Here is a 72089-nt window from a genome sequence, read left to right as displayed (position 1 = left end):
CATGGGAGATGGGTTATTTATGGAAACATGGGCAAAATACCAGTGACTGACTCACTAAAGAAATATCTCTCCTGACCCAGTAATGAGTAACTGTCGATAGAACCTGATAAAGTAAATAATTGAGAGAGTGGGGAGGGAGAGGGAGACAGGGTAAAAGGAGAGGGAGGGGGCAAGGGGAGAGGGAGAGGGAGGGGGAGGGGAGAGGGAGAGGGAGTTTGAACAGGAAGTACCCTGCTGTTGGCAGATTAAATGACTAAAGGTATTGAATGAGAATTTAATATTTAGCAAACTCCCCTCCCCAAGGATTTTTGAGACTCTCTAAAGAATACTTACCTCACTCTAGAATACTTACCTGGCACTTAGATCCATCCACGTTTTATAATACAGTATGTACTCAGAAAGTGATTAGTATGCGTATGAATGCATGTCATAATCCCTTATATTTGGATTTACAAAGAACTTTCAGGATACTTACATCTTAACCACTTAACTATCTATTTGACAAAACATAACACTAGTGAGAAAAATAACTGGAGAAAAAAAAAAACCTCTCTATGACCTTGTGTGGGTTCAATCTCATTTGTAGAAACATAAAATTTGATGCTTAACCAAGATAGGTGAGCTATCCTCGAAGAACTCAATGAGCCTTAATAGCTTGGTAAAGGCTCAAATTTGGGAATGGGAGATCCCAGCAAAGGAAAAAACTGACAATCTGGCTTGTGATCAGTGCTTAGAGCTCAGTGGTGACACCCACCTAGTTGGAGCAGGAGCCTTGACGGAAAATACTTGAATTTCTGAAATGGGGCATGATTAGGTGTTAGGTCTTTAGAGCCAGGTTCAAGAATTTCATGTTGATTGACAGATGGGAAAGAACCTTTTGTGAATGGTATTTAGGCAGAGAAGCATGATAGTATTGGCAGGATTCTTCTAGTGGTATTGAAGGCCAGGATAGAGCCAAATAGTTCAATGTTATTATTGAAGAAAATATAAATATAATGATGATATTTAGAAGTTTTTTTGGCTTCTCCCTAAAGAGATGAAACTGTTAAATATATTAAAACACTTATTTTGATAAGAATTAGGACAAGAAATATCAAATATTCCTTTTCAAAACTAAAGTATTTCAGAAGAGAGAAAGTAAGGTGATTGGAAGTCTCAAGCCTGGGGTTATACTAGAATTCCAAATCAACTGTGTCTAATATGTCTTTCAACGAATTTGATTCAATTCAACAAGCACTAAGTGAGCATTTAGTATATGCTTAAACCTCTGTTAAAACTGTGGGTATAGAAAAAAACAAGGAAAATAATAGGGGTTAATTATGGTCCAAGTAGAACATATGCATGTATGATAATGTCAAACTGAAACTCGTTAATTTGTCTAATTAATAAACACTAATAATAAGTAAGCCATGGAACACCAAGAGGTGATAATCTGATGAGTGATTCTATTGATGTTAAATATGTGTTCTAGTTCAGACTACATTAATGTTGAATATGTGTTCTAGTCTAGATTCCTTATGTGTTACTTACTTTTTATTATCAACTTGACAACTTAAAATCATCTGGGAAGACTGAGTGTCAATTGAGATACCCAGGTCAGATTTGCCTCTGGCCAGTGTCTGGAAGAAATTGTCTTTAGGGCTGGAGAGATGGCTCAGTAGTTAAGAGCACTATCTGTTCTTCCGAAGGACACATGTTCAATTCCCAGCATCCACTTGGCAGCTCACAACTGTCTGTAAGTCTAGGTCCAAGGTATTTGACACCCTCACACCAATGCACATAAAATAAAATAAAATAAAATAAAATAAAATAAAATAAAATAAAATAAAAAAGTGTCTTTATCAATGAGTGGTATGGAAAGGCCTAACCCATTATGGGTGGCTTCATCACTAGGCAGGGGGGTCTCACTGTTTAAGAAAAGCTAGCTAACTATAAGCCTGTAAGCAAATTAATAAATATCCCCTGTAGTTCCTTCTTTGAGTTCTTGCCCTGATTTTCCTCAATAATAGACTATGATCTGCATGTGTAAGACGAAACAAACCCATTTCTCCCTAAATTGATATTGGTCATGTAGTTATCACAGCAACAAGAAACAAACTTGAACTCCTTGCCAAATGTTTTTCCATGACTTTCATCTTCTCAATCACCCTGAAGGTAAAACTATCTTCCTTTTGTGGCAAAGGCCCCCACTCCCCACTATACACACACACACACACACACACACACACACACACACACTCACATTTAAGATTCAAAAAGATTAAATTAACTCAAAAGAATTGGTAGACCTCTTACCCTGAGTTACAGAGTTAGGGCTCAACCAATAGAATGAAGATTAACATTAAGTCTATCTATTGTTCCTCCTGCTTTTAATTTACACCTCATTTTCTATAGCTTCCATGCTGGGGCTGGTGAGGAGGAACAATGCAAGCTAATACTATTCATTCAGCATTTCTGATTCCTCGCTATCATTTCGCAAGCTTTGTGTGACTAGAAGCAGGTCCACATGGGGAATGACATGTGTCATAGGACATTACCTGTGACAACCTGTGAGGCCTGAAGTTGGAGTCAGACTGAGGACATGAGTGCCTTAAAAGTTAGATCTCTCCATTCTTTGACTCATGTCTTGCTCTTGTGCTACTGACCTGCACACACCCGTTAGAATTTCCCCTGAGCTTCTCTTTCCCCTTGACCCAATTTTAGGAAACTCAGATAGACTTTTATTGATCTACATTGAGCCAAGATGAGAACTCATAATACCTATAGAGGATGAGGGAAGGGGAGAGAACAACACTCCCCTCATCAAAATACCAGTTCCCTTACCCAGGCTGCTTGTATCAGCCATAGCAAACAATCCAAAGTTACCTCCACTAAGAGCTGAGAACAACTAGTCTATTTCAGTGGCCTATAATTTATGATGAAGGGCAGATATCCCCCCCCCCAACTAACTTATTATATGTGACATGAGGAGGCAGAACAGAGAAAAATAAATCTTCCCTATTTTAAAACAAGACTGTTTTATAAAAGGTAAAAACATACTCTTTTTTTTCTTTCTAAAATTATTATTCACCAAAAATTTTAAGGAGACTATGACTAAATAACACAACAGCCCATCATTTTTATAATAGTTCAGTAAATATTTAAGCTCTAAAGTTATACTAACCCTAGGTTTTAATGAGTATCTTGGTTGATGCAAACAAAAAAATAAATGCATCCCTGACACCCAAAGACCTAGCTTCAGACCTGTGACCCATAAATTAGTTTTGTTCAGGAGCCTTTTCTGCCTGCAAAGTGTGTCCGTCCCTCTCTAATCTCTCCCTCTACCCACTATCATCTCTGCATCCACAGTCGAGCTACAGATCCATGGTTTGGGAGCCATCTTTGTATGGTCCAATTAGACAGCTTGTGTACTAGTTTCACAAACTCATGGCTTAGCTCCTGCACTGGCCCAATCTAAGACAGGCCAGATTCTCATATCAGACACACAACAAGCTAAGAAAGAAGTCTGTGTACACAGGTCACATCACAAACACCAAAACAATATGAATGGCTAAGACAGGATGCCTCTTATCAAACCCACTAATCCTATAGAAATATTATCTAATGAAAATTACATAGATGAACTACAGGACACAGAAGTTGAGGAATGGTCATAAATTTAATCAAAGACTTCAAGAATTGAAAGAAGGCATAAAAACAAACACTTAATTGAACTTCAAGATGATAACAATAAACATCTGAGAGATGTCCAAAAGAGAAAAAAAGAAACATGTGGGTGAATGAAATAACAAAGACAATTCAAGATTGGAAATCACAGTTCAATAGAGTTAGAACTAATAAGGAAAGCAGCAGCTGAAACAAAAATGTAATTGAAAACCTCACCAACTCCGGTAAAAAACTCAAGGAAAAGCTTTACAAGCAGAACGGATCAAGGAGAAGATAAGACCATCAGGAACTGAAAATACAGTAGGGGAATTAGACAACACAAGCAATGAGTCTGACATTTTTTAAGCCAAGAAAGGAACTTACAGGAAACATGGAAATCCATGAAAAGACCAGACCTTCAAATTATAAGCATGGATGAGGGACAAACATTCCAAATCAATGGCACAGCAAAATTATAGAAGAAAACTTCCTCAAAGTTAGAAAAAATATACATACAGATACAGAGAGCACACAGAACACTAAATTGACAAGACCAGAAAAGAAACTTCCTAGTACATACCATATTTAAGACACTAGGTATATAGAACCAAGAAAGAATATTCAAAGCTCCGAGAGAAAAAACACAAGTCACGTATGAAAGAAACTACCAGAATAAAAACTGGTTGGTTAGTGGAAATTTCAGAAGCCAGAAGAATCTGGAGCATTCTAAGCGTTAAAAGACCACAATTGCAAACCGAAATGACTGTAACCAGCAAATACCTTGCATAGTGAAGGGAGGAAGAAAAGTTGTCCATGATACAAAAAGCCTAAAAAACATCAGTTCCACCAAAAAACCTTAAATGAGAATACTGAGAGCATTACTTTAAACTGAAAAAAAAAGAATAAGCACAAGCAAAAGACACTACAAAGAAAATAAAGTAATAATTAATTAAATACTAAGCAGAACTAAGAACACAAACAACCAAACCAAAAAAATGACTGTAATCAACATACATATTCAATAATAATTTTAAATATTAATGGCCTCAGGTTAACACTCAAAAGACATATAGATGAATGAACTAAGAAATAAAATCCATCTTTCTGTAGTCTACAAGAAATTCAGCTTTAAGAATAGGCATGACCTTAAAGGGAAAGGACTAAAAAATTTATTCTAGCAGTGAGATCAGGTAGCAAGCAGGTGTTTCCATCCTAATACCTAATACAAAATAGACTCCAAAATAAAAATAATCAAAAATGCAGTGTCCTTCTCTTGAATGTCATAGGCAACACAAATTGGACTTGAGGGGGGGTGTCTTTTTGACAAACTCTAAGACAAAAACCACATGATCATTTCCTTAGTTGCGAAGAAAGCATTTGACAAAATCCAACACCCAGTCATGATAAAAGTCTTGGAAAGATCAGGAATTCAAGGCCCATACCTAAACATGATAAAAGCAATCTATAGCAAACTAGTAGCCAACATCAAAGTAAATGGTGAGAAGCTGGAAGCAATCCCACTAAAATCAGGGACTAGACAAGGCTGCCCACTTTCTCCCTACCTATTCAACATTGTACTTGAAGTCCTAGCCAGAGCAATTCAACAACAAAAGGAGATCAAGGGGATACAAATTGGAAAAGAAGAGGTCAAATTGTCACTTTTTGCAGATGATATGATAGTATATATAAGTGACCCTAAAAATTTAACCAGAGAATTCCTAAACCTGATAAACAGCTTCAATGAAGTAGCTGGATATAAAATTAACTCAAACAAGTCAATGGCCTTTCTCTACACAAAGAATAAACAGGCTGAGAAAGAAATTAGGGAAACAACACCCTTCTCAATAGTCACAAATAACATAAAATATCTTGGCGTGACTCTAACTAAGGAAGTGAAAGATCTGTATGATAAAAACTTCAAGTCTCTGAAGAAAAAAATTAAAGAAGATCTCAGAAAATGAAAAGATCTCCCATGCTCATGGATTGGCAGGATCAACATTGTAAAAATGGCTATCTTGCCAAAAGCAATCTACAGATTCAATGCAATCCCCATCAAAATTCCAACTCAATTCTTCAACGAATTAGAAAGAGCAATCTGCAAATTCATCTGGAATAACAAAAATCCTAGAATAGCAAAAACTCTTCTCAAGAATAAAAGAACCTCTGGTGGAATCACCATACCTGACCTAAAGCTTTACTACAGAGCAATTGTGATAAAAACTGCATGGTACTGGTATAGTGACAGACAAGTAGACCAATGGAACAGGATTGAAGACCCAGAAATGAACCCACACACCTATGGTCACTTGATCTTCGACAAGGGAGCTAAAACCATCCAGTGGAAGAAAGACAGCATTTTCAAGAAATGGTGCTGGCACAACTGGTTGTTATCATGTAGAAGAATGCGAACTCATCCATTCCTATCTCCTTATACTAAGGTCAAATCTAAGTGGATCAAGGAACTTCACATAAAACCAGAGACACTGAAACTTATAGAGGAGAAAGTGGAGAAAAGCCTTGAAGATATGGGCACAGGGGAAAAATTCCTGAATAGAACAGCAATGGCTTGTGCTATAAGATCGAGAATTGACAAATGGGACCTCATGAAACTGCAAAGCTTCTGCAAGGCAAAAGACACCGTCAATAAGACAAAAAGGCCACCAACAGATTGGGAAAGGATCTTTACCTATCTTAAATCAGATAGGGGACTAATATCCAATATATATAAAGAACTCAAGAGGGTGGACTCCAGAAAATCAAATAACCCCCTTAAATGATGGGGCTCAGAGCTAAACAAAGATTTCTCACCGGAGGAATACCGAATGGCTGAGAAGCACCTGAAAAAATGTTCAACATCCCTAATCATCAGAGAAATGCAAATCAAAACAACCCTGAGATTTCATCTCACACCAGTCAGAATGGCTAAGATCAAAAATTCAGGTGACAGCAGATGCTGGCGAGGATGTGGAGAAAGAGGGAACACTCCTCCGTTGTTGGTGGGATTGCAAGCTTGTACAACCACTCTGGAAATCAGTCTGGCAGTTCCTCAGAAAATTGGAAATAGTACTACCGGAGGATCCCACAATACCTCTCCTGGGCATATATCCAGAAGATGTCCCAACCTGTAAGAAGGACACATGCTCTACTATGTTCATAGCAGCCTTATTTATAATAGCCAGAAGCTGGAAAGAACCCAGATGCCCCTCAACATAGGAATGGATACAGAAAATGTGGTACATTTATGCAATGGAGTACTACTCAGCTATTAAAAAGAATGAATTTATGAAATTCCTAGGCAAATGGTTGGACCTGGAGGGCATCATCCTGAGTGAGGTAACCCAATCACAAAAGAACTCAAATGGCATGTACTCACTGATAAGTGGATATTAGCCCAGAAACTTAGTATAGTGAGATAACAGATACAATTTGCAAAACACATGAAACTGAAGAAGAATGAAGATCAAAGTGTGGACACTTTGCCCCTTCTTAGAATTGGAAACAATCACCCATGGAAGGAGTTACAGAGACAAAGTTTGGAGCTGAGACAAAAGGATGGACCATCTAGAGACTGCCGTATCCAGGGATCCATCCCATAATCAGCCTCCAAACGATGACACCATTGCATACACTAGCAAGATTTTGCTGAAAGGACCCTGATATAGCTGTTTCTTGTGAGACTATGCCGGGGCCTATCAAACACATAAGTGTATCACAGGGCCCCCAATATAGGAGCTAAATAAAGTACCCAAGGAGCTAAAGGGATCTACACAGGTGAGAGTGTGGACTGCAGAAGCTCACAGCTTCTGGGACAGGCCGAAACAACATAGCTTCTGGGACAGGCCCTGTTTTGGGCCTTCATCTTCTGCCAGAGGCAGGTCAGAACACCAGATATCTGTGCACCTTCCCTGTAAGAGGAGAGCTTGCCTGCAGAGGGGGCTTTTGGAATAGCATTGGAATTGTAAATGAGGAAAATACCTAATTAAAAAAAAAACGAAGGTGCACTCCAGAAAATTGAATAACGCCATTAAAAAATGGGGCTCAGAGCTAAACAAAGAATTCTTACCTGAGCAATACCGAATGGCTGAGAAGCACCTGAAAAAATCTTCAACATTCTTAATCATCAGGGAAATGCAAATCAAAACAACCCTGAGATTCCATTTTGCATTTTCTTTGATTGTTGTGCCGATGTTCTCTATGGAATCTTCTGCACCTGAGATTCTCTCTTCCATCTCTTGTATTCTGTTGCTGATGCTCACATCTATGGTTCCAGATTTCTTTCCTAGGGTTTCTATCTCCAGCATTGCCTCACTTTGGATTTTCTTTATTGTGTCTACTTCCCTTTTTAGGTCTTAGCTGCTTTTGTTCATTTCCATCACCTGTTTGGATGTGTTTTCCTGTTTTTCTTTAAGGACTTCTGCCTGTTTGGTTGTGTTTTCGTGTTTTTCTTTAAGGACTTGTAACTCTTTAGCAGTGTTCTCCTATATTTCTTTAAGTGAGTTATTAAAGTCCTTCTTGATGTCCTCTACCATCATCATGAGATATGCTTTTAAATCCGGGTCTAGCTTTTCAGGTGTGTTGGCGTGCCCAGGACTGGGCGAGGTGGGAGTGCTGCGTTCTGATGATGGTGAGTAGACTTGGTTTCTGTTAGTAAGATTCTTGCGTTTGCCTTTTGCCATCTGGTAATCTCTGGAGTTAGTTGTTATAGTTGTCTCTGGTCAGAGCTTGTTCCTCTCATGATTCTGTTAGCCTCTGTCAGCAGACCTGGGAGACTAGCTCTCTCTTCTGAGTTTCAGTGTTCAGAGCACTCTCTGCAGGCAAGCTCTCCTCTTATAGGGAAGGTGCACAGATATCTGGTGTTCTGACCTGCCTCTGGCAGAAGATGAAGGCCCAAAACAGGGCCTGTCCCAGAAGCTATGTTGTTTCGGCCTGTCCCAGAAGCTGTGAGCTTCTGCAGTCCACACTCTCACCTGTGCAAACTAGTCTCAGAGGGATCCGGGAACCAAGATGGCACCCCCAGGTGCTCAGGCAAAGCCCTTCTGGGAGGGGCGGACACCTCTCCTCTGTCAGGGAAGGTGACCGGATGTCTGGAGCCCGAAATGGGGTCTTCCTCAGAAGCTGTCCTCTAGGGACCTTGGGGGTGTCTGCTGTCTCCATGCCCAGGTGACCTGGTGCTGGCGCCGACCGGAAAGGATTTGGACCCTGATCAGGCTGGGTTTTCTGCTTCCCTAGTGCTGTCTCAGGTCCTGCGTGATTGGATTGGAACAGAAGTTGTGTTCTACTCATCGGCGGTCCTAAGATCTCGTGGAGAGTCCTCTAGGGGACCTTGGGCGTGTCCGCCGATTCCTCACCCAAGGTGACCCGATGCTGGCGCTGACCGGAAGGGATTTGTGTCAATAGTAAGCAATTTTAACACCCTATTTTCTCCTATTGACAGGTCATTTAGGCAATAAAATAGAGAAATTTCAAAATTAAATGTCATCCTATCTCAAGTGGACCTAAGAGATAACTATAGAATATCACATACAAACACCAAAGATATACATTCAGCTCAGTAACCTACAGAAGCTTCTGTAAAATAGACTGCATCCTGGACATCCACACACTCACACACACATGATTTAACAAATTCAGATAACTTGAAGTAATTCTATGTAGCCTATCCTAGCATTGTGCAGTAAACTCTAAAATGAACAACAAATAAATCTATTTTAAGTGCATAAACACAGAAAGATTAAATAACTCACGACTGAGTGATCAATTATCAAAGGAAAAATAAATATTTTTCTGTAATTAAACAGAAATAAAAACACAACACACAAAAAAAATCTCTGGGGCAAATTTAAAGCAGTTCTAATAGGGAAAGTTATACCCTAAGTTTCTACCTTTAAAAAAAAATCAGTAATGGCACAAATACCACTACTTAATGACCCAACTCGAGGATTTATACATTAAAAAAAAAATAACAGTAACAAACAAAACAAAAATTTGGACTGGAGAGATGGCTCAGTGGTTAAAAGCACTGACTGCTCTTCCAAAGGTCCTGAGTTCAAATCCTAGCAACCACATGGTGGCTCACAACCACCTGTGGTGAGATCTGACACCCTCTTCCCATGGGTCTGGGGACAGTTACAGTGTACTTACATATAACAATAAATAAATCTTTAAAAAAAGAAGTTACAAAACAAAAATTTAGTACAAGGCAAAAAGTAATAAAAATCAAAGAGAAAATTAATGAAATAGAAACAAAAAAATACAAAGAATTATTGAATCTGAAGAGCTGGTTCTTTCCGATGATAAACTGTTACGCGCGCTCAACAGGCCAGGAAGAATGACGCTGCTACAGGATCCTTCTGCACACATTTATTCAGTCCTGTTTCTTCTTTCTCCATATATCTCCCTTGTTTATATCTCCCCTGTTTATATCTCCCCTGTTTATATATCTCCCTTGTTTTTATATCTCCCTTGTTTTTATCTCCCCCACTAATAGTAATCCTCTCTCGAATAATAATCCTCCCTCTAACCTGGGCCTCTCACTCTTATATACTCTCTCTCATCCACGCACCGCAGGCCACGCCCCCTCACCAGGCACACAGCTTCAGCTAATCAGGGCAGCAGGGGCAAATCTCCACCAAATTGGATTCACCTGTATCCTGGTACACATGCGCAGCACTCAAGATGTTTGTGTCTTATATGAGGAAGTCAGGTGCAAGTCATATGACTTAGCTGCAGTCCCTGGCGCCTTTGGGACTGCCGCCACACCCGCTCCCCACAATTCCCCCTTTTTTCTTTTTTGGCAGAGAGAATGTCTGTAGATAGCCCCCCGCAGCCATGCCCCTTACCCGTCCTTGGGTGACAAACAGCATTGGTTTGATCCCTGTCTTAGGTTGGTGACATGTCCAGGGAGTCTTATCACTGACTACCTCTCAATCATGCCAAGCCACACCTGGGGAGATTGTGTTTTGCTTGCGGCAGGTGCATCAAAAGGCCAGGATATTAATTAACTTATGGCCAGATCTTAATTGCTGCAAGCAAGCCTCATGGGTGAAGGTAGAGGTCTGATCCCCAGTGTGCAAGCATAGGGGCCCTACACAAAACCATCCCTTAGGCTCATCACCCAGAGAGGTCTTGGCCAGCTCCCGTGTCGTTTTTCCTGGGGGAAGGGAACTAGGACACTGAACCTTCATGCAATCAGACATGCCTTCCACAGGATGCCAACAGCAGCTATCCTCTGTGCAGTGCTTAGCCTCGCACCCCACGGCATAACGCAGCATAATTTCTTTTAGAGTGGCAAACCAAATCTAAGGAGATTGTCCCGCCTCCACTGCAGCAAAAGCCTACGCTACCATGGCGAAAGTGCAGGCCGCACACTCTGCACCTAACACATGTGCCAAACACAAAACACACACACACTATAACAAGCATACATCCCAGGGCTCTCATCCCCACTCATCTTCCCTGAAGCAAGGGATAGATAGCCAGAGGGGCTATCTCTTTAAGGGGAATTCAGGGATCAAAAAGGCATGGGAAAATTTAAACGTCATGTCGAGCTGGTATCGGCTTCTGGAATACCGAAAGGATCTCTCATCTCGGCTCCATCCTTTGTGCTTGTGGGATCATCCACCACATCCACAGGGGCAACTGGATCAGGAGCCTCATTCTTGCAGCGTCTCGCCAATCTCTCCGGCACCCAAAGAGGTTCTGTCTGGTCCTGTGGAAACACAAACAGACCCTCTCGCCCAGGTCAACACCTGATCTGGTCGATCCCCAGGGGAGATGGACACAATACCTCGTGGTAATGAGACCATAACCTCAATCACCTGTGTCCATCTGGGGAGTCAATACGAGAGTCAAGTTTTCACTGCTGAGGAGGCATAGGGAGGAGGCACAGAAGCTAATTCGCCTTCCTCCTCCGCCTCGGCTCTTTTGTTTTGTCCTTTCTGTCCACCTGATAACACTGTGTCTCCTTTCTTTTTCCTTTTTCTTTTTAAGCCCTTCTCTTCCGACATACTTTCTTGTTGCTCTGTAAGGATTTTCTGACCTGTCTTGACTACCTTTACACACAATTTCAAACAGTAACAGAGTCCATATATCAGAACAAACAAGACCAAAACTATCAGACCTACCCACAAAGGGTCAACGGGAGAAAAAAGCATAACTACACAGCGAGGATCTATTGATCACTACACTGAGGTTATCATAGTTCCTTAACTTGTCCCCAAACTGGGAACCTTAACTTATCCCAAAGCCGGGAACCTTTCGTTACCTTGTGCCTGCTTGCTGGCAACTTTATGCTCACCTCTATTTTATCAGAGGTCCTTCCCAAACTCCTGGGTTACTTTGTGCCTACTTCCTGGCAACTTTATGCTCACCTCTATTTTATCCGAGGTCCTTCCCAAAGTCCTGGGGTCGCAAGTTTCACTCACTGTGAACTTACCCTGCCGGCAACCACTGACTGCTGAAAGTTCTGAACTCGGTGGGGGAGTCGGTTCCCCGTACGGGCCATCAATTGTCGCGCCCACTCTCCACCAGCAAGAACGACGCGACCACCAGTCCTTCTAACAGCAGTTTATTCAGTCTTCATCTTTCTTCTTTCTCTTCATCAGTACCGTTCCCCAGCTGAAGAGTTCTGAATCCACGCCAGATCCTTCTCAACAGTCTGTTTTACGGGAACTTTTATTAACCCCTTCTTCCCCGTTATGCAGTTCTGAATCCTCCCTGTAGCAGGGGGTCTTCGCTCTTGCCTGAAGATGTTTCTTTTCCCGGGTTTCGGCACCACTTCTTACGCGCGCTCAACAGGCCAGGAAGAACGACGCTGCTACAGGATCCTTCTGCACACATTTATTCAGTCCTGTTTCTTCTTTCTCCATATATCTCCCTTGTTTATATCTCCCCTGTTTATATCTCCCCTGTTTATATATCTCCCTTGTTTTTATATCTCCCTTGTTTTTATCTCCCCCACTAATAGTAATCCTCTCTCGAATAATAATCCTCCCTCTAACCTGGGCCTCTCACTCTTATATACTCTCTCTCATCCACGCACCGCAGGCCACGCCCCCTCACCAGGCACACAGCTTCAGCTAATCAGGGCAGCAGGGGCAAATCTCCACCAAATTGGATTCACCTGTATCCTGGTACACATGCGCAGCACTCAAGATGTTTGTGTCTTATATGAGGAAGTCAGGTGCAAGTCATATGACTTAGCTGCAGTCCCTGGCGCCTTTGGGACTGCCGCCACACCCGCTCCCCACAATAAACAAGATGAATAGACACTTGGCCCAACTAAACAAAAGAAAGAGAGGACACAAATTAACACAATCAGGAATGAACAGGGAAACACACAGAAAACACAAAAGAACCTCAGAATATTGTGAGGGAACACTTTAAAGCATGATCTCTATTAAACTGGAAAAACCTTCTTGATTTATCCAAACTACCAAAATCAAATCAAGAAAAGACCAACAACATATAACAAATGAAAAGATTAATAGAGGCTTCTGACTAAAAATAAGCCCAGGCCCAGATGGAGTCAAAGCAGACTTCTACCAGACTATTGAAGCTCCCCAGTCAACACCTCTTAACCACTACTAGTTCTCTAATACTAAAACAAAATACAGAGGACCAGAAGTCTGATGTGAGGATGTGTCTCCAAGAAATGGCTGGCTAAACAAGACCTGAGCAATGACGCTATTGATAAACATGATAAGATAACTAATGCCTGCTGACTGAGAGAGGGAAAATTATCCTCTCCCAAAGATGAACCTCCTAATTGGTTTTCCAATCCAACGTGGTCATCTCTGAAAGCTTAGCCACATAAACAACAAAAACACACACACTGTATATTGTATTTATATATTTGTGCATCTATCATCTCTCTATCTGTGTGGATGTAAAAATAATAAAAAGAGGTAGTGAATTTGATAGTAAGTGGGGTAACATGGGAGAAGACAGAGGGAGAGAAAGGAAAGCAGAAGTGACATAATTATATTTTACATTTTTAAAGATAATACATACTTATCCATACTTAATACAGTATAATAACACATTCTTCAGTTTCACCTCCAATTACTCAAAAGTACTGAGTGTGCCTTGTCACCAAGAAGAAAAATTCACCAACAAGCTATGCTTATAAACTAAACCAAATAGCCTCTTATTTTTAACAAATGAGCTCCAAATTTACCACAATCCTTCACATAGAAAACCAGTTAATGAATTTGGAACTATTTCTGTCAAATTTTAACATTATGCAAACTCCAGATGTTGTAGGTGACAAAGCAATAAGCCACATAACAGATTAAAAGGCATATACTACAAAGCATTTTACATTTTTATGCATTTATGTACTGATATAGGGCCTATTTCTGTAGCCCAAACAAGCCCTGAACCCACAATCCTCCTGCCTCAGCCTCCTAAGTAATTGACCTAGTTATTTGTCACTGATTACTAAAACCATCTTGAAGGAATAGGTCAGGTTTTCCTTTCAAATGTCTTCTGGGTATCATACTGTGATAGTTTGTATATACTTGGGCCAGGAAGTGCCACTATCAGAAGGTGTTGCTTTGTTGGAGTAGGTGTGTCACTGTGGGTGTGGGGTTTAATACTCTCATCCTAGCTGCCTGAAAATGAGTGTTCTTGTTAGCAGCCTTCAGATGAAGATGCAGAACTCTCAGCTCCTCCTGCACCATGCCTGCCTGGATACTGCCATGCTCCCACCTTGATAATGGACTGAACCTCTGAACCTGTAAGTCAACCCAATTAAACGTTATCCTTATAAGAGTTGCCTTGGTTGTGGTGTCTCTTCACAGCAGTAAAACCCTAACTAAGATACATACTATTGTGAACTAATTAGCAAGAGAAGGTCAGCAATTTTGAAATATTTGTCTTTATTTAAAAGACTAGAGTATGCCTCATTTCTAAGTGCACCAAGTTTTTAAATGCTTCCCTCGTGATAATTAGTGAGCCCTCTAGGGTGTCACAGATGAGTGACGCAGTTGAATGAATTCTGCAGGTCATTTCCTTGCAAACTTAGATTTGATAACTAAGATTATACAAGCTACCTAAGCCAAAAATCTCTCTGTACGATAAATCATTGCATGTTCCAACAAGTGAGGCCTTCGACAAACAGCACTTCCCATTATGAAACACCCACTCTTTCATCAAGGTCCAGGCAGACAAATGTGCTGTGTCCAACACGGAGAGATGTGTGGGCAGTGTCAGCCACAAAGTGGGTAAAAAGCGAGTGTAAATTTTAACATTTTCTTCACAGCCAAATAGTTAATCTTGCATCTTTCTGGGATCCCATCTACCCTGCACTTCAGAGACCACTGAACTAAGTTAAATGACTGCAGATTAACAGTAAGGCATGAGTTGTGGAATCAAGTGACTGGGTTAATCATAGGCAACATACAAGTGCAAGAGCTTTTGAAAAGCTCCCTCTCTGCCTTCAACCTGGGGAAGTCCCATTTCTGGGCTGCTTAGAAGTGAAATGCAAGAAACTGGAATCAGTGGGTAATCTTCATACTGGCATGTGTCTAAAAACAGTATTTCTAATTCCATGCTTTAAGGCATACTTGAGAAAGTGATAGGCTTATTTCTGAGAAAAATAAATGATAAACAAGAAATTTCATATAGAAAATGGCACCCCTAAGGTACAATTAGTAATAATTACTGATATTTCTAATGTTCTCTCTGGACAGAAAGCAGTTTCCTGATTATTAACCTGTTTAATGATCACAAGAAGTCTATGAAGCAGATATAATATTATCATTATTATACATTGAGGAAACCAAGGTCAAGACGAAAAACTTAACTTGTTGAAGATTATACATGTACAAAGTGGTAGTTAAGATTCATATCCAAGTGTTACTGCCTTTGCCTTCAAATCTTAAATGGAATAATATACTCAGGTACCTTGACCTTTGGGACAACATTAAACTGTGCTGTCTGCATCCTTCCATCCTCCAAGGACCAGATACACACGTGTTTATTATGGAAGTGTCAAGTGCAGCATTTTGATGGTTAACAGTGTCGCTTTGACAGGATCTATAATCACATAGAAGACAAGCTTCTGAGCATGTCTGTGAAAGGGGTTTCTCCAAGAAGTTGATTGAGGTTGGAATACCTATCCTATATGTGGGCTAGGACCACAGTCTAAAATAGAAATAAACAAATGAGCTATGCACCAGCATTCATCTGTGCTTCCTGACTGGAGACACTGTTATCAACTGCCTTGCAATCCTGCGACATGCCTTCCCTATCATGATAAGCTGGATCCTTTCCTACACTGTAAGACAACAGATCAAATATTGGGTCAAGCAATGTTAAAAATAACAAATGTAAGCCCGAGGTGGACGCTGCACACACATATACACCTTTATTCACAGCACTGAGGAGGCGGAAGCTGGCCATTCTCCAAGTTTGAGGGCAGCCTGGTCTACAGAGTAAGTTCCAAGACAGCCAGGGCTATGCAGAAACTTTGTTTTGAAACAACAAAAACTAACACAAAGATGAGTTCTTTTCATCTGTTAGCTATGCTTATTTTTACATATAGTCAAATACAGGGAAACAATGTGGCCAAAAGCTGATTAAGAAGGGTCACAACAATAATTCTCTTTCGCTGCGGCTTGATGGGTAGCTAGCATGGCTAAGGGGCAATATTCAGAGTAGTAACTGACAGAAAATTGCATCATTACCGATGAAATACATGGAAAGAATAAAGGAGGAAATATTAAATTCCTTTGGTTTTAGTACTTTGAAACTTAATGTAGCATCCTTCATAGGGCTAATTTGCTCTTCAAAGCAGCTTATTAATAGAAAAGAGAAATGAAATATTCCTGAGGGAATAGTTTTAGTATAGATGAAGGTCAGCTAATCTTTCCTTTAAAAACTGTTAATACCACAGAACTGAACACATTCAGCAAGTTTGCCCACACTTATTTTTCAATGTTAGCATATATATATATACATACATATATATATATATACATATATATATATGCATATACACAAGATAAGCATATAAAATCTCATAATAATAATAATATGATCAGGGAAGCCATAAAGCTTTAATTAATACTGTGAACCTGGGAACATTAATTCTGTTTCAACATTCTAATCATTAAAATGGAAAAATAATCATTTCCCTCTCTATTGGATTATCAAGAGAATATAATGAATGAATACATACAAAATCCTTAGCATATTGCCTGGGAATTAGTAAACTGAATAAATGTAAAATAATGATCATTAAAAATTAATATCCTCATCATTACTGTATAAGCAAGGGGTATAAAGACTTAATTCTCCTGGAATGCACTACAGAAAGTTCTTTAGGAGGAAAAGGAGAAAATTATATATTTTAAGGTTTTAGATTTAGTTTTTAATTATATGTATATTTGTGTGTGTGTGTGTGTGTGTGTGTGTGTGTGTGTTGGTGTGGGCACAAGAATACAGATGCCCATGAAGGCCACAGGCATCAGATCTCCCCAGAGCTGGAGTCTTGGATTATTATTATTGTAAGCTTCATTATGTGGCTATCAAGAATCCAACTCAGGTCCTCCATAAGAACAGCCCATGCTTTTAACTGATATCATCTCTCTAGCCGATGTAATTATATTTTAATTAAAAAACAAAGACTTTAAAGTTCTAAACCAGGAGAAGGTTTAAGGACAGTGCTCGAGTAATCAATCCATAAAAGAGTTTGACAAGAACAATGTTGAGAATTTATTCTCAATGTAAGTGAAATGTGCACCAAGAAGAAATGTCTTTTTTTTTTTTTTGGTTAATTTATCTATTTTTTCACTGTACATCCTGATAACAGCCGGTCTTAATTCTCTCCTCCCAGTCCTACCCATGTAAGTCCCTCCCCCCATTACTCCTCCCCCTTTGCATCAAAGAAGTGGACCCCGCCCCCTAGGGTACCACCCTGCCTTGAGACATCTAGTCCCAGCAGGACTAAGCACATCTTCTCCCACTGAGGCCCAACCAGGTAGTCAAGGTAGGAGAAGAGGATCCAGTGACAGGGAACACAATCAGGGACAGCCCCCATTCCAATTGATAGAGGACCCACATGAGGACAAGTTGCACCTCTACTCTAAATGTGTAGGGGTCTTAGATCCAGCCTCTGTCTGCTCTTTGGTTAGTAGTTCAGTCTCTGTGATCTCCCGTGGGCCCATGTTAGTTGATTCTGTAGGTTTTCTTTGGGTGTTCTTGATCTCTCTGGCTTGATCATTTCTATCCCCCACTCTTCCACAAGGCACCTGGAGCTTCTCCTGATGTCTGGCTGTGTATCTCTGCATCTGCCTCCATCTGCTGCTGGATAAAGCCTCTCGAGAGACAAATATGCTAGGTTCTTGTCTGTAAGAAAAGCACAGTATCATTAATAATGTCAACCTTGACCCTTGGGGCTCTCAGAGACTGAACCACCAAGCAAAGAGCATACACGGGCTGGACCTACTTTCCTGCATATATGCAGCAGATGTGCAGCTCAGTCTTTATGAGTGTCCCCCAACAACTTGAGCGGGGGCTGTCCCTAAAGCTGTTGCCTGTTTGTGGAATCCATTCCCCTAACTGGCCTACCTTGTCTGGCCTCAGTGGGAGAGGATGCAACTAGCCTTGCAGAGACTTGATGTGCCAGGGTTGGAGGATAGATACCCAGGGGGACCTCCACCTTCTCAAAGGAGAAGGGGGTAAGGTGGGAGGGACTTGTGAGGGGGGACCAGCTGGCGAACAGGATTTAAGTGGGTGAATAAATAATAAATAAATAAATAAATAAGCGGGAAAAAATGTGTCATGGATTGGCTCTCCCCCATGGAATGACTCTCAAGTTGGGGCAGTCATTGGTTGGCTGTTTCCTCCGTCTCTGCTCCATCTTTATCCCTGCACAACTTATAGAAATGACAATTTGGGGTTGAAGGATTTGTGAGTGGATTGATGTGCTCCTCCCTCCACTGGAAGTCCTGCCTGGCTATAGGAGGTGGGCACTTCAGTCTCCACATCCCCATCTGCTAGGAATCTCAGCTAGGATCACCCCCTTAGATTCTCCAGAGCCTGTCCCAGGTCTCCAGCTAGTCCCAGAGATGCACCTCAACAATTTCCATTCTCACTTCAAGCCCTCTCCTGCTGTTCTCCCCACACTCTATTCCATCCCCCTTCCTATCCTCACTTCCTCTCCATCCACCTCTGATGATTATTTTGTTTCCCTTTCTGAGTGAGATTTAAGCACCCTCCCTTGGGACCTCCTTATTACTTTGTTTCTTTGGGTCTATGGATTGTAGCATGTTTATCTTGAACTTTAAGGCTACTTACTGTCTACTTCTAAGTGAGTACATACCATATGTGCCTTTTTGGAACTGGGTTACCTCACTCAGGATGATATTCTCAAGTTTCATGCATTTGCCTGCAAAATTCATAATGCTTTTGTTTTTAATAGCTGAATAGTATTCCATTGTGTAAATGAATCACATTTTCTGTATCCATTCTTCAGTTGAGGGACATCTGGGTTGCTTCCAGTTTCTGGCTATTATGAATAAGGCAATTCCCATCAAACTTCCAACACAATTCTTTATAAACCTTGAAAGAACAAATCTCAATTTCATATGAAAAAAAAACAGGATAGTTAAAACAATTCTGTACACTAAAATCTTTGCTTTAGAGAAGCTTTTCAGTTTCATGAAGTTCCATTTATTGATTGTTGATTTTAGTGCCTGAGCTATTACTGTTCTGTTCAGAAATTTGTCTCCTGGAGAAATGGCAACTTTTAAGTAGTAGAGACATAGTTAGACATTGTTTCTCAAATTCCGTGGAAAGGATATAAACTACTCAGAAAGATGTGGACCCAATCCTTAAGTACAGTTTACACACACTCATTTGTTCAGCAGAAAATAAGTTTCATTCCCCCCCCCACACACACAATCTATGAATCTCTAATACAAATTTTGCTCACAAGATACAATGGGAAATTTCTGATGCCAATGTACAGTAAAATCATAACAGAATCTTGTTGTATGAGTTTTGACCAACGCCAATTCAAAGAACCACAAAGGCAACAGACCCTGCTCCTCGTCATTATCATTTTCACCTTTAAATGTCACCACCTGAAGAAATTAATAGGTATATTATGCTTTCCATTTGCAAATGAACAAATCCAGGTGTTTTTTTTTTTCAAGTGACTCAGGCTGAGAACTAGTCTGAATTTTCCATCCAACATTCTTCTCAGAAAAGCCAATACCACACCCACATAAGATTTTATTGGTTCTCTTTACCCCTAACCAATCTGAAAGTACTTTTCTTTCTGAATACAAAAGGATCAATTATGGCATTACCAAAATGAGATGGGCCTGTGAACTACACTGGCAATTTTATATCAAAGAAGTATGACCTTAGACTTGAAGATCTGTCAAGACTCTTCTTTGCTGGGCCAATCCTCTTTCATATTCTGGAGGTATAGTAAGTCTCTAAACTGATTTCAGTTACACATTTCACATAGTTAAGGTAAACATTTATTAAAATTCTGGCCATCTTCATAGCCTCTTGGAGGACATTGGTCTTCATGTTTAAAAGTAAAGTGGTTTTCATATATTTTACCAGCTGTTACATGACTTTTTCTGGAAGACATGAACAAACACATAAGTACCTCATACCGGGCCCAGTTGACAGAGCAAGGAAGTGACTCCACCCAATTAGCTTAGCAAACCAGTGAGCTCCTGGACTTACCGTAGCATGGGTAACTGCAAGGAAGAAAGAAAGAAAGAAAGAAAGAAAGAAAGAAAGAAAGAAAGAAAGAAAGAGAGAGAGAGAGAGAGAGAGAGAGAGAGAGGAAGGAAGGAAGGAAGGAAGGAAGGAAGGAAGGAAGGAAGGAAGAAAGGAAGGAAGAAAGAGAGAGGGGAGGGGAGGGAGAGAGGGAGGGAGAGAGGGAGGGAGAGAGGGAGGGAGGGGGAGGGAGGGAGGGGAGAGAGGGAGAGAGAGAGAGAAGGAAGGAAGGAAGGAAGGAAAGAAAGAAAGAAAGAAAGAAAGAAAGAAAGAAAGAAAGAAAAAAGAAAGCTGCATTATGAGCCAGAGCGAGCAGGACCAGAGAGAAAAGAAAAGGTGTCGGAAGACAGCTACAGTGTACTTACATATAATAAATAAATAAATAAATCTTTTTTTAAAAAAAAAAAAAAGAAAGAAAGAAAGCTGCATTGTATTTGTACTTCCTGAGATCATACGGAGCTAGGGCAGACACAGCTACAGGGTGTGCTGCAGGGAAGAGGAAATGACTGGCCACTCCAGTGAGCAGCTGATCAACATCACGACCACCTCCCACCACCCCCACCCCCACCCCCCACTCCACCCCCACAAGCTCTCCTTTCATGAGAGAATGGCAACAGCCCTGAAGTTGTGGAGGTCAGCATACAATTAGTCATACTTGCTCCAAATAACACGTTAATGGTTGTGCTATGCTCAGAGGACAGTGTGTGAGCAGCTTACCAAGCCTGGATTGATTGCTAAAAGTAATTTTCAAAGAAGACTAAAAGGGCATTTTTTTTTTTACAAGTAAGGTCAATTTTGAGGATGTGAGGCAAGACCGTATCTAGGGTGCAGAACTTAGATGACACAATCAGGAAGCCTTGCTCTTCCTGATGTTTTATATGCTAATAACGAACACAACTTTTGTGTTTTATTTCATACACCAGACAGACCTGCTCCAGTTATTTCCATGGAAATGAAAAACCCTAACACCTAATCTCTCTGTCTGGATCTTAGCCTTCACACCTCCAGCTTTGCTTCCATTTTCTATGGCAGTCAACTGGAAAGTGTTTAAGAAAGCCCTTTGGAATACGGGCGTGGCAACACATGCCTATAAATGCCTGTGTGCAGCAAGTTGAAGCAGGAGAATCCAGGAGTTGGAGGCTGTGGGAATTAGGGGCAATGATTGACAAACGGGATTTCCTAACAATAAAAAGGCTCTGCACCACAAAGGAAGTAATCGGTTGGTGAAGAGGAAGCCCACAATGTGGGAGAGAATCTTTTCAAGCTATACATCTGACAGAGGATTAACATTCAGAATACATAAAGAACTCAAAAAAACAGTCAAGGAAACCAACAACCCAATTCAAAAATGAGCTATGGGTATGTACAAAGAGTTCCCAAACAAAGAAATAAAAAATTACTTATAAACAACTCAAAAAGCCTTCAACAGCCTTAGCTGTGTTGAGTGCAGCAACTGACGCTGAAACACATACTTTTTTTGTTCACACTTAAGTGAGGCTCCTAGCCCCAATTCTTCAGATTTGAGTACATTATCCTGAGTAATCTCAGAAACTAGAAAGAGTAACAAGGGACCATTGGAAATAAGAGGAACTCTAGAGATGAGACTAGCAAGATGCAGGAGTTAAGGGGGTCAGAGGGAGGAACTGGAATAGGAGGAACTTAACTGGAAGAGAGAGCTGTATAGGAGACATAAATAACCCTAAGGAGGATTGAAAAATTATACTGAATCATACTATTTTATGTTACTCTAAAATTATATATAATACATTCAAGTGTAGGTATATACATATGTGTGTGGTTTAAATAAAGTTACACCACTTAGTGATTACTGACACCCAAGAGCCATAGTATATCTTAAAATGAATAAATAAATAAATAAATAAATAAATAAATCCAAGCATAAGGAACCTCCTTTAGAGTGTTGGCCATGGGAGTCTAAGAAACTCCAAAAATAGTATAGGCTATTGCTGTTGCCCTTGGATGCCTCCCAGAATTAAAGATAGGTTCCTATTGCTGAAGATACCACACACTTCAGACACAGGATTTGTAGGACTAGAGCTGGATCTAACACAAAAGCCTCTTCCCTCAGGACTGGCTTTCAAGGTGCTATGAAAGCTGCCAAAAGAGAAATGCAATGACAGTCCAACCCAACTCTGACACCTATGAAGCACAATAACCAGCCAGGCAAGATATCCTTAAAGGTACACTACTGGCGCTCAAATGTTGGTGAATGCCACTTTCCCAAACCAGTATAATCTCTAACTGCACTCTAAAACCCCTTGTGGCCACAGGTAAGAAAACAACTTTAATTGTGAAGTGTCCAGGCCCAAAATATATATCTATAACACAACCCCTACACCTAAGGCTCAGGGAACATTGTGGAAGAGTGGGTAGAAAGATTGTAAGCCAGAGGACCAGGAAGTCTTCTGTAAGATTGTGTCTTCTAGATAAGACTGGGAAGTTACAACCATGAAATCTCAACAATAGAGGTTACCTAAATCAAACCAGAGCAAAGAAAACAGCTGATATGCTAACATGGATGATGGGAAATCTCACAAGGCCATACTTCTAGAGAAATGGGCAGTTAGTGACTATTGAGAGGGAGAATCAGTTTTCCACAAGGATGAGCCTCCCCCTTCTCTAATTTGTTATCCAATACCAAGTGGCCAGCCCTGGAAACACATACAGACAAGCAGTGCTAAATGGTATCAGCAGATTGCATATATATATTTATGCATATATAATATATAATTTAAAAGCCTTGATTTTTAGAAGGAGCAAGGAGGCACAAGAGGGATAAGAGGGAAGAGGGGGTGAAAACAATGTAAATATAGAACACATATATGGAATTTAAATAATAAATTTTTGAAATGTAAGAAGAATTTTGAGTCTAGCCTAGGCTACATAGCAAGATCCTGTGTCAAAAAACAGTGAAAAGAAAACAAAGCAAGAAAGGGAGAGGGAAGAAGGGTAGTAGAAGAGAGATGGGGAGAAAAGAAGGAAGAAAAGAAAGGAAGGAAGGAAGGAAGGAAAGGAAAGGAAAGGAAAGGAAAGGAAAGGAAAGGAAAGGAAAGGAAAGGAAAGGAAAGGAAAGGAAAGGAAAGGAAAAGAGGGAGGGAGGGAGGGAGGGAGGGAGGGAGAGAGGGAGAGAGGGAGAGAGGGAGAGAGGGAGAGAGGGAGAGAGGGAGAGAGGGAGAGAGGGATGAAGGAAAAGAAGATGAGCTTGTCTTTGGGATATTCAGGCCAAGACTACCACAAGAGGGCTGTCTTCTTATTGTAGTCTTAACAGGTCTCTAAGATCAACCTGTACTCTACTTAATACTATAGAAGCCTGCCCCCTTGGGGAGCAAACTATCACAGGCACCCAATATACAGCCAATAAGCTAGAAGATGTTTATGTGCAGTCAGTACAACCATTCTTATCTATATGGGGCTGGGTTTCTGCAAACATACTGACTCTCAGTATTATGCACAATGCACAGACCTGTGTTGGCCTGTGGAAACAGATCTATCCTGTAAACCCCATTCTGCCAGTTCTGCTAATGAGACAAATTCTATATCAAGGGTCTAGTAGCTGTTTCCAGCTTTATGGGTTGGTATCCCATCATTTCACCAAGCTCCTCATATTCTGAAGAAGAGATGCAGAGGAAAAACTAGCGTTTTGACTTTTTTTCCTAATGGGAAATTCAGAATTTGGGGCCTGACTGTAGGGGAAATTTTGGCAAATGAAACTTGTTTCACCACACCCTACAAATCACAAGGCTTGGGTGACTGCCTACTCCCTCGACATAAAGCTGGCTCTAAGTCTAAAGAGACTCATATGGTGTCCAGCTGCCTCTCTCACTTAAGAGTCCAAGGCTTGGCCTTCCTCTTGTCTTTTGTAACCTAGATCCCATCACCTCCACACAGATCACTGGTGGGAGCCATATGTTCAGCATTTACATGCAATGAATTTATAATGGAAAATTCTAGTCAGACTTCTGCAATAGATATCTGGATGTTAGTCTTGTTATATGTCTCTGGACATGGAACAAAGCCATTTGGCAGTCATCTCCTTCCCCATATCCTATAAAAAGTAAAGTTAATATTTTTGTACTAAGGAAACTTTCTTGGCTGCAGATTATAAAGACTTTTGTAAATATTCTTGCAAGCATGTGATTTCCTTTTTTCTGTTTAGATTAATATATCACTTTCAGAGATGAAATTTAACTCTACATTTCTAAATATATTCTGTTTTTTTCCATAATCCAAAGGACAAATAGGCCAAATGCATGTAGTATATCATTCAATTGCAAAAGCCATCTTTCTAGCCGAGGTAGATGCTTCCTCATTTCATGATCTGTCCCAATTTATAACTTGCTTAGATACGGTCTTAATGATTCTCTGTGGATTAACCAACAATACCAACTATTTTGTATCAACTTTGATACTCTAATCATGAATTTCTGAAGTATACTCTTTATAAAGGCCACAAAACTTACTGCAGCAGTGAGCATACAGTAGTAACTCTTTAAAAGAGACTAGCAGAATCAAATTAAACTTCTTAATCTATTTCCATAAAATATTGTGGAGGACACTTTAACATAAAACCAAGTTATGTTTACTGGGGAGTGTAGAGGAATTTTAATTCAGCAACATGACTCCTGTGGCAAGGGATAATATCCAATGACCCAGGACCCTGTGATCTGGCTGGAATACAGAAATGCCACACACCTTTAATCCTCTGGCTAGAATACAGATATGTCTTTAGTACACACCTTTAATCCCAAACAACCACACCTAGTTGAGGGGAAGATAAATTGATGAGCCAGAGAAAGAATTGACAGAATGAGTCAGAAGTAGAATACAACCAGTGGAGTTGAACTTGGTGAAGTTTAGTTTAATACAGTTGAGTTCAGTTCAGTCAGTGAATTTCCTACAGTGCAGTTGAGTTCAGTTGCGTTTGTTGGTGAGTTCCATTCAGTTTGCGCAGTTCATGCTGTGAAGGTCAAGAGTTAGTTGAAGCCAGAGAAGAAGGAACCAGAAAATTAGAACAAATTGCCAGTTAGTTTGAGGCCAAGCAGAACAATTCAGTGATGAGCCAAAAGAAGCCAGTTCGAATCAGTTTATCTTAGAGTGGCGTTTGAGCCAGAACTGCTGAGCTGAAAGCAACCAGCCAGAGTTCAGAAAGAACTAGAATAGGTAAGCTTATTCAGTAGTAAGATTCCAAGATAACAATTATTTGGAGCAAATAAATATTAAATTTACAGAGTAAAACTCATCAGTATTGAAGGATGACAAGGAAATTTTTCTGGGAGCATGTTTCCTCATTATTGTGGTGGTTATAAAACTTTATATTAAAGTACTCACCAAAAGGCCAGTGAGATAGCTCAGTCAGTAAGTATACTTGTCTCCAACCCTGATGATATGAGTTCAGTCCCTGCAATGCACATGGTGGAAGGAGAGACCTGATTCTCATAGTCTTTTGACACTAAATATGCACACAAAGTCTGCTCACACACAAGTAAAATAAATTTTAAAACAAGCCTTTCACCGAAAGCAATTTTACTATGTTAGAATTTTTAGGATAAAACAGTTTTTATGATAAAAATAAAAGCAAACAAGTGAATAAATTGTAGTTAGAATTAGTTATCTTACTAATCTTAGGATTTAAGCTAACCTTGCTTTCTTGTCCAGTACTGACTACAATGCTTTCTCCAATCACCCTACATCTCTCAACTTAGAGTTGTGTGACTAAAATCAGCTCATATATCATGGATAGTCTTCACATAAAATTTCATTAAATGCTATACTCCTTAGTAAACTTTCTGTCTTCTGAATTATACCTAAATTTTTCATATCCAAGCTGATCAAAAGAAATAGAACTTCACAAAAGCCTATTGGAAGGTCAGTGCCTGGTGATGGGGATGTCACACGGTGAATCTTAACATTTGTAGGACCATGATTTCAACCCCCAACACCACAGGAGAAAATAACAGAACCTATTCAACGCAGAGTGACTTTTCACTGTATTTCAAAGACCAAATAATATACAAGTTTTCTGTTTATCTCTTTAAAGATTTCTTCATACAACAGAGGATTCCAAGTTACAGAAACACATGTTTTATATTGCAAAATTACATAAACCAAAAATGAACATGAGGACAAAAACATAAAACAGGATCATGGAGAGGATTAGGAATTTGAAACCGTGGATCACTACATAGTTAATAAAGTAAGAACTGAAAATTTGGCTCTGAACATCCTGGCAGCCAAACAACATGATCGTGTTTCCACGTTGTCAGTTGTTACATTTATACTGTCCATGAGGAATAAGCAAACCACTCACTCAGAATGAGCAAAGATTTTCCTGGCGCTTAAATATGAAATATGTCATGTGAAAATGTCACATAGAGGACACAGTATAATGAAGTGAATGGAGTCTTCAACAATATCTTTACAATGCACTGAACTTGCTCTTCAGGATTCTACAAAATGTATGTTAAAAAATATCCTTGAATCGGTTAGATTATGATTTAGGCAATTTATGACCTTATTTGTATCCATTCCACCATCTACCTACCAGCACCAATATTCTTTGACTCTGTGACTTCATAAATTAAATTTCATTTTGTACTAGCTTTACTGATTCCTTCAAAAGTTTTAAATGTACTTATATAAGTACACATGCATGCATGCATGCTAGCTATATTCTCAATGACAGAGAACATTGACTTTCTCTTCCACATCTTCAGATATTGCCAACTTCAAACATAAATTTAATAACAGGCAGCTTGAAACCTGGTATAATTATTTAATGAATTTTTTTAAAGATGTCCTCAGAGACCTCCCATCACCCTCTTCTCAAAAACAAAGTACCACAATCAATAATGACTTCTTGACAGATACAAATACCTGAAGTTGTTCTACTTCTAGGCAAAAGGGTAAAAAGTAGAAATACAAAAAATGTTAGTTGACTACCTACTATGTACCAGATACTTTTATATGGATTATCCCATTTACTCTTCAGATCATTTCTAAGTATAATAGCTCCTGATAAGAAACAGGCTTATGGTTTGTACAGTAAACCTAGCTAAGTTGCAGCTGTAATCACAATTCCTCTCACTTTTCTGGATGCTTCAAGATAAACACAGGTGATAAGAAATACTTTGAACTTAGAATAAATGATAGATATGAAACAACATATTATTTAAATATAGAAAATGGGTGGGGAGCACCAGCTGTTGTTGAATCTCATAGATGTCGTCCCTTCTTTTCTGGTTCAGTTGTGGTATACGGCCCAGCCCTACTAAGCCTCCTCCTTCAGCTTCTCTGTATTCTGAGAGAACATGCACAGGTTAAAAGTTCTTCAGCGCCCCTGAGATGTCTTTTTTCAGCTTCTGTAGCTCAGGGACCAGGAATGTGTTTAGCTCCATAATGAAATGCAACAGACTGCTCTACAGGACACTCCTACCTTTGAAGTTGGAAGCTTGGAGACTCTAAGGTATTTTGGTAGGGATTTCAGTCCTCAAGGGTTCTTAGGCAGGTACTCATAAGGTCTGGTGTGACCTTGCTGTCCTCTAGCTTGCATCCTTCTTTCCTATTTACTATTCTGATTGCAAGCCTAGTCCCAGATATAGAACACCAGTTTTTATGTTAACTGTTTAACCAACCCCCACCACTGGGTAAGGTTGGGTCCCTAAAGCAAGTCCATTGCATCATAGCACTCCTAAGGGTTTTTCTTCTGAGACTGAACATTGAATGATACAAGACTTGATGGAATAGGATCGTTGTGGAAGGTCACAAGACTACAAGACATTTGTACCCAGTGCTACCAAGCCTGTACCTTGCTTTATTTTCTGTCATAGAATTTATCACCATTTAACACACAAATCCAATATACTGAGCTATTATATTTTGTTCAGTGGCTGAATACCTGACTAAAATGTAAGTCCCACGAGGCACAAGCCTGTTCTGTACACTGATCCCCCGTGCCTAGAAAAACATTTCACTCCTAACAGATGTTCAGTATTTGTTACCGAATTAACAGAAATAAATCACAGAGTTAATAAGGACAGCACTTGGAAGTAAAAACACTAAAAGAATCAAAACTTAATCACGAACAATTACAAGGAATGTTTTCATGTCGATCTTAAAATATAAAGCTAGCAGAAAGCTTGGGATAGTTCAAAATTGTCAATAACTTTGTTCATTGAAATGAAAAGCCCAGAAAAGGGCGATGCTAGAGGGATGAGGCAGGAGTGGGTAGATGGGTGGGGAAGCACCCTTTTAGAGGCAAAGGGGAGGGGAATCAGGAGGGGAGGTTCATGCAAGGAAGACCAAGAAGGGGAATAACATTTAAAATGTAAACAAAATGATTAATAAAAAATAAAACAGAAATAAAAACCCAATAACAATAATACAAGAATGTGTCTGTCTCTAACCTGTTACCTCTGACAACTCAATTGTAGAATACTGCTATTTTGTGAACTATCTTAACTTACAGGTTAGACACTGATAACTTCTGGCCTTTATCTCCTTAGGACACAACACCAAGGAAACAGGGAGCAGCTCAGATGAATAGATCCCAGACTGTCAGAGCCAGAAGTGTGTTAAAGATAACCTGTCATACTATAGGTGATGACATTGAAGCTTAGAGAAAAGTGAGTTGCCTAAGGTCACACGGCTAGATATGGGTTTCCTGCTACCTAGAAACCAATCTCCACTCTACTATGACCCTGAGCAAATTACTTAACCTCTCTAAGCAGTAAGAGGAGCAAAGCAGTATCTGCTGCAGAGCTGATGTGAAAGTTAAAGGAAAACAATGCATAAGAAACACTCAGACCCATGCCTGGTACAAGAGAGCATCAAGAAACAATGGTTATCTGTCACTGCCAGACATGTTCACGGGTACACACCATAAACCATCAATACAACATCTTCTTCTTCTTCCTTCACAGGCATCTAACTCACACCATCTAAATCAGCACTTATACTTACTTTAAATACAGTTTACGGTGACAGTCTCTGAAACCTCTCCAAGAATCAAAGAAACCTCAATAAAAATGCAAAAGTCAAAAACAGGGATGCTTACATGCTGAATAAACAGATTCCTTGCTGGATTTCTTTAGCTAGCATATTCCTCTGGCACATTTAAAATTGGATTTGTTTACCAGGAGTGCATTTTCCTCTCTACCATTTCAGGAAGAGACGCAGTGGCAGCGGTCCAAGCACACCTGCATTCATTGCAAGCCATCTGGAAAGTTTCTGACATCCTCATTTCCCCCAGTGTATGTCTGTTTTCTGGTTCCCATGCTGTTATCTGCCCTCTGAAAGCTGAGAAAAAGGAAAGGAAGTTGCCATAAAGGAGAGTCTTCTCTGAAATGACTTGAGTAGAACTCCTACCAAACATGGCATTTTGCTAGAACTTTCTGAAGCGGGCAAAGGAATTGAGAAATGACTGTCCATAAGCTTTGCAGTTGTGCCCTGTCAGCTGCTTCTTCAATCTCATTCTTCGGATGACTGACTGCATCTTCCAGCACCTCTTCAATCTAAGCCTGTCACAGTTAACTAGAACATGTTTACTACCATGCTGAACAGTTTCCACTATCGGTGAATGATCCATCCAGAAAGGCACGATAGGAGTGTGTACAATCATATGCTGCACCAAGAAAACTGAACTCAAGTTTCCAACTACAGTCATGCATTGCTCAATGACTCTGAGTGGCTGGGAAATAGCTCAATGGATGAGAGGGCTGGTTCTGCAAGCATGAGGACCTGAGTTAGACTATCTAGCATTCATTGTGTGTACCTGTAACCTCAGTATTCAGGAGCAGAGACAAATGTGAAATCACTGGCCAGACAGACAGACAGCCTAGTCAAAACAGTAAGTTTCAAGTTCAATGAGAGACCCTGTCTCAAAGGTATGGAATGTGATAAAGATACTTGCCATATAGCTCTGACCTCTGCATGTACATGTATGTGTAAATGTACCCCATACTACACACACACTCACACATTCACACACCAGTAAGAAATATGCTCACAATAAAAAAAAAAAAGAAAAAGATACAGTCTGAGAAATACATCATTGGACCTCCTTGCTATACAATCATGTACCACCAAAGGAAGTCAGGACTGGAACTCAAGCATGTCAGGAAGCAGAAGCTGATGCAGAGGCCATGGAGGGGTGTTCCTTACTGGCTTGCTTGAGTTCCAGTCCCGATTTCCTTTGGTGATAAACAGCAACGTGGAAGTGTAAGCTGAATAAACTCTTTCCTCCCCAATTTGCTTCTTGGTCATGAAGTTTGTACAGGAATAGAAACCCTGACTAAAACAAATTGGTACCAGCATAGTGGGGTATTCCTGTGACAACCTGACCATGTTTTGGGGAGGACCATGGAAGGACTTTGGAACTTTGGGCCAGAAGATCCATTCGGTGTTAAGAGCTCTGTGGAAGTTGTGTAGGAGCTTGGAAGATAATGTTGAGAACAGTGCAGAAGATGGAGGCCTGGCTTGTGAAATTTCAGAGCAAAGATTAAAGACTCTTATCAGGGCCATTGCTATTTTGATTGTGAAGATTCTGTGGTTTTGGTTAGCTGGGGCTGAAGAATCAGCTGTGATTAACAAGATACCAGAACTACTAAAGCAAAACCTTTGCATTACTGGGACTATTGATGCTGGTTAGCTGGAGCTAAGAAATTAGCAGTGACTAAGAAGAGACCAGCATCATTGAGATCTTCTGGGAAGTGTTTTCTGAGAGCACAGAGGCTGTGTTCCAGAGATAGCCAAGGTTGTACCTTGTGCTGTGGCTGGACTTGGTAATGTGTAAAGAGTCACCCAGGTGGTATTAGTTTTGAAGGCACGAAGGGGTCATGAAGAGCAGCTGAGGCTCCGCACTATGAGAGGCCATGGAAGGACATTGGTGAAGGTGCAGCCTCAGTTGCAATTGATGGCCCAGGACTGAAGAGGTCATGAAAAAGAATTGAGGCTTGGCACCATGAAGAGAGCCTATGAGAGGCTATTGGTGAAGCCTAGTTACAGCAGAAGACATCAGTGTTTTGGAGATGCCAGTACCATGATATGGCTGCCAAGAACAGCAGCAGCAGTGGAATACAGGCAGCTGGAGCCTAGAAGAAAAGGTGTGTACTACAAAGGGCAGAGCTGGCGAAGTGACCCAAGCCCTTGGAGGAATCCAGAAGATCGTGAGTGGATCCCAGACATCGGATAGTTGGAATTTGATTTTGCTTTTGATTGTGACTGTGCCCTGATATTTTCCCCTCTTGAAGGAAGAAAAAGTATTTTAATGGAGCCCACAGTTAAGAGACTTTGAATTTTTAAAAGACCTTGAATTTTAAAAGATATTGGATTTTATTTTTTATTTTTATTTTTTATTTTATTTATTTATTTATTTATTTATTTATTTATTTTGGTTTTTCAAGACAGGGTTTCTCTGTGTAGCCCTGGCTGTCCTGGAACTCACTCTGTAGACCAGGCTGGCCTTGAACTCAGAAATCCACCTGCCTCTGCCTCCTGAGTGCTGGGATTAAAGGCATGCGCCATCATGCCCAGCTGATATTGGATATTTTAAAGGGATTGAACTTTTAATATGCAAGACTGTGGGACTTCTAAAGTTATTTAGATCTTGGGGATGAATAAGAAAGTAAGGGTTGAGGCTTAACAGTGATGTGCTTGTGTGTCAAGTACTGGCTGGTTTTGTGTCAACTTGACACAGCTGGAGTTATCACAGAGAAAGGAGTTTCAGTTGAGGAAAGGCCTCCATGAGATCCAGCTGTAAGGCATTTTCTCAATTAGTGATCAAGGATGGGAAGGCCCATTGTGGGTGGTGCCATCCCTGGGCTGGTGGTCCTAGGTTCTATAAGAAAGCAAGCTGAGCAAGCCAGGGAAAGCAAGCCAGTAAGGAACATCCCTCCATGGCCTCTGCATCAAGTCCTGCTTCCTTACCTGCTTGATTTCCAGTCCTGGCTTCCTTTGGTGATGAAGAGCAATGTGGAAGTGTAAGCTAAATAAACCCTTTCCTCTCCAACTTGTTTCTTGGTCATGATGTTTGTGCAGGAATAGAAACCGTGACTAATACATATATGTATATGTGAATATAAGTATGTATTCATTCCTGGGGCCTTTGTTAAGCAAAACCTAAAATTCTGAGCAGCACTGCTATAGACTAGAGGTAAGAAAGAAGGGAAAAGAAGAGACTCGATTCCAATTTCTGGCCCATTCTCAGATCTCACAGGTACTAACATGATCTTCTACATACTTTCAATAGGGAAGACCATGGGAATCACTGTGTTTCCAATGATATCTCTTGAAACGTGATATTTATTGCATGGAAAACTTCTAAGAGGTCCGAGGGCAGGTAATACAATCATCCTACAATGTTCTACCTATGGCCAACCTCATAAGCAGAGTTTAAATAGTTCTTCTCTGTGTGTAATAAACTTGTTGAATATGCATTTGTGTGTTCTAGTGTGTGCACGGAAATATGGACATGCTTGTATGTGCCTGTACATGTGGAGGCCAGAGACTGAGATAGAGTGTCCAATTGCGCCCAGAACGCACTAATTCAGCTACACTGCCTGGCTAGTGGGCTCTGAAGATGCACCTTACTCAGCCACTTCCATCTCCTAACGCCTAACCTTGTATCCCCACGGCAGTGTTAGAGTTACAGATGAGTACCACCACACATCTATCTTTTACATGGCACTAGGAATCTAAACTCAAGTCCTCATGCTTGCACTATACATATTTTGTTGTCTGAATCATCTATCCAGCCCCCAGATATTTCTATTCACATAGCCAAAACCCCCAAAACCTATGAAGTATATGCTTTTGATCATAAAGTAAGATGTAACAATTTGGAGTCTTGAAGGATTGGGTTTACCACGGACAGCCTAGGTAACTATCACTAAAAATATAAATCTCCTTGAATTTTCATGTTATCATCTGTAGCAAGATCACCATGGTACAATTTCATTGGATTATTGTATTAAATGACACAAAAAAATGGACTCTAATGTCTGGTACTTACTTCATGATACTTCAACATAGCTAGTGATAGTATGTCTGTCCCAATGTATTTTTATTCTCTTTCTAGAGTCATTCAGAGGTTCTCATTAGGATGCACAGGTAGTAACATGGAACCAGAAAAAGACTATTCCAGACATGATGAACCAGCTGAATCATATGACATGTGTCAGCTACTCATATCTCAAGCACAGGATACTACTTCCTTTTTTTCTAAATTATATCATGAATGTCAAAAGGTGCTTTCATTTCCTGACCTGTTAACTTGCATGATAAATATTTTAAAATAGGCTTCTACTTGTTTAAAATAGGCTTCTACTTGTTTAAAATAAAATGTCTTAACTCTTTTTTTTGTTGTTTGTTTTTTTTTCCTTTTCCATTTTTTATTAGGTATTTAGCTCATTTACATTTCCAATGCTATCCCAAAAGTCCCCCATACCCACCCACCCCCACTCCCCTACCCACCCACTCCCCCTTTTTGGCCCTGGCGTTCCCCTGTACTGGGGCATATAAAGGTTGCGTGTCCAATGGGCCTCTCTTTCCAGTGATGGCCGACTAGGCCATCTTTTGATACATATGCAGAGAGTCAAGAGCTCCGGGGTACTGGTTAGTTCATAATGTTGTTCCACCTATAGGGTTGCAGATCCCTTTAGCTCCTTGGGTACTTTCTCTAGCTCCTCCATTGGGAGCCCTGTGATCCATCCATTAGCTGACTGTGAGCATCCACTTCTGTGTTTGCTAGGCCCCAGCATAGTCTCACAAGAGACAGCTACATCTGGGTCCTTTCGATAAAATCTTGCTAGTGTGCTCACCCTTGTACAAACAGGGTATACAAATCTAGGGTAACTTGTAGTCTGCCTATACTTTTTTTTTCTTTTTTGAAACAGGACTTCTTTGTGTACCCTTGGCTGTCCTGGAACTTGCTCTGTACACCATGCTGACCTCAGAGATCCTCCTGCCTCTGCAATACTGGGATTAAAGTTGTGCACCACCACTGCCTGGCCTGCCTATACTCTTAAGGAAAGATTATGGGGCTAAATATCTAAAGAGCTGTATTCTATTCACTGTTTATTTCCAACATGCCTTTTATTATTAAATATCTACTATAAAACTAACAACGCTGCTACTAGAAATGCCATCCTTGAGAACTGGGCAGTAGAAAATAACGGAGCCACCTGTTCTTTCTTAAAAGGCAACTGTTGAGTCTGTGTTTGAAAATCTTCCAGAATCAACTCTTAAAACACTTTTCAGGACCAGTGTTGTTAAGAAGGGCTTGTGGGTTTTGTTTGTTGTTGTTTTGTTTTATTAGAGACAGGGTAACATAGTCCAGGCTGCTATCCAACTTAAGGCAATCCTCCTACCTGGGCCTCCTGAATGTTAAGATTATAAGTATGGTCCACATTGCCCAGCTTGAAAAACTCTGAAATTTAAAACATAAAATACCCAACAAGAACAGGGGAAGATAAATAAATTGACTCATGGTAGGAGATCACAGTGATGGTTTCCGTTACTCGTGTGCTACACGCTGCCTATTAGAGAGCTTTTCTATTAAAGCCCTCTTTCACATGTGTGGCTTCTTTCCCAACTTCTTTCTTCCAAGGCTTTTCAGTTTGCCTACAATTCCATTTATTTCCCCTTGTCTCAGATTATTATAGGTAGTACCTGTGCCCTTCTACCCTTTTATATCATAAAGTTGGGTGGATAGAGAGGTGGGAAGGATCTGGGAGTAGTTGTGGGGAGGGGAAAGAATATTATCAAAATGCAACTTTACGATCTATCCCCACTCTATCTCTCAAAACAAAACAAGAGTCAAAATAGAAACAAACAAAAACAGTAATAGAGAAAATATCAAAACAAAATAATAAGCAAACAAAAAATATAAAGGCCATTTTGTTCTGGCTAACTACTCCTTGGCATGGGCCTGCCCTGGAGTATGGTTTATACACTCAGTAGCAGTCCATTGAAGAAAAACTAGTTTTTCCTCTTCTAGTAGGTATCAATTGCAAATAGCTTTTTGGTTAGGCATGATACTTTGTATCTACTTTCCCTTATCTATGCTGAGAATTTATCTTTTTTGAACTTAAGCAGTACGTTCTGGAATGGTCTTTCTGAGTTCATATGTGAACTGGCCCTTTTATTTATGGAAGATGCTACCTCTGTCTCTTATAATCTTTCTACCTCTTTGTCCACATAGATCCCTGGGCTTCGATGGGATAGTTTTGGTAAAAATATTTGGAACACCAGAGCTGAGTGCTCCAAAGTCTCTTGGTCTCTGCACATTGTCTAGTTGTGAATCTCTCTGTTAATCACCATCTCCTGCAAGTAGAAGCTTCTTTCATGACGGTTGAGTGATACACTGATCTATGGGTATATCACTATGTCATAAGCCATTTTATTGCTATGTTTGTAGTTGTAGTAGTAAGAGAGGAGGAGGAAGAAAAGGGGGTAGAAGTAGAGGAGGTAAAGGAAGTGGAAGAAGGGAAGAAGATTTTCCCCTAGGACCCTGACCTATCTAGTCTTAGGGTCTTTATAAGGTATGGACTCCATCTCATGTAGTAGGCCTTAAATCCATTCAAAAAGTGGTCGTTACCCCCATATCTGCACCCCTGTTGTACCAGTGTATCTTGTAGACAGTTGTCTGGTGGAGGTCACAAGTTTTGTAACTGGGTGAAAATGATGATTCTTCTCTGGTAGCATGCAAAGTACCCTCAAGTACTACGAATATTGCTCAGTTGGGAGTGAAGCTTCTGGTCACTCAGCAGCTCAATTTCCATGTTTGCTAATATAAGTAAGTGGTGTCATCAATAATAGAGCCTTAGCTTGAGGTTGTGGAAGGTAACCAATAGTTTTGGTAATAGCTTGTGATGTTTAGGGGTTTTATGGCTCCCTTTTATCCAATGACTCAACAAGATGTAATGGATTCTTGGTACTGGAGGTTTTGTTTGGTGGCATAAAATGGTTGTTGATTTGTTTCTTGAGAGAAAATAACAAGGCAGATCAAGATCCATCCTCCACCCACAGACTGTCAATAGTCATGTGAACTACAGATTGTGCTTTGGCACAGATTGTGTGAGGCAATAAGAACCTTATCCTTAAGGAGTTGGATCACAACCTGTCCAATTACTTTCTTCATGGAACAGAGCATGTAGTCCCAGTTACATCAGAGGCTAATACAGGGAGATTTTCTTGGGCCTACGAGTTCAAGGCCAACATAAGCAGTATAGGCAAGTTTGATCTAAGAACAAAAAGCTTCTGAGGATATCAGGGAATGAGGAAGGCACACGCATTCACTATGAGGGATATGCACATAAGAGAAGCTCAAGAAAGGCTACAAGTGTAGCTCAGGGCTGTAGAGCACTTGCCCAGCATGTATGCAACTATGAATTCCATAACCAACACTGCAAATAAGGAAATAGGAAAAGAAAAAGGCCTGCATGTACAAGAATAGACCTTTCCACAGTTAGGCATAGGTGGAAAAAGGACACCTAGGCCATGTCCCTGACTGTTGAAATATTTACTATTGCTAGATATGGGGAGAGGGAAAGTTATTGTCTTCACTTATATGCCCACTGGTGACAACACCAGACTCCATTGGGTAGTGTCAATCCAGTGGTAACAGAGATATCCTTAGTTAAATGAAATATATCATAAAAAAAGTTCTGAGCCTGAGAGAAAAGACTGATGGGGAGATAGAAAGGCTGATTGGTATGGGTAGGAGATATGGCAAACAATAAATCAGTGATTCTCAACCTGTGTGTCATGAACCCTTTAGGATTGAACAAGCCTTTAACAGAGGTCACCTAAGACCATCAGAAAATACTGATATTTACATTATAATTCATTGCCATAGCAAAATTACACTTATGAAGTAGCAGTAAAAATAATTTTATGATCCATGGTCACCACAATATGAGGTATATTAAAGGGTGGCAGCATTAGGAAAAGTGAGGACCAATGCAATAGATGAAAAGAGAGAGAGAGAAGAAAAGGGGGCTCTAAAAGACTTTAAGTCTAACATCTGTCCCTTTGCAAATAGAAAGCAAAAGCTAAGCCTAAGTTGTAAACAATGCAGGTAAGTACTGAAGAAGCACGCCGGCACAAAAGCACCCCACAAATCCTAAAAACATCTGGCTTATTCCCTTCCCTTTTTATTTAGTTCTTTTTTTCTTCTTCCATGTATCTTTGGTTGGTTCTGGGCATTTAAGGTTATTTTAAAAATACCAGCTGACTATAAATATGCTAAAATACAAACTTTAGGGACCCATGTGACTAAGAATAGAAACTTAACCAAAGTTTGTACTTTAAAAATAGTATAAAAATGCCACCAAACTAATAGCAGCAGCCACAATAATGGAGAAAATAAGACCAAATTCTGGTTAAGGTGCATATTCCAGTTTCCAAAACTACCATGCTAATATTCAAAACAACCAGCTTTTTTAATGCAAGAATGTGAAGATTCAACCATGGGTGTCTCATCTACAGAAAAAAAAATTCAGTTCCTTGAGATGCCCTGCCATCTGAATTACCACATAAAGACTTTATCTGAGCTATTAAATATTCAAAACCAGGCCTGGGGATTGCTTGGTGGTTGAATACTTACTACTTTCTAGAGAACACAATTTCAATTCCTTGAGCCCATGTTAGTCAGCGTGCAACTGCCTGTAACATCAGCTTTGGGGCACATGATTCACTCCTCGGCCCTACACACATGGCATCCATACATACACATAAACATGGGAGAAGCAAAGTTTCAAGGACATCCACATAAAACCAGATACACCGAAACTCGTAGAAGAGAAAGTGGGGAAGAGCCTCAAACACATGGGCACAGGGGAAATCTTCCTGAACAGAACACGAATAGCCTATGCTCTAAGATCAAGAATTGACAACGGGACCTAATAAAGTTGCAAAGCTTCTGTAATGCAAAGGGCACTGTCAATAGGACAAAAAGGCAATCAACAGATTGGGGAAAGATCTTTACCAACCCTACATCTAATAGAGGGTTAATATCCAATATATACAAAGAACTCAAAAAGTTAGAAGCCAGAAAACCAAATAACCCTATTTTAAAAATGGGGTACAGAGTTAAACAAAGAATTCTCACCCGAGGAATACCGAATGGCTGAGAAGCACCTGAAACAATGTTCAACATCCTTAATCATCAGGGAAATGCAAATCAAAACAACCTTGAGATTCCACCTCACACCAGTCAGAATGGCTAAGATCAAAAATTCAGGAAACAGCAGATGCTGGCAAGGATGTGGAGAAAGAGGAACACTCCTCCATTGCTGGTGGGATTGCAGGATTGTACAACTGGAAGTCAGTCTGGAGGTTCCTCAGAAAAATGGACATAATAGTACTGGAATATCCAGCAATACCTCTCCTGGGCATATACCCAGAAGAAGTTCCAACCGGTAAGAAGGACACATGCTCTACTATGTTCATCGCAGCCTTATTTATAATAGCCAGAAGCTGGAAAGAACCCAGATGTCCCTCAACAGAAGAATGGATACAGAAAATGGGGTACATTTACACAATGGAGTACTACTCACCTATTAAAAACAATGAATTTATGAAATTCTTAGGCAAATGGATGAAACTAGAAAATATCATCCTGAGTGAGGTAACCCAATCACAAACGAACACACATGATAGGCACTCACTGATAAGTGGATATTAGCCTAGAAGCTCGGAATACCCAAGATACAATTCTCAAACCACATGAAACTCAAGAAGAAAGAAGACCAAAGTATGGATACTTTTCTCCTTCATAGAAGGGGGAACAAAATCCCCTTGGAAGGAGACAAAGTGTGGAGCAGAGATGAAGGAATGGCCATCTGGAGACTGCCCCACCTGGGGATCCATCCCATAAACAGCCACCAAACTCATACACTATTGCAGATGCCAACAAGAGCTTGCGGACAGGAGCCTGATATAGCTGTCTCTTCTGAGTCTATGCCAGTGCCTGGCAAATACAGAAGTGGATGCTCACAGCCTACCATTGAACTAAGCACAGAATCTCCAATGAAGGAGACCCAAGGATCTGAAGGGGTTTGCAGCCCATAGGAGGAACAACAATATGAACTAACCAGTACCCCCAGAGCTCCCTGGGACTAAACCACCAACCAAAGAGTACACATGGTGGGACTCATGGCTCCGGCCGCATATGTAGCAGAGGATGGCCTAGTCGCTCATCACTGGGAGGAGAGGCCCTTGGTCCTGTGAAGACTCTATGCCCCAGTGTAGGGGAATGCCAGGGCCAGGAAGTGGGAGTGTGTGGGTTGGAGAGCAGGGGAAGGCGGGAGGAAATAGGAGATTTTCAGAGGGGAAACTAGGAAAAGGGATAACATTTGCAATGTAAATAAATAGCTAATAAATAAATAAATAATAAAAATATATTCAAATATCTAAAGGAAACATGGGCAAAACCTAAAAGAAATCAAAAAGCAATGTCTTAACAACTACCGAGTATCAGTAAAAGATAAGAATAATTTAAAATATATCAAAATGAAAAATCAAATGTACTAAATGAGTTCAGCAGTTGACTGAGCAAGCAAACTAAAGAGTCAGCAAGTTTACAGCTAGGTCACTTGAGATTGTTCAGAGGAGTCAAAAGAAATAAGAATCAAGAAAAATGGAGAAGCTGAGGCCTATTAAACACTCAAGATGTTAACTATATACATGTGTGTGCATAAGAAATTCCCAGGAGGAGAATTGTAGAGAAAGTACCTTAGGAGCTGAAGGGATCTGCAATCCTATAGGTGGAACAACAATACGAACTAACCAATACCCCCCCCCCACCCTGAGCTCTAGCTGCATATGAATCAGAAGATGGCCTAGTCGGCCATCAGTGGAAAGAGAGGCCCATTGGTCATGCAAACTTTATATGCCTCAGTACAGGGGAACGCCAGGGCCAAGAAGTGGGAGTGGGAGGGTGGGGGAGTGGGTGGGGGAGCGTGTGGGGGACTTTTGGGATAGCATTGGAAATGTAAATGAAATAAATACCCAATAAAAAATAAAATAAAATAAAATCTTTAAAAAAAAAAAGAAATTCCCAGGAGGAGAGGTGAGACAGGGAAAAATGAAATGTTAGAGGGAAAAGTGACAAAAACTTTACGAAATGGTTGCAAAACATAGAACAACATAGCCAAGATGTATCACAAAATCCAGGCCTAATAAACCCAGGGAAGACACAAAATTAGGCAAATTGTCAAGACTAGAACAAAAAGAAAATCTCAAGTGAAACAAGAAATCACAACAGGAGAAATCTTTAATGTATTAACCTGCAATTTATTCACAGTATCCTGGGGCAATATTTAAGTTTTTTTTAATATGACATTAAATGCCATGTTTACATATTTGAAAAGGAAACTACATAAGACAAAAATTCTACATCCAGAAAACTCTATATTGTAAAAGATGATGGAACAGTTAAGACCCAGATAGAAGCAACTAGCAGCCATCTAAATGGACTTAAGACCTGCTCAATAGGAGGAAATTCATGCCACATACTGCAAACCTAGGGGCCTGCCTTTGGCTGGTGAGTGAGCCCTGAACCCTCAAGGAGAACCTAGTACTGCCACTTGCCTGAACTAGTAAATTTTTAGCTCCCTATAAGATAAGTATATCTTATAAGTATATCTAATATACTCACATAAGTATATGCCTATCTTATGCATACAGATAAGTATAGGTCTCACTCATCCTCCACATCAAAGATGCTTTCTTTTGCAGCCTATGGAAAACAGAAATTTTCAAGCAGTCAAAATGCAGAGAATAACTGACCATGAAGTGCCCAACCTCCAATGGGTACATCTTCAGCAAAACCCCTATACCTAAGACTCAGGAAACATCACAGAATAAGGGGTGGAAGAATAATCATAAGAGCCAGATGATCAGGACATCTGCTGTGATATAGTAGTTTCTATATATGACAAGGAAGCTACACCCATACAGCTTCAATAATATTGTCATCTCAACAGCAACTGGACAATGACAGCATCAGTTAGCATGCCAGTGTGGATGGGGGAAAATCTCACAAAGCCCCACCCTTATGAAGAGCTATAGGCAATGGATGGATACTGAGAAGAAAAGCCAGTTTTTTCCATAGACAAGCCCCTTGATTATTTAATTTCAAATGCTCAGCTTTAAACAAATACATATATAAGCAAAACTAAATGGACTCAGCATGTTGTATACCTCACAATAATTAAAGAAGAGGTCGTGAAATTTTGAGGGCGTGGAAATAGACATGGAAGGAATTAGGGGAGAGAGAGGGAGGATAGAAATTATGTAAAGACAGTATTCATGTATGAAATTCTAAAACAAAATTTAAAAGTAGGGCTGGAGAGACAGCTCAGTAATTAGGAGTACTTCTAGGTTGTTTTCAGCATCCACATGATGACCATCTGAAACTCCAGAGCCAAAGGATCTGATACCCTCTTCTGGTCTCCACAGGCACTGCATTCACACTGTGCACAGACATGAATGCAGGCACAACACTCATATACATGAAATTTAAAAATAACTGTTTTTCATTTTTAAATTAAAAATATACTCCTTGATAAACATGAAATGAAACATTATCAATAGAAGATATGCCATATAGTATGCTAGAAAGAATCATGTGGTATACAATGATAGCGCACTAGACATCAACCCAAATACCAAATAAAAACAATTAAAAATGGTAGCAAATGTATTTAGAAAGATCAATATAAAAACTGTTAAAAATAAATTCTTTCTTTTTTCATCTTTTTTCTTTCAAATGATTTAAAAGACAATTTTTTTTTTAAAAATAATGACATGGACTTGAGAGGCTCAGCAGTTATAAGCACTTACTGTTCTTGGAAGGGACGGCATTCAGTTCCCAGCACTCACATGGTAGTTCACAACCATACCTAATTCCAGCTCCAGGGGATCTGTCTTCTGGCCTCCATGGGCTCCTGTATGTATATGAAACACAGAAAATAACTTCATGCAGGCACACACACATATATGTATGTAAAAATAAAATTTAAAATATAGCGAAGAAATAATAATGAACACATAAAATTATAGTTGATGAAAGTAAGTCAAAAAGTGAACTGGAGCTTTTTGGAAGAGGGACAGCAGAGGGGTAAGATGTATCTGCTAGAGTTTCCTGGTGTCATGGTGGATCCACAAGGATTAGCCACCGGAGGAATCAGATTTTAATAAGGCTTACAAGATTAGGTTTGAAGTTTTGCGTCCAGAGATTGAGTAACCATTGTTTCTGGGGCGGGGGGGGGGGGGGGGGTGGTGGTGAACTGGAACTGAAACCACACAGTTTTGAAACTAAATATTAATTCAAATTTGAATGGAACAACCCTAGAGTAACCATCAAAGAAAGAAAATAAAAATAGAATAAAGGAGAGGAAAATCAAAATTATACACTAAAAAAAAAGTCAAAAAAGAGAGCTAGGTTATTGTGATTACTGCATGGGGGTGGTGACTACCTCTAACTCCAGCCCCAGAAAATGAAAGCTAAGCCTTCAGAGAGATCTGGATGATGAGACTATTCTTCTTGGCACCCCACCCTCCGTGTTCAGTTGAAAGATATTACCTCAAAGACTTGTGCAAGAACAATTGGGGAATTTTGAGCTTCCACACTCATGTGTATGTGTGTGCATGAACACCTACACACAAACACAATCAATCGGGTGCCAATATCATACACACGGTTTTAAGATGTCACAGAAGGCAATAATGGAGGGCAAACAAAGTGCAAGTAAATAACACAAGACAAACAAATCAATTAAAAAGGGTCAGGAGCATCTCAGAGGATGCTCCAAATAATACAAACTATTGCCATTGCTCTTGGTTGGCCTCCAGAACTTACTGGCAAGAACTTAGAGCTAAAGACACCACATATTTGTCCATGGGACAATCAAGCTGGTAATAATCTAGAAGCTTCTTCCCTTCTAACTAGCTTTTATCAAAAGATGCTATACAGGCTGTCAGTGGTAAAAAGTATCAACTGTCCTATCCCACTGTGAACTCTCTAAGCTATAATGATGACCAGCCAAGAAAGATATACCCATTGGTGTAATAATGGCAATGAATGTTATACAGGTTACCAACGGCTTTCAAATTGGATTTAAGGCCTATTCTACAGGAGTAAAGTCACGAGTGATATTGTAAACCTGACCTAGATGCCATAAATAGCTTGGTCCTAGGGAAGAACCTACTACTGTTTTGTTGTTAAAAATGAATATAGGTTCAAGCTAAGTTCTAAATATTTATCCTTACGCCCATAGATAAGAGTACCTCTCATCCTTCACCAGAGAAGCTTCTTTTTGCTATTAACACAGTGACTTAAACCTAATCAAAGCCAACAAATAAGTCAAGCAGATCACACACATTCCCAAAAGCTAATGGAACATCTCAGGAGGGGCAACAGAATAACAGTAAGAGCCAGAAGGTGTAGAGTACTGCCGTCAAATGATGTCTTCTGGGTGAGACTGACTATTGCACTCATGAACTCACAGCAGCTGTGATTGTCTCAACAGGATCCGCACAAGATCAAGCCAATCAGTATTCCAACACTGGTAACAAAGGTACTTATGAGATCCCATCCATAACTGGAGAGCTAATGTTATTTGACGGTTTCTGGAAAAGGGAGAGTCCCTTTCTTCGGAGGTGTAGCTCAATGGTAGGTTACTCAAACTTCAGTGGATTTCCCTAGCTTATGCAAAAGATGAGCATGACTAATTGGCCTCAGTGGATTAAAAGGACATGAACTTAGGACAGGGTGGAGAGGGACCAGGGAGGAGGAAATGGCAGGAGTGATGAGTATGTATGATTTAAATACATTGCATCCATGTATGAAACTACCAAAGAATTTTTAAACTACTAAATCTCAAAATTAAATCTCTATCTGATTTTTGTAAATGACAAAAAGAAAACTAAATAGACGTTTCTGAAAGAAAATACACAAATATTTACTAATCATATAAGAAAATGATTAAGACCACATCATGAGAGAAATGCAAATTAAAATCATAGAATTCAAATCAGGAACAATAAATAGGGGCTGGAAAGTTGGCTTAGCCATTAAGAGCTCCTGTTGCTCTTATAGATGGCCCAAGTCTGATTTGAGTGATGGCTCACCACTATGTGTATCTCCAGTCCTAGAGCAGCCAGTGTCCTCTTCTAACCTCCATCGGCACCAGGCACACATGTAATACACAAAAATACATGCAGGCAACAAGGTTATAAAACAATGTGGATGGACGGTTTGTTACTGCCATAACTACAAAAGGCCAATCTCACAGAAGTTTGAGAGTATAAGAGTGACTACAAGAGGTCAGATAGGTAGTTAACCAATGAAGACAGCATTATAAGTGAGGTAGGAGGAAGAATATCTGGTATGCTATTGTGTTGCTATTGATAACAATAATGTACCACAAATTTCAACATGCAAGGAAATGTTAAAACTTATACCATAAAAAATAATAAATATTTAAGGCAATACATATGTTTATCTTAATTAAAGCATAACAAAGTTAAAACATATATTAAATTATCATGTTGCCTCATTATATATTTTAATGTTTTGTGTATTATTTTAAAATAAGAGGAAATATTGGGGGCTATATGTACAGCTTGATTCAGAGTCCACACACAGCATGAGTGAAACCCAGTGTGTAATTTCCAGTACTGCAAAGAAAATTTAAAGTAAAATAAGTGAACTTGCCATTAATAAAGGATTTTCACTTTCCTAAAAGTATATACATAGATGATAAACTTCTCTCTCTGCACTATGAGGTAGGCAAGGAGGAGGAGAAGAAGGAGGAGGAGGAGGAGGGGGAGAGGGAGGGGGAGGAGGAGGAGGAAGAGGAAAGAAAGAAAGAAAGAAAGAAAGAAAGAAAGAAAGAAAGAAAGAGAGAAAGAGAGAGAGAGAGAGAGAGAGAGAGAAAGGAAGGAAGGAAGGAAGGAGAGAGAGAGAGAGAGAGAGAGAGAAAGGAAGGAAGGAAGGAAGGAAGGAAGGAAGGAAGGAGAAAGAAGAAAGAAAGAAAGAAAGAAAGAAAGAAAGAAAGAAAGAAAGAAAGAAAGAAAGAAAGAAAGAGAAAGAAGAGAGAAAGATTGGTTAAATAATTTGGTTAAACAGTGTATGGAGCTTGGGGACTCTTAGGAAGGACTGCGGGCCCCAAAAGGGATACAAACTCCACAGGAAGACCAACAGAGTCAACTAACCTGGACTCTTGGGGCTCTCAGAGACTGAACCACCAACCAAAGAATGTACATGGGTTGGACCTAGGACTCTGTGTATATATGTAGCAGACGTGCAGCTTGGTTCTTGTGTGTTCCGAACAACTGGAATGGGGGCTATCCTGTGGGTGGAATATGTTTTTCTAGCTGTGCTGCCTTTTCTGTCCTCAGTGGGCGAGGAAGTCCCTAGTCCACAGAGACTTGAAGTGCCAGAGTGGGGAAGATCCCCAGGGGCCCCCACCCACTCAGAGGAAAAGGGTAGGGAGGAAAGAGAAAAGATTGTGAGAGGGGAGAAGATAAATCGTAAAGAATAGGAATATATTTGGCCTACACTTCTGGAAGCTAGGAAATCCCAAGGTTATGATGTGCTCAGCAATTGCTGAGAGCTTTCCTTCTGCATGCTGTCACAGCATTGCGACGGCAGCAATGAGACAGAGCAAACAAGTTAGCTCAAGTGTCTTGGCTTCTCTATAAAATCACAAATGCCCTACTGTTAGGAACTCATCAAACCCCAATTACCTGCCAAAGTCCTGCCTCCAATTATAATTAATATATGATTTGAGGTAATGAGTTTTAGGATATGAACTTTTCAACCAATAAGCACTGAGACAGGAAGTCTTCCATCCAAATGAAGTGCCTGAACTCTAGCACAAGACCCAAGCATGGAAGCTGTGTAGCTTCCATAGGTTTACTGGATAACCTATTGCTTTAAGCTTCAGACCATTTTTCATATTCAGCTCCCATAATGCTTTTAGTTTGTACTGTTTAATACTTACATGGTTGACAAATATGGCAAGATAAATTCTATACTGGCTCAACAGCTGTTGATGGAAATCAGAAGACAGACAAGAAAAGCAGCCTTCAGCCTCTGCACTGAGCAGAGGTGGTTCAGTTCTTACAGAGGTCTTGAGTTCAAGTCCCAGAACACTATACAGTGGCTCACAACTTCTACAACTAATCCTATATTATCCCATGCCTCTCCTGATATGCAGACAAAATACTCATCTACATGAACAAATAAACCTTTTTTAAAAACTGGCCTTAAAAGGTCCAGCAACAGGCCCAAAGTGGGATCCAGCTCAAGGGGAGGTCCCAAGGCCTGACACTATTACTGAGGCTATGGAGTGCTCACAAAAAGGGACCTAACATGACTGCCCTCCAAAAGACCCAACAAGCAGCTGAAAGAGTCAGATGCAGATATTTATATCCAACCAATGGACAGAATCAGCTGACCTCTGTTGTTGAATTAGGGAAGGCTGGAAGAAGCTGAGGAGAAGGGTGATCCTGTAGGAGAACCAACAGTCTCAATTAATCTGGACCCCCAAGAGCTCTCAAACACTGGACCACCAAACAGACAGCATACTCCAGCTGATATGAAGCTACCAACAAACATACAGTAGAGAACTTCTGGAACTGCGTTCATTGTGTTCATTCAGAGATGATGCATCTAACCCTCAAGAGACCCCAGGAAGTTTAGAGGTCAAGTGGAGTAGGGGATAGGGGCATCCACATGGAGACAGAGTAGGGTGGGGAGGAAGTGTGGGATGTGAAGCAGTCAGAGGGTGGATGGGGAAGCTCAGGGAATCGAATATGGAGTGTAAAAAATGAATTATAAATAAAATAAAATTAAAAATAAATAATTAAAAATTGGCCTTAAAAATTCTAACTGTCGCCGGGCAGTGGTGGCACATGCCTTTAACCCCAGCACTTGGGAGGTAGAGGCAGGCAGATTTCTGAGTTCGAGGACAGCCTGGTCTACAGAGTGAGTTCCAGGACAGCCAGGGCTACACAGAGAAACCCTGTCCAAAAACAAAACAAACAAACAAAAAAAAACCCTCTAATTGTCAAGATAGAGAGAATATATATATTTGCAATCTTAAAACAATATAACACATCACAAAAAACATCCAGGACTGAGCCATTGAGATGACGCTGTGAGCAAAGACACCTGTTGCCAAGCATGAAAAGACCTGAGTTTTATCCCTGGAACCTAATGGTAGAAGTAGAAAAGCAATTCAGGCAACTTACCTTCTGACTCATACAAATAAGCATCCACACACATACACGTGTAAATTAAGATGCAATAAAATATTTAAGGGGCCAGGATGAAGGAAATCCGTTTAATCCTGGAGATTGCCACAGTATCATCTCCACTTTACAGGTACATAGACAAATTCAGAAAGCATGTGCATCTCCTCAAGAAGGCCTAGGCAGCTAGTGGAGATCCAGAAGCTGAAACAAGGTCTGTCTGCATTCAAAAGGACTCCATTAACTAGAGAAGGCCTTCTTCGAGAACTAGAACTTGAACCAGGCCTTAAAAGATAGGAAAGTCCTGACATTTGAAGGATGTTGATTGGTTTTTGATATGGTAAGCATCAAAAAGCAATATACAGATGTGTCTTTGTACTTTGTTTGTTTATTCTATTTGTTTAGACAGGGTCTCACCATGGAACCCTAGCTGTCCTGGAAGTCACTATGTAGACCATGCTGGCCTCGAGCTCATAAAGATCTGCCTACCTCTGCCTCCCATATGCAGAAATTAATGGTGTACATTACTGTGCTCAGCAGGATTTATTTACTTTTATTTGTATGTTTATGACTATTTTGTCTGCATGTATGTTGGTGCACCATGTACTAGTGCCCAAAAAGAGCAGAAGGAGGCATCGGGTCCCTTGTACCTGGAGTTACATGCAGTATGATCTGCCCTGTGGGTGGTGGAAACTGACCTCCAATCCTCTGAAAAAGTACCAAGTGCCCTTAACCACTGAACGAACTCACTAGCTCCACCATTGCACTTGACAACAGCTGTGTTTCCATACAGAAGACCTGCCCAAGATTGGACTCACCAATATTTCAATTTGTATGGGGAGAGCCTCATGAGGCTCCACCTCCCAAGGGACTATTGACAGTTAATGGTTGCTGGGGGAAGGAGAATCTTTTTCTCCAATGGTGTAACCACTGGTAAATCGACCACACTCTAGCACATAGCCTCACATCCATGTTCATGCAAGCAACTCTAATTAAGTTAATTTAGTTACTAAAAAAAAAAAAAAAAAAAAAAAACTTTTTTAATGTAGAAAGGGGAAGGAGAAAGATTTGAAGAGGAATAGTGGGGGAAGGATATTGGGCATCAAAAATGACTAAAAGAAAATTACATGTATGTATGAAGTGGTCAAAAACAAAAAGGGTTTTCTAAAGGAATGTGCCAGAACGGCAATAAAACCAAAAACTTGAATTTTTGAAATTTCTCTTGAACAGCTTGTGTGGGACTGTGCTCAGCCCACATGTGTCCCAAGTAAGGAGTCCAAAAGTAAACAACTGCTGCCTGCTAAGTCTCTTCCCCAGGCCAGCATCCAGGCCCTACCACAGCAGGCTGCTCACATTTGGAATCTCTGACCGCAGCAACAAATGCTTCAAGTGCAAAGGATCTAGCAGCTGGCACAGACAATGTCCTACTGTTGACAGGGGCCAGGGTCATCGCATGAGAAGCCACAGCAGAGGTTTCCAGCATGTTCCCTCATCACTTTCAGACATGCATTATCACTGTGTTGAATCTGGGTATATTGCCAAGGATTGTAATCTTCAGGAGTACTGCCAGTTCTTCTAGTGTGACTTTCTGTTACTATGATAGAACAGTCTGCAACTTAGAAAGGAAAACGTCTAGTTGGCTTACATTTTCAGGTCACAGTCCATCACTGAAGAAGAGCAGGAACATAAGCAGAAATCACAGAGTAATGCTGCTCACTGGTTCACTCAGTTCTGCACACTCAGCTAGCTTTTGTTGTTGCTGCTGCTGCTGTTGTTGGTGGTGGTGGTGTTGTTGTTGTTGTTGTTGAGACAGGGGTTTCTCTGTGTAACAGCCCTCCCTGCCTGTCCTAGAACTCACTCTGTAGAACCGGCTGGCCTCAAACTCACAGAGATCTACCAGCCTCTACCTTTCTGGGTGCTGGGATTGTGCCCAGCTCAGCTAGCTCTCTTATACAGTCCAAAACCACCTTGCATGCTGATGATGCTGTCCAGTATGGACTGAACCTCCCCACATCAATCACCAATCAAGACAACTCTGGTAAGGATGGCCAAAAGCTAATCCGATGTAGACAATTCTTCAATTGAGTCTCCCTCAAAATTGTGTTAAGTGGATAATAAACACTAACCAACAGACGTGTTATAACTGCAGTAGAGATACTCATGTTATCAAAGACAAGGAGAAGCCCAAGAGCTTCAACTATGGCAAATTAAGCTACATGGCTCATTACTGTGCTCATGCTAAAATAGCAAAAAGCTATTTTGTGCATTTAGACCCATTCAAAAAGGCTGCTCCCAAGTAAAGTTCTATTAGTCTAGTAAAAAACTGGTCATATAGCCAATGACCACAGCAAGACAAATGAAGGCACCTGTTTTCAATGGGGTAAGCCAAGACATCTTGCAAAGGGATGCACAACTGAGCCTACAGTCTCATTCTGTCCTTTTGTTACTCCTTTTTCTAAATCCTCTTCCTTCTGCAAAGGTTAACAGGTAAAGGCAGTTACTCCCAGAAGAAAAACGTATGTTTGATTTGAAGCAAAGAAAATGTAAACCTACAAAAATGCACAGAATGATCAGAAAAGAGTTAAGGCAGGAGGTGAGGGCGATACCTTAGCAGGTATTGGTACTTACACATATGCTTTATGACCTGAGTTTCATCCACAGATCACACAATGTAGCAGAAGAGACTCAACTTCCAAATGTTGTCCTCTGACTTCAACATGCACTGTAGCACATGAGCACCTTCATATACACATATAAACACACACAAAAGAGTAAACAAACAAATACATAATTGTTTTATGTTTCAGGCAGCGATTCAGGAAAACAACTAAGAAACTTCCAGAATGCAAACATTCAGTACTCCACAGCACCCTGAATCATAATTGAAGGAGATACAATGGAGAACAATGAAATTCTCTCAGCTGGGAAATTCTCAGAATAGACTGAAATAAACTGGGGGTACAAAACAGGAGATATTGTGGAACAGACACATCCAGGACTCACCAGCTCCTGCATAGGACAGAAGCAAAGCATTAGGTGAGTGGCTATGTGCTGAGGTGAGTGGATGCAAGAGAAAGGAGGGGATCTGGTGAAACTCAGACTTGGGACAAAGCATCCTAGCAGCTGCCCCATGGAACCATGTCCAGGGGGAGGAGAGCTATCCCTATGCAAGGGTAAATATGAGAGATGGTCTCAAAAGGATGTACTGGTGAAAAAGCCAATATTTTCTGAGTTCTGCAGAGTGGGCTGAATTTAGAGAAAGTTTACATTATCTCCTGACATTTTTTCAGGGTTCTATATCAGGGATCCACCTTGGCAGCTTTAGTGCTCAGAATATCAAAAAGCCCTGCATGTTTGCATCTCTAGGACTCTGTGGACATCCCTCCTTATAATCTCTGCAGGCATCTAAAAATAACTTTAGCTCATGGAAGAGACAGGCTCAAACTACCTAAGGCAGTGGTCAACTTATGGGCTGTGACCCCCTATGGGGGGGTGGGTCAATGGACCTTTCACAAGGGCATATATCAGATATCTTGCATATAGTACAATTCATAACACTAACAAGATTACAGTTGTGACATAAAAACAAAGATAATTCTCTGTTTGAGGGTCACTACAACACAAAGAACTGTATTAAAGGATCACAAAGTTAGGAGGCTTGAGAACCACTGACCTAAGGGCTCTAACCTGAGGAGAGCATTGCTGAGTCCTGCAAGGCCATGCAGAAGGGATGGTGTAACATTGTTTCCTGCCCCAGGAACAGAGCTAGTAGGCCATGGGCCTCTGTGAACGAGGATGGTTGGTGGGTATGAGGCTTGTGTGTGTGTGTGTGTGTGTGTGTGTGTGTGTGTGTATTAGTTCATGTTACTTTTTCGGGAAATATTCCCCCTGCTAAGATTATCAGGGAACTTCCTCTTTGCTAATATTAATGATTCCATGATAATCAGAGACAGCATGAATATAGGAGACAGAGTGTGGCTATGAACATAACAAAAATGCTAAATGTTGTGATGTCCAGGACAGTTCTTAAGGCTATGGGAAAGAACTCTGAAAATAGGAGTCCAAAAATATATAATTTCTTAACTATGCAAAATATAAGGATGCAATATTAATTATATGAAGGGCTTCAAGAGCCTAAAAGAATATAAGCAGCTGTACTGTGAGCCAGCTTGTCAGAAAGATACAAAGACAGAGAGATACAAAGGTAGGCAAATTCCTAAATTCAAGGTCAGCCTGGGACAGAGTGAATTTAGGTCCAGGCATGGTTGGAACTTTAATCTCAGGACAGGATTCCACGAAGCTAAGTTTATTGTTTGTGCTTACAAATGCAGGCAGATCCCTGAATTCATTTGCAATGCTAAAAAAAAATGCTTGCTGTCTGTTTCCAAGAATCAGGGGGCTGGGAACATGGAATACTGATTCTGGGGATAATTAAAAGAGACCCTGGAGTAAATGACTGGATTGGTATGTAAATAAAGGACTGGGCCTTAGTCTGAGCTATCTGGATGAGCTGTCTGAAGAACTCTAGAGAAAGCTGTCTCGAGCAGAACACAGACCATCAGCTTGTACACAGGAACTGACTCCCAGTCTGTTATTTTTTCAGCTCTCAAACACTCCTTCTCCCAGGAACCCCTCTCCAAGCCAAGGTGGATCTGGATCCTTAGCAGAACATAGGCTCTGATGCAGGGCCAAGCAGAAGCTACTTAGAACAAGGAACACATCCTCGGAGTCCTGGGTATAACCTGTAGCCAGTGGTTTTGTATAGGTACTGAAACTGAGATGCCAGGATTAAGGACATCAGCAAAACAGGTTCCCACAGCTCTCTCCTATAAAAGAATTTTGGAATTCCATTGTCCCCACCATCATCCATAAAGGTATCTGGGAACACACTGCAGTTCCAGCTTTTGTTCTGCTTCTGGAATACACAGCCTAAGATGCTCCAGAGAGAGTGTTTGATGCCCAATATCTTCCCTGCTGTTCGTTTCTGACATACAACTCAAATTTAAATAGCTTCAGTCAAGATGGTTCTCTACTTGATGTCTGTAAGAATGAATGGAAAGGTAAAAAGCCTTTGGTCAATACTCTGCCCCACAATGTACTGACTAGAAAAATCCAAAATGCAGCTTTTTTTTTCCAACATAGGCCTTGGCAGGTATTTCAACTTAAGAAATGGAGGTGGCAAGGTTTTATAGTACAGGTTTATAATCCCAGCAGTTAGAAGGTTATGACATGAAGATACTAAGTTCGGATCCTTTAGCCTCCACCTCCCAAGTTCTGGGATTAAAGGTGTGTGTCACTATTCCAAGTTTTTAAAATGTTTTTATTAGCACATTTTAATTATATACATAATGTTTTTCATTATGACATTTTCATATGGGTGCAAACATTGCCTCATCTTATCCCCTCTGCTCCTATTAATCCTCTTCATCTTCCCAATTTGCTTGCCTCTACTTTTGTCTATATGTGTATGTGTGTTTGTGTGTTTGTGTGGGTGGGTGGGTGTTATGAGAGACAGAGTCAGAGAAACAGAGAGACTCAAAAATATTATGATTATTTAGAGGAATGTGGGCACCTTATCAGTGGCTACATCACTGAAGAAAACGTCTCTCCCTCACACATCACCCATATACCATGTATAAATCCCCATGGAAGGCAGGACCCCACAAATACACTACTCTTCCATGGAAGGGTATTCTTGGTCCCAATCTAGTACAGATCTTATATGGGTAATTACAAGCTGCTCTTGAGTTCAAGACTGCAGTGGTCATTCCTGTAAAGAAGTCAGCATTCCACAGCAGTCTTGCAGCAATTTCATTCATTCAGTCTTTTCATATATAGTGTTCCCCAAGCCTCAAAGAGAGTAATATAGATCTCCTATTTCTGGATTGGTATTCAACAGTGCAATGGCTAATTTGGTTGTCAACTTGATTACATCTGGAACTAAAATGCAAGCAGCTGGGTATACCTGTCAGGGATTTTCTTGAGTGACTCATTCGGGGTTGGAAGACCCACCCTAAATTCTAGTGGCAGCCCACATAGAAGAGCATGAGAGAAAGAAGTGTTTTGGGCTTTGCCTGTTTGCCCTCACTCTCACTTGGCACGTTCATCTATCATGTTGCTGAAAGATTTGTTTGCTAGTTACTAGAACTGACTTCTTTGGGATTTCAACATAGATTGAAACCCAAGCTGTCTTGGATGTCCCTGGGACTTCAGCAACAGATTGGGACTGCTGAGACATCCAGTCTCTCAGGCTGAACAACTGCCAGATTCCTGGCCTTTCTGTCAGCCATTGTGGGACTACCCAAACTACACCCTGTAAGCTACTCTAACAAATATCAAGCACACAGACACACACACACCACACACACACTTTTTTCTATCAGTTCTGTTCCTTCAAAGAAACCTAACTGATATAAACATGTAATCACATTACTTTAGCGAGATATGAGTCTCAGCAGACACTATTACCACTGCAAAAGCAGCTTCTCTGACTAAAGTGAGAGCAACACCAATCTCTGAGTAGAAATATAGTTGATTAAAAGGCAATGTGATATCATGTCTATTTAGCAAAACCAGCAGCAAGAGCCTTTCCAGCCTTGTTATTTTGACCAGTTTTACTATACCAAGTGTAAATTCTGTACTGTGAAATAAGTACTAAATCCAATCATAAAGGTGATTAGTTATGTAAAGCACTCTACCATCTGAGGCATATCCTCAGCTCTGAATAACACAGATACTTTCAGTGACTGAAAAGGTCACAGGGTTAGTCTTAAAATTCATTAACTTGAGTAAACCTAGAAACAGGCAGAGCAAACTCTGTGAGATATAGTCAAAGCAGTGCTAGAAGGGAAGTTCTTAGCAATGAGTAGTACATCAAAGAAAATCAAGTAAATAAACACCAGAGCATAAAGAAATGAAATGGTGTGTCTTAGGTAACTTTTCTATTGTTATGACAAAGCATGACCAAGGCAACTTGTAGAAGAAAACATTTAATTTGAGGTTCACAATTCCAAAGGGTTAACATGACCATCATGGCAGGAAACATGGCAGCAGGTAAGCAGGCACGGAGCTGGAGCAGTAGCTGAGAGCTCAAATCCTTATACAAAAATAGGAGAGAGAAAACTAACTGGGAATGAGGAAGAGCCTTTTGAAACTTCAAAGCCCATTGCCAGTGATACTCTTCCTCCAACAAGGCCACACCTCCTAATCCTTGCCAAAGAGTAGCACCCACTGAGGACCAAGCATTCAAATATGTGAGCCTCTGAGGGCCATTCTCATTCAACCTGCTACATAGAGACTAGAGTACAATTCAAAGAATCAATGAATTAGCCTTAGTTCTTTGAAGAAAAAAAAAGTTCTTTGAAAAATGACAAACCTTTAGCCAGAATAAAAAAGAGAAATTGGAAGCAAGAAAAGATAACTGATAACAGAGAAATTCAAAGTCTCATTAGTCTTTTTATAAACTGTATAGAAAGAAATGGGAAGATCTAGAAGAAATTGGTATGTTTCTGGACACTGGACACATATGACTTACCAAAACTGTATCAAGTGGAAAGTATCAAAAAAAAACTGTTGATGGAAATGCAATCTCTATAATAAATGGTTCTGTATCTCTACCTGTAGAGGACTAACTTGAGATACCTATTTCTCATCCTGTATAAAAAGCAATTGAACTGGATCAAAGAACCTAATGTCTAACCTAAAACTCTGAAACTACTAAGCTACAGTACAAGGGAAACCCTTGAAGATGTTGGCCCAGGTAGCAATTCCCTCAGGAAAATTGAAAGTGTAGAAAATGGAGACAAACTATGACAAACAGGATTACATCAAGTTAAAAATCTTCTGTACAATGAAGAAAGCAATCAGGTCCAGTAAGATAGCTGAGTAGATAAAGGAACTTGCCACCAAGCCAAACAACTGAGTTCTATAATAGATGAAATAGATGAGAACTGACTCCTGAAACTTGTCCTCTGACCTCCACAGGCATGGCATAATAGACAGTGTGATCTGTGGACCAACAACCATACTATCACTTGGGAAATGGTTAGAAATGCAAATTCTGAGGCTCCATCTTAGATTCATTGTCTCATAATCCCCGAGAATGGGGATCCAACAATCTGTGTTTTTGCAAATCTTTTAGATGATTCTGAGAGCTATTGCTGTAGGACTTCTAGATCACTACAAACATACCAAACACATACACACACATGCACAAGCATGCACACATGCTCATACACACATCATACACGCATATATCATACACACATACAATAAATAAATGTTTAAAAAGGGAAACACTCAACAGAATGAAAATACAATTCCCACAATAGAAGAAAACCTTTACCAGCTATTTATCCTACAGAATATTAGAATATAGAGTATGTAAAATAAGTAAAATAAATAAATAAACCACAAAAATTAATCCAATTTAAAAATGGAAAAACTCGGGGTCTGGAAAGATAGCTAATACCACCTAGTAGAGGAGCAGAGTTCAGTCCCCAGCACCCACGCCAGGCTGCTCATAACCTACTTTTACTCCAGTTCCAGAGGATCCAATATTTCTGGCCTCTGAGTCCACCTGCTTTAATATGTTGTAGTCATATACCTACACATAATTATTTTTTAAAAAAAAATCATTTGTAATAGTCAAGTGCAGACTCTGACAGATAAATATCACATTTTTCTCTCATATGTGAAATCTAGGTGTACACACACACAACTTGAAAATAAGAAGAAAGGAGGAGACCCATAGAGGGGTAATAGAAAGTGAATATGGTGAACTCACATTGTTATATACATGTATAAGAAATGTCACGATGAAACCCATTATTTAAGAAAACTAATATACATTAATTGTTCAGGACTTTTCAAAATAACAAAATGAAGTGATTTACATGAAAATGGATAGAACTGGAGATCATCATGTTAAGTGAAATAAGCCACAAGTGTCACATTTTCTGTCATAATTGGAACCTGGGGAGAAATAAGAGGGACATTAAACTAAAAAGAAGATTGTTAGGGATTTCGAACAGGAAAATGGCAGAGAAAGGGGAATGGGAGTGGGTAAACAAGGTAAATAAGATCAAAATCATGATATTCATAAATGGAAATGCCACAAATGAAATGCAGTACTTTATACACCTAATATACAAAAAGTTAAAAAGTATGGTTGTTAGCATCCATGGAGACAAGAAAAATATGGAAAGGAAGAAAACGCTACTGAGATTTCGATTTTCTTTTTTAAACCACACGTCATTAAACTGAAATTGCCATTTTTAATCAATGCACCATTTAACAGAATTTCCATTACCCTGCTGTGGTTATCAGTTTGCTTTCAGAGCACACAATCAGCTGTCAGGACCTTATATATAGCAGGGACTAGATCAAAGTCAAGAGTCATCATCATCATCATCATCATCATCATGAACTGTAGTTAAATATCCTTAGGAGAAGAAAGAAGAAATAACATTTTCTCTTCTGAAAACATCAAAAAAGTTTTTGGTTGTCAATTTCCTCAAGCATAGGATTAGCACCTGCCACAAATAAATTAAGTAACATGAAAAGGTCACCTGCTTGCAACTTTTCTTTCTTGCTCATAAGTCAACAGGGGTTTTCCCAGGAAAGTAACACTTTCATTTAATACATTCTGGAGCCTTCGTTTCCATTTCAAATGCTAAGTTCTCTCTACTTTTGATTAAACAAGTAACTTTGACCCACCCCACCGCCACGACTTTGACATCTGTGAAAATAGTATGTTTCTGAGAAGGGGCATGGGGAAAATCCACCAGTCCACAAGCCCTTCCTCCTCCATCCTGGAGCTTTTACTACTGCACCACCAGGAAAGAGCATTCGATGGAAGAGTTGAATGTAGTTTTATGTAATAAGTACTGTTTAGAAATGCTGTGAGATTTAGAGACGAGTAACTGAGGGACAGCTGGAACTCCCAAATAAGATCAGATTTGACTCTGGCACAATCTCAGGAAACGTATTACTATGTTCTAATGTTTGATACTCTATGGTTCAGCCATCCCTGCTACTTCCCTGCAGAGACAAGGTAATGATTTTTCCTTCCTTGATATGACCATCTATTAATTACAAAACATATACACATGTGACTTTATGTGGCAAGAAAGACTTGGTAGCTGTGACTATATTAGCAGTAGTAACATTATCCTGAATTATCTAGACAGACTCAGGAAGTATCACAAGATTTACTATAAGAGGGAATCAGTAAGGTTAGGGTCAGAAGAGGAAAGGGTTGAAGAATTTGAAGATGCTGTGTTTCTACTTTGAAGATGAATAGAAGGGCTATGGCTCCAAAGTGTGAATGATTCCTTGCAGTTGGAAAGAACAAAGAGTCATTGTCCCATGGAGCCTGTAATAAGAATGGATCTCTGCTAATACCTTGACTTTAGAACTTCTAAATATAGAACCAAAAGATAACACATTTGTATCGTGTCACATCACAAAGTTTGTGCTAATTTGTTACTGCCACACTGATGTAACCTACAGTTCTTACCTCAATGAAAATAAGAAATTATTTATTCTGTCACCAAATGTGCGTGACCAAAGCCCAGAAATACAGATTTAAGTCACCACAAATACTATGTTCAAAGGTGGTAACCATTTCATAAAGATTTTATAGTACCAGAACAAAGACAGTCATAAGTCAAGACACCTTCCAAATGTATTGGTAGACATTTTAGGTAGATAGGCTACAGCAACTTAGAGAAATCTCTGATACTGGCCTCAGATGGCTCCATCATCTGGCTGTTTAGATCCAACGTGGCTTTCTCTCTTCTACTTCACCTCCCTCCTCCAGACAGCTGCTGAGATTTACAACTTGCCGGCCCTGCAGTTTTGTTTTGTTTTGTTGAAATTCTAATAAAACTGCACTCAAACTTTCTTCTGAATCTGGTCTTAGATTCTTCTAAGTGTCAGCCATACCTGCAAAATGAAGAGAAAACACCACATCTCCATCACACAAAACAAAGTATATCCCTTTTCTCCAACTCAAGACACAAGCTAGAACATTTCATTTAATGTTCAAATTATTGTGACTGAGACTGTATATAATCATATTGACAGGAAATTCACTCTTTCTGTTGAAAATCCCTCAGAAAAGAATGTCAAACATATTGACACCATTACTCGGTTCCTACATCTCTCTCCCCACCCTCTGCCTATATTATCAAGCACAGGAACTCTGGGGCTGTTACTCCTGATAAATGTTTCAAGGTAAAGTAGACCCAGACTCTTCCAAGTCTTTCATACACATAGCCCTTTGTTTTGACTTAACCCCACTTCCTCCTCCACCTCACCACACCCCAGCCTGAGATGCTATGCTGAAACAGACTTTGGTCTTAGCAGCTTCAAAGACTTTATAGAGAACTGCCCATAATTCTTGCACCTCAGGACCTGCACCCACTTTCTTCTTTGTCTTCCTATCTAAACAATTTTGTCCCCCTTTCTTGGCTCCAGAAATTGGCCTTAACAAACAACGTAGTCCATCCAATCTTCTTATAATGTATTTGAGCCACAAATAGAAATTTAGTCTGAAATTTAATATCTTAATTTGTCTCCAATTGAATCCCTTCTATTCCTTATGCAAATACCTGCTATTTATATCCCAGATAATGGTGGGGTCTCCAATTGTGATGAGGATATAGTGCTTTAGATTTAGGTAATTAAAGGGCCATTCTAATGACTTGTCCAGAAGAGAGAATGAAAGGAATTCACAGTGAAAGAGATTCAAAAGTAATCAATGGTTTCACCAAAAAATCCCAGCAACTTCAAAATCTTCCTTTCCTTGCTTAGAAAACGGATATAATGACCCCTCAATCCCTAACCTGGTACCCTTACCCCATTAATTTATTATCCCTGGTTTAGGTAATGAAAAGACCTTGGCCTGTTTAAAAAAAGGAATTAAAGTTGATAGAGGTGGAAACAAGTCTGGAAGCAATAAACGTGAACAACTTTGCAGTGAATGCAGTCAAGGGGGATTATGCTTTGAGGTAGCTGAGACGGGCAGAGCCCAATAGATGTCAATGGATCAGGGCAGGTTTATCAGGGAACCCATACACCCTGCTGCATGCAGGAGGCTCTCAGTGTTTAGCGTGCAGTTACTTCCCATTCAACAGGGTTTTGGAGTTTTCCCCCGTTGGTCTAGGCAGGTGTAGGAATCAGGAGGACACCTGCTGAGATTTCCAGGTTCTTGTGTTTCAGAACAAACCATGAGATGTGTGCCTCATGGAGAGTGGGAGAAATAAAGTTTATTTATTAAGAGAGCACTTCACAGAGTAGAAGTGAGCCAGGCAGCTGGGCGAAAGTTAAAAGCTCAATGGCACCAGGCCAGTCACGACCCTTTATGAATATCTGACACAGCACCCAGCTTCTTCCATATTTATGTATGGCGGCTTTTCACCCACATGCTCTGTCCCTCACATGCAGCTCTTGCAGGATAATCCAGTCTTTCTTGTCGTTGGTTTCTTTTATGTGTTGATTGTGGTCCCTCTGACTCCATGGTCCACTGACTCCTCTGGTCCACTCTACCATCCTAAAACAGAGTTCCCAGATTGTGGTCGGTAGACCAGTACAATCACCCCGGTGCAAACTTGTCAGATATGCAGGTTTTCAGACATCATCCTGAGTGGCTGAATCAGACACTCTGAGGCCGGGGACCAGGGGGGAAGCAATATGAGTCTTAGTCATTTGAGGTGATTCTGATTCCACGTGCAAGTGTGAGGACCAAGAACATACTTAAATGTGTTTTAATCAGCAAGCTCCCCGCCAGGTGCTAGAGTGAGAATCAGAGTGACCTGACCAAAGAAGACATCAGGCTCAAAGCTGGATGTGACAGTTCATGCCTGTACTGTCCCAATACCCAAAAAGCCAAAGCAGGAGGACTGTTCACAAGTCTCCAGCCAATAATACAGAGTGAGCCTATTTCAAGAAAAAAAAAAGGTGATTGGTAGATAGATAGATAGACCAAGATACACAGTTGAAAACTGTTATAAAAAAAATAGTACAAGACATAGAATCCTTAGCAACTCCAATTTCTGCTGTGTGACAATTTTTTTTTATTGCACAGAGTATAATTATACTAAGAAGGGAGCCTGGTTTGGTGGTTTGGTTTGGTGGCCCATGCTTAAAATCCCAGTACCTGGGAGGTTGAGGCAGACGGATCAGTGCAAAGTCAGACTCAACTCCACAGAAAAGTTCTGGTCAACCTTGACTACTAGGAAGGCTGAGTCAGAAGAACCACAAGTTCAAAGTCCATCTGAATCATAGAGTAAGTTCAAGACCAGCCTGAGTAACTTAGTGAGATCCTGTCTCGAATATCAAAGGAGACCTAAGTTATAGTAGAGTACACACCTGCCATGCTCAGGCTCTGGGGTTCATTCCCAGTATACCCACCACAGAAAAAAAATGATCTATCCTGAAATACAAGTTCTAGTTCCTTCCTTCCTTCTTTATTTCTCACTATGTAACCCTGACTGACTTGGGAACTGGATCTGTATTCACTGCTCTAACTCAAGGGTTCCCAACGACTGTTGTTTCTGGAGATGACACTCGTTTTCTTGTACTTTCTCCTCTGTGATTCGACTACTGGCCCATCTGTATAAGGCAGCGCCTGTGAATTAGATAAAGGCACCTTTCCATTGATTGATGCTGCACCACACTTGGATGCGCAGTCTGAAAGAGGGATTCTAAACTGCAGTTTCAACCCTGCCCACCCCGCCCCCCTCAAGCTGCACAGTCCTTTGTGACAGATCAGAGCCCACTGCCCTTCTGACAGGTCTCCTTACTGCAGGGCTACTTGGACTCATTCTAATTGCTTACACTTGGCTTTGTTTCAGAGTCCATCCAGGGAGGGGAGAGGCTGCTCCGCACCACCCAGACTCGGGTTTTCTAAAGCCATGTTTGTCAAAAGCATCCGTGTGCAGATTCTTTTGTTCATAATGGTGGCATTCAAGTCGAATTGCGCATGAAATCGTCTTGCTAAAGAAACTGCAGTTCTCTATATAAGGGGGTGGGGGGAGAAATGGAAGGATCTGATTAGTTAATAGGAATTCTGAGTAGTGAAATTTCGGATTAGCATAAGACAGTTTCTTGTTCAGAGCACGTGCAGAACCAGCGCAAAAGCATTCTTTTCTTTCCCCTTTTCGGTTAAAGCATTTAGTTCTAAAATAGTATAATCACAATAAGACTTTCCAACGTGCGAATTATAGTATATTAAGTCATGACTAATTGCATTGATTTGCATTCAGGGTTTTTTAACATCTGTGTGGTAATTATCCTAATCCAATTTGTTATGCAGAATACAATCAACGTTATATATGTTGGTGTTTAGGGCCCCGACACCATTTCCTGCTAAAAAGGGGACTGAGATACAAAGGTAGCTCAGGTGGAAAGACAAGCCCATCTTTTATAGATATCAGCTCCCTTTCTTGATCTCCCAAATTAGCTGGGGGTGGGAGGTGGAAGCAGAGATCAAGCAAATTTCATTAGCATTTTAAAAAGAGGCCCAAGAAAAGGAAGAAAAGGAGCCCAGCCAACGGGAGCGCCTATGAGAACAAGGGAGAGCAAGCTGTATGAAATTCTCGGAAAGATTTTTTTCCCCTAACAGGCTGCGGCTTTCAGAAGCTTCCAGAAATAATATCCTGACCTTGCCTGATAATGAGCCAATAAGACCACGTTCTGCTGACACTGTGCTATTTCAGTAAGGGTTGCATCTTACCTGGGAATCAGGGTTTAGCTTTGAACTTTTTTTTTTCCCCTGTCCTTTCAGGAAAAGGACAGAACACTGACTGGTAGCGTTTAGAATGTCCTGTAAACCTGGGGCACAGCCGAAATCTAGGAGCTGACTTCAGGCAAAAGCAAGAGAAACAAAACAGCAAGTGCCGACTTCTTCCTCTCCACCAACACGGAACTGACACCTTGCTCCCCTCTCTGGCAAGCATCTGCATCTACACACACTGGATCGGCTAAGTTTCGGTCTTCCTTTAACAACAATGTAAACCTTAGTGAACAATACTTAGCCAGCTTCTTGTTTGTTTGTTTGTTTGTTTGTTTGTTATTCATTGGAATCTAACCCAGGACCTCCGATCTGGTCTACCACGGCAATATTTCAACAGCCCTTAACCAGCCAGCCTCTTTTTAATTTTTAAATTTCTTTTCATACAACATATTTTTTCATTAATGTATACGTATTCACATCCTCTCTCCTCCCAGCCCCCCCCCGCTTCCCAGGGCCCCTCCCTTCTCCCCTTCACCTCTCGAATTCTTTCCCCTCCCCCAACTTCTCTCAGATTGCTTCCCCACCTCCCTACTCAGCCAACTTTATGTTCTTTCGCGTGCTCTTTCCCTCTCTTTCTCTCAACAACAAAAGGAACAAAAAACAAAGAACAAAAAACAGACGGACAAAAAAAAAAAGAAAAGAAAGAAAAGATCGGATCAGTAAGACAAAATATACCCAGACAAAACAAAGCGGAACACGAATTCTCTCTCTCTCTCTCTCTCTCTCTCTCTCTCTCTCTCTCTCTCACACACACACACACACACACACACACACACACACACACGGACATGGGGCCTGCCCTGGCGTGGTATACCCAGCAACACTGCATTGGGGGGGGGGGGTCGGGCGGGGGGGAGACTGATTTTCCCTTTCCCAACAGGCATTAATTGCAAATAGCTTCTTGGTTACGTAGGGGTGGTACTTTGTGTCCACTGCACCATTACAATGTTCGGATCTTTGTCTGTTAACCAGCCTCTTTTAAAAGAGCAGGCTTTATTTAATTCAGAAAAGATGGGAAAGAGAGTGAAGGTCCAGATGTCTGAGGGACAACAGAAGCCCTAGACGGGAGGCCTAAAAAGCCAGTGTAGCAGCTTTTGCCATCTTCACTTCATTTGCCATTTCCATAAGCACACAGATCTTGAGCCCTCCAAATATGGCTGGAGCCGGTGTTGGAGAAAGGGATCAAGGAATCCCCTTCAACCTTCCCTCATCCCCTTCCCTCCACAACAAGCCAGTACTGTCTTTAGTCAGCCCACAATGCAAGCCTATGGCCCCATGCCAAGCTGCTAATGAGAATCACCAGGAAAGCATGTTAAACATATAGTTATCTCATTCCTCCTTCATTGACAAGGGCTTAGTGAGGATCAAGCCTAGAGTTTTCAAAGTTCAGAAGATTCTAATCAGCAGCGCACACTGGCACCAGCTCTGATTCTCGACATGCATCTTTATGAGTCAAACAGATTGGTAGGCCAATCTGTGCGGAGAAAATTCACTGTACAGCTAAACAAAAAATAATAATAATAACAGGTTTTTTTAATCAACCTTCCTTAGTCTATCACAAAGAATTCAGTAAATAAAGCAATAATAGAACTATCCATAAGAATACAAACTGGCATTTTCTATTTTGGAGCAGTCCATTTTCGGTTAGGTTGGGTCTTGATGTCAGCAATTTCCTTCCGTACAGCACATGACAGTTCTAATTGGTTGATGCTTGCTCCTTATGGTAGGGTGGATTTTCAGAAAGGCAGCTTCGTTTTGATTGGCCACATTCATTTATATCTTTCTGACATTTGTAGTTAGGTGAGAAGAGGGTTAGGATTTTCTGTTTGGGAACATTTTCCCAGGCCAGGCTTGCACTCAGAGGGAGCGCCCTGAGTTCCTGCCATAACAACTGTCAGACCTAATAACAAAAGTCCATCCCAGTAGACCAGGAACAACAAGGTTTCCTCCTTAATTACACTTCATTCAGGTGCCTCTAAGCTCTCTTTTTAACCAGTTCTTAGCCTTGGCCTGGCCCTCAGCCTACTTTTACCAAAGAATCCTGTTAGCGGATGTATCCCTACCCTGATCATCCTTGATAGCTGATCAGTTCTTCAACTTTCCACCATTAACACCTAGAATATCCTGACCACCCTGCACTCAATTCTCAATGCCAAGGGAGAGGGGGCATTTTGGCTAAGAATCTTTTCCAGTCCGTTTGGCATAAATCCTCAGCTCTCGATGTCTGTTGAAAATGATCGTTGGCTAGCTAGACATCTCCACTTGTCCTCCAAGTGGTTCAAGTTGAGCTCAGCCTCCTCCTGGGACAGCTGTACTCTTGAAGAGTCTTACTTACTACTGCTTGCCTCTAAGTGTCAGAATATTTTTTGTTCAATAGACTCCTGGGAGAAATTACTTCTGCCAGAACAGGGCTGCATTTAACCAACTACTGCTGAACTAATCCAGGCCTGTCCCAGCATACTAACCAGGTTGCTGGTAGCCCCTTCATAAAGTAGCTTAATAAAGAAGCAAGAGTCTCTCCTAAGAACTGGCCCTCCTTGTAGGAACTTTGCTGTCAGGATATTTCTGACCGGAAGATTCTTTTTTTTTTAATTAGATATTTTCTTTAATTACATTTCAAATGCTATCCCGAAAGTTCTCTATACCCTCCCTGCTCCCCTACCCACCCACTCCCACTTCTTGGCCCTGGCATTCCCCTGTACTGGGGCATATAAAGTTTGCAAGACCAAGGGGCCTCTCTTTCCAGTGATGGCCGACTAGGCCATCTTCTGCTACATATGCAGCTAAATACATGAGCTCTGGGGGTACTGGTTAGTTCATATTGTTGTTCCACCTATAGGGTTGCAGACCCCTTCAGCTCCTTGGGTACTTTCTCTAGCTCCTCCATTGGGGGTTCTGTGTTCCAGCCTATAGATGACTGTGAGCATCCACTTCTGTATTTACTAGGCACTGGTATAGCCTCACTCGAGATAGCTATATCAGGGTCCTTTCAGCAAAATCTTGCTGGCATATGCAATAGTGTCTGGGTTTGGTGGCTGATTATGGGATGGATCCCCGGGAGGGGTAGTCCCTGGATGGTCCATCCTTTCGTCTTAGCTCCAAACTTTGTCTCTGTAACTCCTTCCATAGGTGTTTTGTTCCCTATTCTAAGGAGGAATGAAGTAGCCACACTTTTGACCGGAAGATTCTAAAGGTCTCAGCGTTGAACAAAGCATCAACAGCATTTGCTCTAGGTCTTTCTATGTGATAGGAAATTGGGGGGCTGAGGGGTGACCAGAATCTGCCTCAGCACTCAGAACAAAGCAGATAGATGGTTCCAACCCAGTTGGGGTTGTGACCAGCTTATTTTAACCATTTGCTGGAAAGAGAAGAACCATTTATCGGTTCATTGGCAGAATAAATATTGCATTGTACTAGATGGTCCCAAAGCTAAGGGGGAAAAATAGGAGCCAGCTACATAGTCTGGTTAGTGTCCTTTGTGTGTAGCAACTCTCCTGTAAGCTCCTCCCTATCCTCTACATTCACTGACCAGTAGCTTAAAGCATGCAATTAGAGTGTAAGCCACCATGTACAGAAGACAAAGAGGAAGGTAATGTATTAAAAGCTCTACTTCATTATATTCAGGGCTCTGTCTTTAAGAAAATATCCCTCACAGACTATACTAGTACATAATAAATTGCTTTCTGCAGAAGAGCCTTGGTATCCTGTTTCTGTGTTCAGAAAGCCCACAGCATCCTTGAATCATGTCTCTAAAGCAATCCATTCATTCACCTTGGTTACCCCTCTGAGGTCTTTCAGCTCCCTAATTAGCCTTGAGCAACAACACATCTTCCCAGGGTTTCCTCCTAACCCAGGCACACTAACCATTCCATGAATAAACTCTGCCTACGAGCGAAAGCCCAGACTGAACCTGCTGTTTCAGGTATTTCATGGTCCTAAAATGATGATACTGTCTTCATAAACATCACCAATCAGCAAGGTTAGCAGGACTCAGGAACTTAGAACCCAGGGCAGTGTAGAAAGTACCATTGATTTCTTTGTTAATAACTGTCTACATGTATGGGCCTTAGTCAGCAACAAAAAGAAATGCCATTGAGTCTTTCTGTCTCCAGAAAAGAGACACTGAACTATTAAGGATTGTTTCTAATGCTATCTCATCGCTTCTCAGCCTTTTGGCTAAGATCAAGTGTAGTGTCTAATGCGATCTCAATTCAATTTGGCTCCCAAAAGGCCACGTTCCTGGACGCTGAGGGTCTCTGCCCCCAGCTGGATTTGACTGGCAATAAAGAATTGCAGTATAGCCAATGGCTGGGCAGAGGCCTATGAGGTGGTTCAGCAGAGAAGATTCTACCACCTTGCCTGATGATCTAGCTTAGTATCCAGAACCCACATGGTGAAAGGAAAGAAGCAACTCCCCTGACCTCCACATATATGCCACACACATATATGCCTCCACATATATGGCACACACACACACACACACACACACATTAAATGTAATGTTTTTTTTTAATTAACTTTTTAAAATGTTGAACCAATGTTGAAGGGGCTGGAGAGATGACTCAGTGGCTAAAAGTGCTTGTTGCCCTTGCAGAATACCCTGGTTTGATCCATCCCCATTCGGACTCACAACCATCCATAAGTCCAGTTGCAGGGATCTGGTGCCCTCTTCTGATCTCCACAGGCACTAGTGTTATAAATCAGAAAGCCTCCCAATCTGCCTTCAGCAGCTTAATTCATTGTCCACGGGTACCAGGTGCAGCACATTTCCACTGTCAGTACAAGTCTATTTTCCTATGCGACACACACACCTTTTTTTCTTTTTTTTTTTTTTTTTTTTTTTTTTTTTTTTTTTTTTTTTTGGTTTTTCGAGACAGGGTTTCTCTGTATAGCCCTGGCTGTCCTGGAACTCACTTTGTAGACCAGGCTGGCCTCGAACTCAGAAATCCGCCTGCCTTTACACACCTTCAAAAGGTCCCTCTTGGCATCACGGTTCTCTGTCTCATTCTCTCTGCCTCCCAGTCTCTCTGTGCCTATCTTTCTCTCACATCCCCACTCCAAGATGGCCTTTCTCTCCCGTCTCCCCTCATAAATCTCTTGTGTTAGATTCATTGTATGGCGTGATCTATGTAGCGTACCTCGGCAGCCACTAAGGTACCGTCTGCTGCTTAATCTTCTCATCTACTACATGTGTGGTACACATATATACATGCAAGCTAAATATTCATACATAGAAAAGAAGTCTAAAACAGTTTTAAAAACAATACTGAAATTTGAGATCAGGATGAGTAGTGATCAACATGGTTAGTAAGGAAGCCTAGACCAATCAATTATATTTCCTTTTTTATTATCATCGTGTTTCTTTACTGAAATATAGCTGAATGTTTTAATTTCTAATATCATTCTTACCCATCCCATTTGAAAAATCAACACCCTGGCTGATAAACTGACATTCCACTCCACAAATGTGTGATGTATAAGAAGTTGGGATGTCTTACTAGGAATATTCACACATTAAAGAACTGTATGAGTGGACACAGTGAAGATTTGCCTCTGATCTCAGCAGTCACGAGGCTGGAGAAGTAGCATAGATGTGAAAACAGCCTGGGTTATACTATGAGTTCAAAGCCAACGTGGACTATAGACATATCAAAACCTTGTTTCAAAACCTGAAAAATTGCTGGGCGGTGGTAGAGCACACCTTTAATCCTAATACTTGGGAGGCAGAGGGTTCTGAGTTCAAGGCCAGCCTCTATAGGTCTACAAAGCAGGATCCAGAGCAGTCAGCGTTTCACAAAGAAACCCTGTGTCAAACAAACCAAAACCAAAAAATTACAAATTTATTTATATGAAAATGGTCACAGAAATGTCTTTGACTAATCAAACATTCTATATTTGCTTTAATTTTCCTACAGTTGAATATACTTACTATGTCAAAATAAAGATGATGGATTAAAGCTTAGAGTATTTTAATTTTTACACTTATTTTTTTGTATATGCACACAGGCAAATACATACATGGTATAGCATATGCATGGAGGTCAGAGGACACATTGCCAGAATCTGTTCTCTCCTTTTGTCATGTGGGACTGAGGAGCTAAACTCAGTTGTCAGGCCTGGTAGCATGCTTCCTCACCTGCTCGGTACTCAGTGCCTTAGTACACAGGGTTCTTTTTAGCTTATTATTATTATTGTTATTATTATTTTCTTAAGTATGTGTATAAATCTGTGGGTGCCCACAGAGTTCGATAGAGGTATCAGATCACCTGGATCTGAAGCTAGCTGTGGTTAAAAGCTGCCTAATGTGGATGATGGGAATCAAACTTGGGTCCTTGGCAAGAGGAGTTTGAACTCTTAATGGCTGCTCTATCTCTCCAGCACTCCCACAACCTAGTTTCTAACTGATCGAAAATAGTATCTTGCACATCAATCAGTCTCAAAAGGAAGAGAACATCAATCTAGGAAGAAAGAAAACCAGAAATGAACAAAGAACATAGGAGAGTTATACTCTGATTTTCTTTTGTGCTGGCTACAATATGCAGGGGCCATTTGACTTTTTAAAAGCACGGGAACTAGCCTAGCACTGTACAGTAGAGCTCTCTGTGACGATGGCCATATACTACAGAGTCAGCATCCCACACAGCAGCCACTTCCCACATGTGGCATTTGAGCATGTGAAATGGAGCATAAACAAGAAAATGCATTTTAATAATAAATTTCATTCTCTTTATAGTCACATGTGGCTAGTGCAGAAAAGAAAGCACAGGTCTAAAGTTACTACACTGTACGTTCAAATCTCAGTTCTACCCATTGTTAGGAGTCTTAACCTAGCAGACCTCTTTGTGACTCAGTTTTACTTATCTATGAAATAGAAATAATAAGAAATCGCTGAGGACAACTGTGAGGAGTGTTTGTGTGTGTGTGTGTGTGTGTGTGTGTGATAATTCAAGATGTGCCTGCTGTGTGTGCCACTATTTTCCAACAAAACACACTTGGTTAAGTAATACTCACTGGCCACTGTGAAACCTTTGCCAAGGACCTGAAGCCCCTCATGACCAGAAACAATGGGTACAAGTCAAATGCTCTTCTTAAGTCAGATTTCAAAATGCATGCCATTTAAACCACTGTCCTTCATGGAAATCAATTTCCACCAGTGTGTGTATCCAGATGAGTTACTCAATTCATCTCTGGCTACATCTCGGGCTTCATAATAATTGCATAGAACACTCTTCAGCTTCCTAAGCTTACATACTTAAAAATGCATAAGGGAGAGAATTCTTGCAGATTAACGTCACCATCCTCAACAGTGAGGTATCATAATAGCTTACAAGACATTGCCATGGAGATCTGAACTTGAATCCCAGTCTAGCCCATAAGTGAAAGGACAAGAACTGGTACAGGACTTCCCATCTCTGCTCCTCTGCTTCTCCCTCTATAAAGCAATGGCATGTAAAGTGCACTCTTTCCAGATTTTGCTGTGATAAATGAAGGAAATAATGTAAGCCGAGCATTCCCCACAGAAGCTGGGGGATGCTACTTTTTATCATCCATATCTGTATGTTGGAAGAAACCAATTGTAGATATGTAGGTGAGTGGAATCACGTCACAAGCCTTCATTAACAACGATTTAAGCTCAGATGTAGATACGAAAATCTACTTGGTAATGCCAAGGAAAGGAGAAACCAGCTGCGAAGCTGAGCTGAAACCAAGTCCTCCTAGCCCCAGGCCAGGCACAACCATAGGTTCTTTGAAATGCCCTGCTGGCTGCTACTTTCTGATGGGATTGTAAAGTATTTTTTTCATCAATCACTCTCAATGTAGGAAACAGAAGTGCAAGTTACTTCATTAAAAGCACTCACACATAACTGGATACATTTACATATTAAGCAGGCAACTGAGACTCTAATCTTTCTATTTTATGTACAGCTGTAATCATTACTCAGCATCAGAATGCTTGTTAAATACTCAGGGTACTATAGAGAACTCTCAGATCTTTACTAAGCAAAGGTGCCGATTTAGAAGGGCTCCCATTCACTCCCCCTCAACAAGCCTTCAACACTAGTGACACTGTACACAGGCACTCTGGGGCTCATTCAAGTGAACCTGAACTATAGAAAATATGTGACCATAGATCTTCTAGCATATCTAATTAGCTGACTCTCACAGGCAGAAAGTAAGCTGCTTTTATGTATTGTATTCTTGGCTTGCAAGTAGGGTACAGAAACGAAACAAAAAAAAAAAATTCTAAGCAGTTGGAAGAATCACTATCTTTAGCTGTAGGGAGAGAGTTCAAATGTGGTTTTGCAGGCTAACAGCAAGTAAAATCAAATCAGAAGAATTTTGCATTCTTATATCATTATTTTGCCCCACTACTTAAAAAACCTCTTCTCTGTCTCTGCTTCTGTCTCTCTTGGTTTTTTGTTTTTAGTTTTTTGTGGTGTGTGTGTGTGTGTGTGTGTGTGTGTGTGTGTGTGTGTGTACAACCCTGGCTTTCCTGGAATTCACTCTGTATACTAGGCTGGCCTCAAACTCAGAAATCCACCTGCCTTTCCTCCTGAGTGCTGGGATTAAAGGCATGTGCCACCACCACCCGGCTTGAAAATCATTTCTAGCTCACTCAATTAATATCATACCAAAGATACTATAAGAAAGCTGCTGAAGGATATCCTTCGTGAACATACAACAGATAATCCTCCCAGAAATATTGACTTGTCACATCCAGCAATAGTTATAAAAGGGCATTAATTCACAGTCAAATAAAATTTATCCTAAGAACACAAGCCTGATTAAAATTTTAAAAATCACTCAGTATAATTTACCATGTCATCAAACTTTAAAATTAAAAACCATATAGCCATCTCAATAGATGCAGAAAATACAACTGACAAAATAAAGATTAATTTGTGATATTTTAAAACTCTCAGAAAATTAAGAATTGAAAAATATCTATGAACAACCCACAAATAATATCACACTTAAACTTTCTTCCTCTAAGGTACCAAAGAAAGGACAAGGTGTCTGCTCTTGCGAATTCAGTTTGACATTGTACTGGTAGTTCTAGCCAGGGAAATGAAGCAAAAAAGAATATGAGTTGATATAGAAGACAAAAGATGTGAATTGGCATAGAAAAAATAAGGTTGTTCTTATTCATAGATGTCATGATCACCTCCATAAAGGATCCCAGCTAGTAGAGTGCTTGGTGTTTGCCTTGCTTATGCAATCCTCAGAACCAAAAAAAAAAAAAAAAATGTTGCTGCAAGTAACAAATAAGTTATCAAAGTCATAAGATATAAGGTCAATATAAAAGTCAAATAATATCAATTAGAAGTTAAAAATCAACAAACAGTATCAGTTTCTTTTTTTTTCCCCGCCTCCCTCTGGTTTAGTCTTTTTTTGTTTCTTTGTTTGTTTGTTTGGGTTTTTTGTTTTTTTTCAATTTTTTTATTAGGTATTTACTTCATTTACATTTCAAATGCTATCTCGAAAGTCCCCTATACCCTCCCCCGCCATATCATTTTCAATAATAGAATTCAAATAAAATATTTAGCAATAAATCTAACAGTTTGTTAAATATGTGAATGTAGAAAAAACTACAAGGGATTGATGAAAGAAAGAG

At 40.4% G+C, this 72089-nt stretch overlaps 1 long non-coding RNA gene across 5 annotated transcripts; it reads right to left on the bottom strand.

Annotated features, from left to right (window-relative positions):
* Positions 1–16676: 16676 nt before the first annotated feature.
* B230118I11Rik lies at positions 16677–45257 on the bottom strand. Of its 5 annotated transcripts, none has more exons than XR_882296.2 (5): positions 44545–45257; positions 42256–42359; positions 25741–25810; positions 19002–19212; positions 16677–17997 (listed from the first exon to the last, which is right to left on the bottom strand). It is a non-coding gene; the product is annotated as an RIKEN cDNA B230118I11 gene (long non-coding RNA). The 5 variants fall into 5 exon arrangements; XR_003953076.1 differs by lacking the exons at positions 16677–17997; positions 19002–19212 and adding exons at positions 24555–25369; positions 29465–29706; XR_001782864.2 differs by lacking the exons at positions 16677–17997; positions 19002–19212 and adding an exon at positions 29465–29706 and having other exon boundaries at positions 24555–25810.
* Between the last annotated feature and the right edge of the window lie 26832 nt (positions 45258–72089).

This window comes from Mus musculus, chromosome X (assembly GCF_000001635.26).
Source record: "Mus musculus strain C57BL/6J chromosome X, GRCm38.p6 C57BL/6J".
Taxonomy (NCBI): Eukaryota; Metazoa; Chordata; class Mammalia; order Rodentia; family Muridae; genus Mus; species Mus musculus.
Note: the sequence above shows the minus strand (reverse complement) of the source record. Positions and strands in the feature narration are given on the sequence as shown.